Source organism: Ochotona princeps, chromosome 17 (genome assembly GCF_030435755.1).
Source record: "Ochotona princeps isolate mOchPri1 chromosome 17, mOchPri1.hap1, whole genome shotgun sequence".
NCBI classification, from domain to species: domain Eukaryota; kingdom Metazoa; phylum Chordata; class Mammalia; order Lagomorpha; family Ochotonidae; genus Ochotona; species Ochotona princeps.
Window position 1 is genome coordinate 45,249,186 of NC_080848.1, and position 69,569 is coordinate 45,318,754.

Below are 69,569 nucleotides of genomic sequence, written 5' to 3' on the forward strand. Positions count from 1 at the left end.
TCAGGAGCCAGAAGCCAGGAGCTCTTCCGGGTCTCCCACGCGGATGCAGGGTCCCAAGGCTTTGGGCCGTCCTCAACTGCTTTCCCAGACCACAAGCAGGGAGCTGACTGGGAAGTAGAGCCGCTGGGATTAGAACCAGCACCCATGTGGGATCCTGGCGCTTTCAAGACAAGGACCTTAACAATTACACTATCATGCCAGGCCCTAGCAGGTTAATTTTTAAACTGATCATTTTATATAGCCCACAAATGATGTTATAAGCATCCAAGTGGCCCTTGGAAGAAAAATAGTTTCTCATCCCTGCGTTAAACCATAACACTGCCAAAACGTAAGAGCTAAAACACACCATGTTGGGGGCCACCAGGTAAAGCTGCCACTTGCCACACCCATGTCCCATACAGGTGCTGGTGTCCCAGCCGCCCACTTCCAGTTCAACTGGTTGCTAATCCATCTGGGGGAGTAGCAGAAGGGGACTCAAGTGCCTTGGCCCCTGCACCTGTAGGCCCTGGTCTCCCAAGGGTTAACTCCACAGCTTAGCTTGTTTCTAAGGGGTAACAGGATGGGCAATCTTGGCCTGATACATTTAGCCCCCAGTTTGACCCCAAGTTCCTCTTCCCTGCTTCCCCTTTTTAAGATGCCCCCAGGGGAGCTTAGGAGTTGCTTGAGCATTGGGATAATACTGGGAGGAACTAGGAAGATTATAAAAGAGGCAGGCTAACCTCGAATAAATGGCATTCTCTTTACAAGAATGACCCACTGTATGTTGTCTTGTGTGTTGTCTTTTTTGTAACCCTAGTCCCTCCGCTCAGCTCAGGGTACGCGGTGACGCGGGCGTTGCCAACATGCACCCAGATGGGAGACCTGGGTGAAGATCCTGGCTCCTGGATTCCGCCCAGCCCGTTTCCAGCTGTTGCAGCCATTTGAGGAGTCAAACAGCAGATGGAAGATCTCTCCCCTTCACCTCTGAAACTCTACTAATCAAATAAATCAATGATCTGTTAAAAAAATAAAAAGACTATTTCCAGAAGGCTGAATTCCTGTGCTGTTGAGCAGGAGCCCGATGCTGCACCTGCTGGGCACGCCGCTGCCGCAGCTGCTGGTGGACAGAGGTGCCCCTAGAAGCCTGACCCTGGCCTGGCCTTTTTCTTCCTCCCATCTTCCAGGACCTTGCCTGAGCCTCCCACTGGCAGAGTGGGCAGGCAGGGGAGTCTGAGAGATGTTGTTTGCAGGCTTCTTGGCCTGGCCAGGGTAGCACGGGGGCAGAAGAAACTGAAGCCTTGGCACACCCGCTCTGTCCAGCAGGTGTCCTGCGCAGTGGGGGTGAATGTGAACCCAGGCAATGGTGCCCATTCCCGAGCTTCCTGGCACAGGGTAGTAAGTGTTTCAGGGTAGGCAACACCCCCCGCCCCAAACATATCTTTGGTTTAGCACAATGGATCCACCACAACGCAGAAAGCAGGAACAATGGGAGAGTTGGAGCAGATGTTTCGCCCAGCGGCCAAGATGCCAGTTAAGACAATTATAACTCAGCCTTGACCATTGTGAGAATTTGGGGAGTAAAACAGAACACTCTCTCTGTCTCTCACATTAACATATTTCTTAAAAGGTTTATTTTCATTGGAAAGGCAGATTTACAGAGAAGGAGAGACAAAGATCTTCCATCAGCTGGTTCACTCCACAAGCGGCCACAACAGCCAAAGCTGAGCTGATCTGAAGTCAGGAGCCTCGAGCCTCGAGCCTCTTCCATGTCTCCCATGTAAGTTAAGGATCCTAAGGCTTTGGACCGTCTTCCACTGCTTTCCCAGGTGACGAGCAGGGAGCTGCATTGGAAGCAGAGCAGCTGGGACACAAACTGGTACTCCCATGGGATGCTGGCAGCCCTGGGTGCAAGATTAGCCTTGGCACCAACCTCTGTTACATTAATAATTTAAACAGAATTTAAATTCTGCTTGAATAGAGTCACAGGATGTGGAATTCATGTTATAAAATTCTCTACAGGGAAGACTTTTCTCCATTTTTAGCAACAGCCGTAGCGATGCTGGGACCTCCCATAGTATCTGCGCTAGGTGCTTCACACGCAGCAGAGGGTGAACAGGCCTTGCAAACGGTTGTTTTCTTCTTTTTAAATTTTCTTTCTTCTTTAAAGATTTACTTATTCATTTTATTACAGTCAGATATACACAGAGGAGGACAGACAGAGAGGAAGATCTTCCATCCGATGTTTTACTCCCCAAGTGAGCCGCAACGGCCGGTGCGCGCCGATCCAAAGCCGGGAACCTGGAACCTCTTCCGGGTCTCCCACGCAGGTGCAGTGTCCCAATGCATTGGGCCGTCCTCGACTGCTTTCCCAGGCCACAAGCAGGGAGCTGGATGGGAAGTGGAGCTGCCGGGATTAGAACCGGCGCCCATATGGGATCCCGGGGCTTTCAAGGTGAGGACTTTAGCTGCTAGGCCAAGCCGCCGGGCCCTAATTTTCTTTCTTTATTTTTTAAAGTTTTATTTTGTTGGAAAGTCAGATATACAGAGAGGAGGAGAGACAGAGAGGACGATCTTCTGTGTGATGATTCACTCCCCAAGCGGCCATAAGGCCTGGAGCCGAGCCAATCTGAAGCCAGGAGCCCAGAGCCTCTTCTGGGTCTCCCATGTGGATGCAGGGTTCCAAGGCTTTTTAGCCGTCCTCCACTGCCTTCCCAGGCCACAAGCAGGGAGTTGGATGGGAAGCAGGGCTGCCAGGATTAGAATTGGTGCCCATATGGGATCCCGGGGCATGCAAGGTGAGGATTTCAGCCACTATGCTATCATGCGAGGCCCTCTTTTTTTTTTTTTTTCCCAAGAGATCGATTTATTGATTTTGGAAAGGCAGAATTACAGAGAAAGGAATGGCGACAGCGGTGAGAGAGGGCTTTATTCTGCAGGTTCACTCCCTAAATGTCTGCAGCAACCAGGGCTTGGACCAAAGCCAGGAGCTCCTTCTGGGTCTCCCACACGGGTGTAGGGGTGCAAGCACTTGGCCCTCCCCCACTGCTTTCCCAGGTGCATCCGCAGGGTGCTGGATGGTGAGTGGAGCAGCCGGGACTCCAATCAGCTCTCAGACATGGGATGCTGGCGTTGCGAGCAGCAGCTTTGCCCGCCCTACCACAATGCCAGCCAAGAATGTATTTTTTTTTTTTTTTTTGGTGGGGTGGGAGTCACAGTCCATTGAAGTCATTGACAGCATTTTCCTCTTCCTGTCTTCGCTGAGTGTCATCCTACACATTCTGGTGCAACTTCACTGTTCCCCCCCGACTGGGCCCAGGGGCAAAGGGGCAATGTAAGCTGTTTAGGGCACAAGCCAGACACCCCCAGCCCGATCCCCACTGCAGAAGCCACCACCACATCGGCAGTTTGGTGCCTGTCCTTGCCTCTTGCTCCTTACTCTGACACATTTGGAAGAAAAATGGTGTTGTTTGGCACAAAATGCACCCGTATGCATAGCTGTTCATCCTCCTCTCTGCGATTATGCCACGCCATGAGCGTTGCTCCCACATGAATGCAAGGTGGCTTCTCAACTCCATGGAAACACACATCATCTTTTCACTTTCCATGAAAGTGCTTGCTGATTTTATTTGTATTTAAAAGGCACTCTTACAGAGAGGAGAGACTGAGAGAGGGGAAGATCTTCCATCTACTGCTTCACTCCCTCAAATACTTGCAACAGCCGGAGCTGGGCTGGACCGAAGCCAGAAGCCAGGGACCTCATGCAGGTCTCCCACGTGGGTGTGGGTGCCGAAGGCTTTGGGCCATCCTCTGCTAGCCCAGGGAGCTGGAGCGGAAGTGAAGCAGCTGGGGTGTGAGGTGGCACCCATATGGGAAGCCAGTGTTCAGGCAGAAGCTTGGCCTGCTATGCCATGTGCCACCCTCCCCACCCTGACATTTTAAAGTGAGCTGTAGTCCATTGCTTGAATTAGTAGTGGGTGCCCAAAGTCACTGCCCGCAGCGGTAGTCCATAAGAATGCTAATTTGAGTTATGGATGCTCCACTTCAAATCCGGCTCCTTAAGAACATGCCTGGAAAGGCAGCAGACGGTGGGCCAAGTGCTTGGACCCCTCTACGCACATGGGAGACCCAGATGGAGTTCCTGGATCCTTGGCCTCAGCTTGCCTCAGCCCTGACCACTGCGGCCATTTAGGGAGTGAACCAAGGATGGAAGATAGCTCTCTCTCTCTCTCTCTTTCCCTCTGTGTGTGTCTTTCTCTCTCCTTTAATCTCTGTAACTCTGCCTTTCAAATACATAAATGAATATTTTAACAGGGCCCGGCACCATAGTGTAGTGGTTAAAGTCCTCACCTTGCACGCGTCGGGATCCCATATGGGCCCAGGTTCTAATCCTGGCGGCCCTGCTTCCCATCCAGCTCCCTGCTTGTGGCCTGGGAAAGCAGTCGAGGACGGCCCAAAGCCTTGGAACCCTGCACCCAATGGGAGACCCGGAAGAGCTCCTGGCTCCTGGCTTCAGATTGGCTCGGCTCCAGCTGTCGCGGCTCACTTGGGGAGTGAACCATCGGATGGAAGATCTTCCTCTCTGTCTCTCCTCCTCTCTGTATATCCACCTTTCCAATAAAAATAAATAAATCTTAAAAAAAAAAAAGAATGTTAAAAAAAAACTTAGTCTCTCCCTATTTGAACGGCATTTGGGACATTATAAAACTAGCAAATGTCTTTCAACTGTGAAAAATGGCTACTGCCATATCCCAAAAGCTGCTTTCCCTTCGGTAGAACAGAGTCCTACTGAGCCAACACATTTTTATTTATTTCATTTGAAAGGTAGAGAGGCAGGGAGAGAGGTCTTCCACGCAGCGGTTCACCTGCCCAGGCTGAAGTCCGGAGCCTGGAACTCCAGCTGGGTCTTCCATGGGCGTGGCAGGAGCCCGAGGCTTGGAACCATCCTCTGCTGCTTTCCCAGCAGCATCAGCAGGGAGCTGGAGCAGCAGTGGAGCAGCCAGGACTGGAACTGGTGCTCTGACACCTCCTGGGTGCTGCGGGTGTAATGCCAGCCCCTGGTCCTCCTGACATCTGTATGAGGATTCCAGCCTGGCAGGTTAGGGCTCACCATCAGGATCTCACTGGTACTCATTTCCCCCTTGAAAAAGGTCACCTCCTGAGGTGCTAGAAGGTTTGGGCTGTGGTCTAGGAGTTGGGGGGGAACTTCAACCGGGAACAGAGCCTGTGAATGGTGCTGCAGGCTCAGTGCAGCATATGTGGCTGGGCATGGGTGTTCCTGGGCTCTGGTCCTGGTCCTGTCTCCTTCCCTCCCCCCGCTTGGGGGTCCCGCTGCCCTGCCCCTGCTGCTACTTGACATTAACAGCCCCTCTGGGGAGTTCTGCCTCCTTGCCTGCAGGTGGTCCTTACCTGGCAAGGACCTTTGGGGCAAATCTTCTCCCCCAGCATCTCCTCCTCATCCTTGTTTGTTTACTTGAAGGTCGAGTTATAGAGGGAAAGGGGAAGATCTGTTTCACTTTTCTTTTTTTTTGAAGGTCCACCTTTTTATTGAAAAGGCGAATCTATAGAGAGGACAGACAGAAAGATCTTCCATCTGCTGATACACTCTGCAAGAGGATGCCACAGCCAGAGCCGAGCCAATGTGCAGCCAGGAGCTAAGAGTTTCTTCCGGGTCTCCCACACGGGTGCAGGGTCTCAGGGACCTGGACCATTCTCGGCTGCTTTCCCAGGCCACAAGCAGGGAGCTGGATGGGAAGTGGAACAGCTGGGCACAAACCAATGGCCATATGAGACCTCGGTGCCTGCAAGGTGAGGATTTAGCCACTGAGACAGCGCCCCACTCAACGCCCTCTGTAGGAGGACATTGTGACCCTAGAAGGTCAGCACAGGATTACAATTGATTGGATAGTATTTGTATGATAACAAGCAAATGGATACCTTTTGTATAACTGATTGGATGTCATTTGTATAACAACAGTTGAGTGGACAGCATGTGTATGAGAACACTTGGTTGAATATACAAGACAAAAGGAGTTCCAAACAAAAGTACAGAAACACTTGATGGGTTTTCTTGATAAACTGGATACTTCCTCCCTTATCCCATATGACCCTAGGTGTATAAAGTCTGATGCCACTAATAAACTTCGGCTATTGACCATCAGTCCTAGTCCAGGTGTGTTATTATCGGCTCTGTGCACCAAGTCCATTGCTGTGGGACAGTGACACCCCTACCTTTATCTTTTCATTGGAAAGTCAGATATACAGAAAAGAGGAGAGACAGAGAAGATCTTCCATCCATTGATTTACTCTCCAAGTGGCCGCAACAGCCAAAGCTGAGATGATCCCAAGCCAGGAGCTTCTTCCAGGTCTCCCATGTGGGTGCAGGGTCCCAAGGCTTTGGGCCATCCTCAACTGCTTTCCCAGGACACAGGCAGGGAGCTGGATGCGAAGCGGGGCCGCCGGGATTAGAACCGGCACCCATATGGGATCCCAGCATATGTGCAAGTCAAGGACTTTAACCACTACTCTATGGTGCCAGGCCCGGGAGCTGGATCTTAAGTGGAGCAGCCAGGATTCAACTTGCATTCCTATGGGATGGCTAGGCTACAAGTGGCTGCTTAATAGGATGCATCAAAAGGCCCGCCCCTTCCTGTTTCTTTTCTTCCTAGCACTTATTGTTCTGCAAGAATATTAATTTACCAGTTGCTGTTCCCATGCTCTGCTTACTTATGTTGCATTGTAGGCCAGAGGGTGGCCCTAGAACTGCTGGCAGAAGCGCAGATACGGCTGACTGTTGCTGTTCCGCAGTGATGGACTTGGTGGGTGCACAGAACCCGTAACACGAGTGGACTGACTGATGGTCAGTTTATTAGTGGCATCAAACTTCATACACCTAGGGTCATATTGGATAAGGGAGGAGATAGTCAGCTTATCAACAAAACCCATCTACAGTTTCTATACTTTGGAATTCCTTTTGTCTTGTATATTCAAGCAAGTGTTCTCATACACATGCTGTCCACTCAACTGTTGTTATACAAATGACATCCAATCAGTTATACAAAAGGTATCCATTTGCTTGTTATCATACAAATACTATCCAATCAATTGTAATCCTGTGCTCACTGACCTTCCAGGGTCACAATGTCCTCCTACAGCTGACCATGGCAGGCACTGCAGCTGCCACACAGCTTCCAGAGTCTTCACTGCGCATGTCTGAGCGTGCTGGAAACTGTCAACCTCTGCCACCTGAGCGGAGCAATTAGGAAGCCAGGTTGCCCAGGATCCCTCCTGGCCCTGGACTTCAAAGTTGGGGTGGGGAATGTCGGAGGGTGGGGATTTCAGTGCAGGTGGGCAGCCCGGAAGTTAAGGCAGTGGCACCAGGGCTGGGGACCTGGGCCTTGGTCTACACTGCCTGTGTGTGGTTTGCACGTGGTTGCCTATATGCACTCCCTCTATATGTTAGCAGTGTGACCCTAGCGGCTCACCTGTTCTCCTCACAGTGGCAAATCCGTTAAGGCAGCTCCCGGCCCTACAAATGACAGTGTGTTGGTACAGAGCATTGCCTTAGGATGAATGTATTCCTGGGCCCAGAGCACTGTAGCCTAGTGGCTAAAGTCCTCAGCCTTGCATGAGCCGGGATCCCATGTGAGATCCGGTTTGTATTCCTGAGGCCCCACTTCCCATCCAGCTCCCTGCTTGTGGCCTGGGAAAGCAGTAGAGGACAGCCCAAAGCCTTGGGACCCTGCACCCGCGTGGGAGACCTGGAAGAAACTCTTCGCTCCTGGCTTGGAATCAGCTCAGCTCTTGCTGTTGCGACCACTTGGGAAGTGAATCAATGGATGGAAGATCTTTCTCTCTGTCTCTCCTCCTTTCTGTATATCAGATTTTCCAATAAAAATAAAATAAAGTAAAATAAAAATAGAATGGGGAAGCAGTGACCTGCTGCCATGCTCCACAACAGGGTGCGCTGGCCAGGGGAAGGTGGCACCAGGGGGCCTGAGGATGCAGGCCTGGGTGGGGTAAGTCTAGGGGAACAGCACCGGTGGGCATGTGTGGACCTGGGAGCTCACCTCTAGGCAGGTGGAGCGAAACTGGAGATTTCCTCATGTGCTTGGTACTGGACGAGGTGACGAGAGCGGAGGGGAGAGTCCCAGGTCAGCATGCTGCCCTGGTGTGCTGGTGGGCCAGGCCTAGAGACTTCAAAGGGCCTGGTCTTGGGTGTGTGGAGCAGAAAGTCTCGAGGCCAGCACATGTGCCAGGAGCTTGGGACCCTGGTGGGCGGCAGAGCACTGGACCGACACACTACCCACTGGACTTCCAAAGGCTGGGATGGAGAACCCATGCACTCCTGGGCACAAGCACTGTGGATTGATTAGGAAAGGTGCAAGGGATGAGGTATGGAGGATCATCCTGGGAGTATCTTGCCGGTGAGGAATGATTCCTAAGGGACTCCCAATGACAAGGCCACTGTACTTGCAGCTAAGTGAGGGGACTGAGACCTGGTAGTTTGGAGGGGAGAGCTCGTGAGATCTTTATGGGTCAGAGTGAAGCCCCAGCCCAAATGGCAGTTCTGAGATGGGCTTGTTAGCATTGAACATCGCTGACCACCACACACCAGCCTGCACAAAAGCTAGGGCTTAGGCCCTGTGTGGCAGGGCTAGATCCCAGTACCTGACAGTGATCAGGGGATGGGTCACAATAAGTTGGGCCATGACACTAACCAGCATGCAAGAGAACCAGGTCTGGGGGTGGATTCTGTGGGGGTATTTGGGCCCAACCCTATTGAATTACAAGTCCCGCTGGTTAGCTTAAGAGTTGGGGTGGTGATGGGCTGCACTAGGTATGACCATGGAACCCACCAACACTCACAGGTACTGAGGCTGGGAACAGGTGGGGAAGGTACAGGCTGCAGCACCTGCACAAGCACCCTAAAACAGGGTGTGGGGCAGTCTGGGCCACAACATCCACCAGGTCATACAAAGGCCAGGATACAAATGGGGCAGTCTATGCAGGGTAAGGGCCTAGCACCTGTTGACATGTGTGATATCTGGGTCAGGGAATGAACCGAGCAGGGGGACTTGGGAAACTCCCCTAGTGGGTCATAGCTCCCGTTGGAGAGCACATGGTCCAGACCTGAGTGGGCAGGCTGGGCAAAATAGCTCTATCCATTGGCAAGTGTGTGAGTTGGTTTTGGAAAGGGGTGGGCCAGGCAGGGCCGAGCAAACCTTAATACACTGGTAAGTGCAGATACCAGGATGGAGTGCAGGTCATTCTGGGCTAGGCTGTCACACCTACTGGTTTGCATGAGCCATGGATGGGAACAGACTGAGTAGGGCCAGGTTGTAGCACCTGCCAGCTGGAGTGAGAGACTGGGGGCCGGGCCAGGCCAAGCCAGGCTGCAGCATCTGAAGCCAAAGGCCAAAACAGGTGATGTGCGGGCCCGGCGGCGTGGCCTAGCGGCTAAAGTCCTCGCCTTGAAAGCCCCGGGATCCCATATGGGCGCCGGTTCTAATCCCGGCAGCTCCACTTCCCATCCAGCTCCCTGCTTGTGGCCTGGGAAAGCAGTTGAGGACGGCCCAATGCATTGGGACACTGCACCCGTGTGGGAGACCCGGAAGAGGTTCCAGGTTCCCGGCTTCGGATCCGCGCATCGGCCCGTTGCGGCTCACTTGGGGAGTGAATCGTCGGACGGAAGATCTTCCTCTCTGTTTCTCCTCTGTATATATCTGGCTGTAATAAAAATGAATAAATCTTTAAAAACAAACAAACAAACAAAAAAAACAGGTGATGTGCTTTGCCAAGCGGGATCATAGCAACCACTGGCATGCAAGAGATCTGTGGCTGGAAACAGGTCTGGTTGGGGAGCTTAGAAGACACCCTGGCTGGGTTGTGGTTCCCACTGGTGAGTGTGAGGGCCAGAGTGGGGACTGCTCTGTGGTCTGGATATGGCTGTGGTGTCCCTCGGCACAAGTGTGGACTGGATCTGGAGTGTGCCAGACTGGGCTAGATTCTGGCACCCACTGGTACTCATGAGAACCAAGGTAGGTGTAGGATGAGCTAGGCTAGGTCTCTGCCCCTGCTGAGCCATGTGTGAGCTGTGTCTGGGTGTGGACCAGTCTTGGCTGGGCTGTAACACCCAACAGTATAAACCGGAATGGGTTAAAGGCCAGTCAGGAAAGGCCACTGTTCCTGCTAGGACAGGAGGTGGACTAAGTAGGGCTGGCCCATGGACCCACTGGTGTGTGTGAAATACGGTATTGGCCCAGTACCTATGAAACTGTGTCACGTAATACAATGTAATTAATGAATAAATTAAAAAAAATCCGGTGTTGGGAGAGGTTCTGATGGAGGAGCTTGGGGAGCTCCTTTGTAGGGACACAGTCCCTGCAGGTGAGCAGGCCACTGGTATACTTTTGGCTCAGGTCAGGGGTGAGCCAGGCTAGGCCAGTTCATATCACCTGCTGGCGAATCCGAGAACCAGAATGGTATGTGGGTCATGTCAGGTCAGGCCGCAATACTAGTCAGATCACATTAGGGCTGGGACTGGGGCTGGCTGGGCTGGCTGGGCTGTAGTCACCATCAGCGTCAGCTGGAACTGGGGGTGGGCCGGGCTGGGCCAGGCTATAGCACCCACTGGTAAAGGCTGAGGTAAGGCAGACCATGCCAGACTAGGCTGCAGTGCCCAATCAGCGTACATAAGATCCAGGGGAGGGCTCGGCAGTGTGGCCTAGTGGCTAAGGTCCTCGCCTTGATCCCATATGGCCGCTGGTTCTAATCCCGGCAGCTCCACTTCCTCTCTGTCTCTCCTCCTCTCAGTATATCTGACTTTGTAATAAAAAATAAAATAAATCTTAAAAAAAAAAAAAAGATCCAGGGGAGAGGGTGTCAACCTAGTAGGGTGGTTGTGGGGGGCTGCCCTGCTGGGCCATTACTCCCACTGGAGACCATGACAGCTGGGATTGCGGGGCAGACCAGGGTGGACAGGGCTACAATACCTGTTAGCCTCATGTGAGCTGGATCAGGAAAAGCCAGCCTGGGTTGACTGTTCCTACTGGTGCATGCATAAGCCAGAGTGGGTGTGGGTTGACTGGGCTTTGCCACAGCCATCAGCTAGCAGATGCTGGCATGGGGGACAAATTTTGTCAAAACTGCAGAATCACCTGCAGAGAACAAGATCTGGGAGTGGGAGTGGGCTCCTTAGGGAATTAATGGGCACCTCTGTGATTGGCTGCAACTTCCACTGGTGAGCAAGAAAACCAGGACTAGGGGCAGGCATGGCTAGACAGAGTGGCATCTGCCGGCACAAATGTGAACTGGATAGTGGGGCTAGTTGGGTTGAACTAGGCTTCAATGCCCACTGACATGTACAAGAGCGGAATGAGCTGTGGGACAGATTGGACCAATCTGCCGTTCATGCTAACAAACACAGAAACCACGGCAGGGGCGAGATTGGTGGGGGTTATTGCGGGTCGCTCTGACTAGACTGCAACTCCCACTGGTTTGTGTGAAGGCCGTGTGTGTGGTGGGCAAGATCAGGTTGGACTCCAACACTCACTGGTTTGTAGAGAAGACAGGGCTGGCGACAGAACTGATCCAGCAATTGCAACTACCAGTGTGTGTGTAGGCTGACTGGGGTACAAACTGTGCTAGATCCTGTATTGGAAACACATACAAGAATCAGGTCTGGATCACCTTAGATCAGGTTTCTCTGGGAATCCTTCCAATTGAATTGCTGGACTCAGAACTCCAACCATGGTCTGATCACGGAGTCCATGTGTCACAGCTGGGCCTCCTCAGTGGCTTAGACCGAGGAGTGGACAGCATTTCCAGGTGCAAATGGAGGATATGTCAATCCACGGCAGCCTGTAGAGGACACGTAGTATCATAACAGAGGACGGTGGATCAACTACCCCAGCCACGTGTTGGCAGTGAAAATCTGGGCAAATGGAGACTCTAAGGTGGACTATGTCAGCCAGTGGAGTCCGGAGAGATTTCAGCGTGCTTGGAGTGGCAAGATTGGCAGCAATTCAGAACTGCTGAACCACCAAAACCTTGGAGCATGCCCCACATCAGGGACCCTGGGGTGGTTGGGAGGCTGGGTGTGGCTTCTCCCTTACCTCTCCCCCCAGATACAGGGTGGGGGGGAAAAAGAGAATGTGGAAACAACTGTCTCACCCACATTCCTCTAGACCTTGATCGTTCGCACCCTAATCAACTAGGTAAAAATTATCAACAATGAAAAAAGAAGACTGGGAGGGGAAGTTTTGAAGCCCAGGGGGCAGCGGAAGCTGGTCAGGAAACTCCAAATGAAGGGGCCTGAGGTCAAATGATAAGAAGCACGGCAGCCGCCCACGAGCTTGCGCCTACGAGGGTCTCAGCCTGTTCCCCATCAGAGACCAGTCGGCGGCCGACAAGGAGGGCCCGGAGACGCACCGCAGGTCCCGCCGGGGCCTCCGGGGCCCAGGGTCCATGGCGGAGGCCGCGCGGCGCCCTGGGAGTCGTAGGCGCCTGGCTCTCCAAGCTCCACAGACGTCAGCGCGATGGGTGCCCGCGCGGCCCGGCGGAGGCCTCCGGGGCACGGGGCGGGGAAGTCGGCTGGCGGCCAAGGCGTCCTGCCTCCTCCCCGCGCCCCGCCTGTGGACGCCGGACTACATTTCCCGCCCTGCCGGGGAGCAGCGCGGGGACTACATTTCCCACCGCCGCCCGCCCCGCCCAGGCCGCCGCGCCGGCGCCGGCGAGCCAAGTGTCTCCAAGATGGCCGCCTGGGGAAGGAGGCGTCTCGGCCCGGGCAGCAGCGGCGGCGGCAGCGCCCGGGAGAGGTAAGGCATTAGGGCCCGGCGTTGTAGGCGCGGAGGCCGGGGTGGACGCGGGGGGCTGCCCCCGGGCCGCGACCGTGGCGCCGCTCGGGCGTGCGTGGCGCGCGCGGGCTTGGCCGCGGCCTCGGCCGAGTGCGAAGACCCGGGGAGGACCGGACACCGGGCGCCCCCCGCGCAGGTCCCCGGGGCCCGCCCGCCTGTCCCCGGGGACGGGGCCGCCTGCGGCGCGCGCCTCGTGTGGCCGCGCACGTGGCCGCGGCGGCCCCGGACGCGGCGAGGAATGGCTTCTGGGGGTGGGGGTGGGAAGGCAAGGGCAGCGGCGGCCGCGCGTTCCCCTCGGGGCGTGGGTCCTGGCCGGCCGGGACGCGGGTTGCTGTCTTGGGCCACGCTCGCTCGCTCTCTCGCTCGCCTCCCTGCGACTTTTCCGGGCGTCCCGGCGAGCGCTGGCGCCGCGGAAGTCCTTTGAAGTGACCTTTGCGTTGGTAATGAATGATGTGCGGGTAGGGAGGGGCGGATGGACGGGCATGGCGCTTGGAGGGGGGTGGGGAACGCTGAGGCTCGCCTGGTGGGCTAGCAAAGTTTCCAACTTGGCCTTTGTAGAGTGCGCCCCTCCTACCTTGAAGGAGAAGGAAAAAAGGTCCGTCTTTCCTGACTGCTCTGTGTGTGTGGGGAGGGGGCGACCCGGCCCCGAGTTGCCGAACCGGAAGGGCCTGGCCGTCGTGCGCTTCTGCTGGCCGCCAGCCTTCACCTGGCCGGCTCCCCCGCGCCCCCAGCTACCCTGCCGTGGCCCCCAGCCCTCCGCGCGGGGCGTGTCCTGCGGCTCCTCTGCCGCTTCGGAACGGGACGGAAAGACGCCTGCGTTTTGGTGCGAGTCCTTTTCTTTTTTTCTTTAAAGTCTCCGCCTACTTTTTTTTTTTCTTAATCCCATAATAACTGCGTCTTCCGGGAGCTTTTGGAAGATTCCCGATCCCCGGGCTAGGCAGACTTAAACTTTCTTTGCCGGGAGGCCAACAGGGCTGCCTTCAGTCCGTTGAGCTGTGGCCTTTTGGAAGGAACCTAGAGTTTCTTGGCACGTGGACAGAAGTGACCCCCTGGGTTTCCAGGAGCCCCTAACAACCCCTGACATTCATCCACCGTCAGCAGATGGCTTCCTGCGCCCTGCTGGCAGGGGCTCATTGAGCCGTTGTTCATCTAGGATGCCAGTATTGTTTTTCCTCTGACTTGGATGAGGTGTGAACTGCAGGCCTCTCAGCTGCGCACCTGGGCGCTGAGCAGCAGAAGGGAGATTGATGAGGGAGCCACAGGCTGGATCTGCCTGAAGCGCTCCAGGTGAGCGGGGTGTGGCTGGCTGGCTGTGGGTCAGGCAGGTGCTTGCCTCACCTGACTCACCGGGTGACCTTTGGCCTGGAAGTGAAGGCTGTGTTCCCACAGGCGAGAGTGGGGCGCTGCTCTGGTGACTTGCATCTTGCCATCTTTGTGGAGGGCTGGAAGCCCCAGCCGAGTTGGCTCTGAGCATCCGTGCACGTGTGCACATGCCCAGGCTTCCCTGAGGTTCTCCCTGCGAGCGCTGAGCAGGGCTGGGGGGTGTCCCACTGCCAGTGTCCCCCTAATACTCCTCCCCTTACCAGCTGCTCCACTCGGTGACACTCAGCCGTACACCTGGCTGGCGTCTGCTGTGTGCTGGGAGGGGTGGGGCCCTGGGCAGAGAACCCTTCGGGCACACGCGCCAGGTTGGCCCGTCCCCCGGACTGGGCAGTGTTCTCCGTATATAGAGGCCCGGCTGGTGTCGGAGTGTCCCCACAGTTGCTGTCAGGAGAGGCTGGCCAGGGGGAGCAGCATGCTGGTAGCTCCATGTTAGTTTTTCCACACCCGTTCAGTCTAGGGAGCCAGCAGGGTCTGTAATGAAGAGCTTCATTCTCTGAGTTGTAACCTGAATTCTTGTCCAAAATTCAGCCCACTGGCAGCGTACATGCGACACACACACCGCCGCTTGTCCTGGCAGCGTCTTTGAGACAGGTTTGCCCGTCTATGAAAGTGTGGGGGCAGGAGTGTGTGTTGTGCCACCTGTGTGCAGTGGGACCCACGCAGGGCTGGGCCTGGGGTTCCATGGGGGCCGCGCTGCGGTGTGGTCACGTGGTGATGCGGGCCGTGGGGTGCCCAGGTCTTAGGGTTTGGTGGTTTTCTGTGCTTTCGCTCCTGTCCTGTGCAGCCTCTGCCTTAACTTTTTTCGTTTGTTTTGTTTAAGATTTATTTTATTTTATTATTGGGAAGGCAGATAAGGAGATAGAAAGATCTTCCATGCTGGTTTACTCCCCAAGTGGCTGCAACAGCTGGAGCTGAGCTGATCTGAAGCCAGGAACCAGGAGCTTTTTCCAGGTCTCCCACGTGGGTGCAGGGTCCCAGGGCTTTGGGCCGTTCTCAGCTGCTTTCCCAGGCCACAATTAGGGAGGTGGATGGGAAGTGGAGCAACTGGGATATGAACCTGCGCCCATATGGGATCCCAGCGGATGCGAAGCGAGGATTTAGCCAATAGGCTTTATGGCAACCCGTCCTGCCTTGACAGTTGGAAGGCAGCAGCTCGTGTGGTGACTGTGGGATCACCTGTGCATATTCCTGTCCCACATGTTGTGCCTGGAACCTTGTCATCCTCTTGGGCTCCAATGGACAAGGTCCCAGATGGTCTTATGGAGAGGGGTGCCAGTGCTCAGTCCTGTTGATTGGAGAGCCCCCAGCCTCGGAGGAGGCTGAGTCATGTTCCAGGGCTGCAAGACCCTTTCCTGACCTCGTATTGCCTGTGAGAGCCAAGGGTTCTGGAGTTTGGGGTGACAGGTGGGTAGGTACACGAGCCGGCACAGGACTTGCGTGTGGGGCTGGTGGTGTGAGCCACCGTGGGGCCGATGGGGGGAGGCTCCTGGTTCTGGCAGCAGAGGTTGGGCACTGCCCTGCCCCCTTTCTGTGCCACAGGTGAGCCCTGGCTGCTGCTGAGGCCTGGATTCAACTGTGCGGGGTGGACCTCTGGGCTCAGTCCTTTAGACTGCATTTTTGGAGGGCCCGCCCCTCCTTTTTTCTTTAGGGATTTAAAAATATTTTCTTTGAAAGGGTTATGTCGAGAAAGGCAGAAAGAAGGAGCTTCCATCCTCTAGTTCACTTCCCTCGACTACAGCAGCCAGAGCTGGGTCTGTCTGAAGCCTGGAGCTGCTTCCAGGTCTCCCATGTGGATGCAGGGTACCAAGGCATTGGACCATTGCAGAGTTGCTGGGAAGTGGAGCAGCTGGGACTTGAACCAGCGACTGCAAGCAGAAGTTTAGTGTGCTCCGCCATGGTGCCAACCTCTAAGTAAGCCTGCCTACCTAAAGACAGGCTGAGCTGCTGTCTTGGGTAGGAGGTGGCAGGTGCCTCAGCCAGGCGGAACCCACTGGGGTCTGCTGGGTGCCAGGCCAGCTGCAGAACCACTCGTGGTCTTGCCAGTTGGGCATCTGCACTGTTGCCTGGGATGTTTCCTGTGATGGTAGCTGATTTGGGTGCCTGGGCTCACTAGAGGTGCTTTGCCCTGGTAATGAAGGCTGTGAGTGCCTGGGAGAGGGTCTGCTGCCCCCTGCTGCTGGGGTTCTGGATGTCGCTCCCTGTTCCTGGCTCTCTGGGTTGGGCTGGTCCTGGGGCTCGGACTCTGCAGCCCAGCTGTCTGCTGCACCCTCGCTCTGCATCCTTAGGGAGCAGTGTTGGGTCTGACAGTGTCCGGTGGCACCCACTCAGGGTGCCCACGTCACGCACGAAGCAGCCAAGCCTCTCGCCCCGCTCTCCGCCTCATGCAACCTCAGGCAGGTGTTCCTTCCCCGTGTCTGGGGAATGTGTGTTGGGCTCTGTGCAAAGGGTCCTGCCCTCTGGGAGCTTGAGTGGCCCCCCATGACCCTCCAACTCCCCCCATGAGCACCTGCAGCATGCCTGCGCGGGGCACGGGCTGAGGGCTGAGTCCTTGGTATGGCGAGGGCACACTGGCAGGGCAGGCGGCCTGTGCTTGCTGGAGTAAGGCAGGGCAGATGTGGGGCAGTCACCTGCTTTCCCTGCTTGGAAGTCGAACTTCTATTTGCTGGTGATTTTTCTTGTTGTAAAAGGAGTACATATTTGTTTCTTGGGGAAATATAGGAAAGCCTAAAGAAACAGAAAACGAAGATTACCTGTTAGGCCTCTTGCTGGAGAAACCCAGTGTTGATCACTGTTGGCATATAGCTACTTCACTGTTTATTTGGTCTTAGATTTCTAAGACTGTTTAACACCGAAAGTTAGGTCAATGGGGCAGGCGCTGTAAGCCGCAGCGTGGGAGACCTGCGTCCATACAAGTCCCTCCCTCTGCCCCCACTTCCGATGCAGCTCCCTGCTAGCGTGCGCGGTGACGGCGTCAATGCTCGCTGCTGCCACCGCGTGTGCGAGACCCAGATGGCCTGTGAGGGCTTCGGGAGCAGTGAACTGCTGCTGTGAAGCTCTGCACAGAGAACTCTGCCCTTCAAATCTATTTTCAGAATAAACCTTTTTAAAAAAAATGATTTATTTATTTGTATTGGAAAGTCAGATATACAGAGTGGAGGAGAGACAGAGAGGAAGATCTTCCATCTGTTGATTCACTGCCCAAGTAGCCACAATGACCAGAGCTCCACTCATCCAAGGCAGGGGGCCTGGCACTTCCTCAGGGTCTCCCACGCGGGTGCGGGGTTCCAAGGCTTTGGGCCATCCTCCACTGCTTTCCCAGGCCACAGGCAGGGAGCTGGATGGGAAGTGGAGGTGCTGGGACATGAACCGGTGCCCCTATGGGATCCTGGCTCCTACAAGGCTGAGGACTTTAGCCACTGGGCTACTGCGCCGGGCCCTCAGAATAAACTTTTAAGAAAGCTAGGTTAACGTGTGAGAAACAAACATGCTACAAGGCAAGAAGCAGGATGGCATGTATAGGAAATTTGTGGGCTGGCACATCTTTAGTCTGGTGGTTGCCAGGGCTGGGAAATGGGCTAAGCTTCCTTTGGAAGCAGTGGAGGTGGGCTGGGATCAGTGTGGCGCTGTCTGCAGCTCTGAAGCTGTGGGCCTGCTGTAAATGGGGTGGTTTTTGTGGTCCATGGAGGCCACTTTGCTAAGGTCATTGCTGTCAGGAAATGGCCAGCCAGGTGGATGTTTGGCTGGGATGTGAAGTGGCATCACATGGAGTGCCCGGGTTCAAGTCTGGGAGCTATCCCCTGCCCCGGTTTGGGGTTTGTGGGGCTGATGCCACTGGGGTGTTCTGCAGGTGGATCATGCAGGAGTGTGGGTCACTCAGTCACAGGAGTGAGTAAGATGTCGTATTTAAATTTGAAATGTGGGTTCAGTGTGATGGCTCAGTAGCTAAATCTCTGCCTTGAACATGCCGGGATCCCATATGGACACTGGTTCATGTCCCAGCTGCTCCACTTCCCATCCAGCTCCCTGCCTGTGACCTGGGAAAGCAGTGGAGGACGGCCCAAAGCCTTGGGACCCTGCACCCGCGTGGGAGACCTGGAGGAGGCTTCTGGCTTTGGATCGGTTCAGCTCTGGCTGTTGCGGCCACTTGGGGAGTGAACCAGCAGATGGATCTTTGTTTCTGTGTATCCTTTTCTCTGTAAATGTGCCTTTCCAAGAAAAATAAAATAAATCTTCAGATTTGGAACAGAGTGAGAGAGATGTTTCTCTCCACTGGTTTATTCCTAAATGGCCACACAGCCAGTTCCTGGACGGGCTCAAGCCAGGCACCTTTAACTCCAGCCAGGACTCCCACACAGGTGCAGGGACCCAAGCACTTGGCCCTTCCTGAGCTCCTGCATTCCTTCATGCATCAGCAGGAAGCTGGTTTGGAAGTGGAGCAGCCGGGACTTGAATTGGTGCTCAGATATGGAGGCTTCTGTTACGGGCAGTGACTTACCCCGCTGCACCACAGTGCCATCCCCACGTGGTAAGTTTAAGTAGAAAACCAGGGTTGCCTTGGCCACCTGGCACCCTGGGCAGAGGCTATCTGGGAAGATGTTGCAGGCTCCCTGGGGCTGGCTGCTGGGGCCCACCCATGGGTCCCTCCTGCCAGCTCTTAATGTACAGAGGGGTCTGTGCAGACTGGCCTGCCAGGGTGGATGACAGGCCTGGGTTGGGTTAGGCCACCTGTCCTGCAGCGTGGTGAGCGTGTGCTTCCTGTCCCCCGTTCCTTACGAGCCAGAGTGGCCCAGCTGAAAAGAACCCAAGCAGGGCCACTCTCCCTTGCCCGACCACCCGGCTGCCTCTGGTGCCCGACCTGAGTCATGTGTTTGGATGGTGCTGCAGCTGGCCTAATCTTTTTTTTTTTTAAATAAAGCAAACATTTATTAAACTGTAATAAAAACATTCCATCAAATTACAAAACCTGAGCAAGAAAAACAAACGGCACATGCTTAACTGTAGTTGACATTCAAATAAAATTTGCATTCCCAAAATATTATACAGTAATTAGAAAATACCAGCCAAAGTAATATTAGGATACTTTTACATGCGATCTCAACAAATTTGAACAGAAGCAAATTTTAACAAAGGTAAATTTTACAGTGAAACATAGCAGATTAAGGATCTTAACATGTTTGTTTTACTGCTATTTGACACTATGATACAAAAATAAGAGGATTTACTTGACATTTTTAATAAATATCTCATGGGCTGTTGAGTGCCTTACTGGTGAAAAGATTTAACTGGCTAATCTCATCAATCCATTTTGTACATTTAGTAAGCATCATCTAGCTGGCCTAATCTTGGTCACTTTGTCGTTATCAGTACTATGATTTATTCTTCACTTGTTTGATAGAGGTCTTTCATTCACTGGTTTACTTCCCATGTGGTTGCAACAGCTGGAGCTGGGCCAGGTCAGAGCTAGGATCCTCCCTGCCAGCTGGGTCTCCCACGTGTGCGGGGCGAAGCACTCGGGACTAGATGGGCAGTGTAGAGTGGCAGCTGAATTTGAACCAGTGTTTCAATAAGGATGTCATATTGTGGACAGTGGCTCAACCCATCGCCCATGGTAGTCCACTGTTATAAGAACACACTTTATTCTCTTTCCAGTTATTTGCTTTGTTGAGAGGCACGGAGGGCTGGAAAGCAGTGGTTCCTACCTCTGCTTCATCCCCCAAATGCCTACAGAAGAGAGGGGCTGAGGTCAGGAGCCAGGGTTCCAGCTGGGCCTCCCACCGGGTGGCAGGAAGGTAACTACTTGCATCCGGAGCAGAGCCGGGCGTGGCATGCGGCTGCCCTCACTCTGGGCCAGATGCTTGCCCCTGCAAGGCCGTCCCACTGGGTACCTCACACCTGCAGTCAGCAGCAAAAATGTGGCCTCTCAGGAGGCCTGCCCAGGTGCGGGTGGGACCACTGTCCAGCCTGCAGGGGGTGGCGTTCCTGGGCTGCCTCACCAGGCCCTCGTGTTCCTTAGCCTATCTCTGAGCCAGAAACAGAAGTGAGCTCGGGTGCATGGGTGCTGGGCAGCTGAGTGGTAGCTGGAGCAGGCTCCCTCTCCGAGCCCTCGGTCTGCAGTGTCTATGCAAAAGGCACAGCAGTGCATGTGTGGTGTGTGGTTCATGGTGTGTGTGGTGTGTAGTATGCATGGTATGAGGTGCGTGGTTTGTAGTGTGTGTGGCATGTGTGCGGTGTGTGTAGTGCCTGTGCCGCCGTGGTGGCAGCTCCAGGCTGGCCTGTCTGCTGTGAGCGGATGCCATGGACTCTGACAGGGATTCGCCTACTTCGGGTAGTCCTGGTTTCAACCATGCTGTCTTTCCATTTTGTGTACCATCAGCTGGCCCTGGCCTGACTGCAGCGGGCAGCCATGGGAGCCGAGCTGTGGGGCTGTCTCTAGGGATGAGCACACCCGCGTCCACACCAGCCCAGGAGTGACTGTAGCACCAGCATGTTGGGACAGGTGGACATGCTCCCATACTTCCTGGGAGATGCCTGCTTCATGGCATCACAGCTCTGCCCGCTCTGCAGTCCTGTGCCTTGACCTGCAGGGCACGCTGCACCCTCTCGCTAAGGGAACCATGTCTCCCCAGAGCCCAAGGCTATGAGGTACCTCGGAGAGCCCTAGTGTGAGTCCAGCCTGGTTAAAGGAGCCCTACCTGAAAGCAGAGCCTGCCCCCTGTTCCCCTTTCCACTTCTGGGTCTACCGTGATCATTGGGTGTTTATCCAGTTAAAGGTTTGCTCTTTGCTCAAGTCACTTTTGAGGTGGGTGCCCTGCTTGGAGTGGCAGGGTCATGTGGGTCTTGTGGGGCTGCCCCGCAGGCGCAGGGTCCCAAGGCTTTGGGCCATCCCTGCATACAAGCAGGGAGCTGAATAGGAAGTGGAGCAGATGGGACACAAACAGGTGCCCAAATAGGATTTGCAGGAAGATTAGCCAGGCGAGCCAACACGCCCCACTTCTGCTCCAGTTCCCTGCTAACGGCCTGGGAAAGTCAGACAGGATGGTCCAGGTGCTTAGGCCTCTGCACCCATGTGGGAGACCCGGAAGAAGCTCCTGGCTATTGCGGCCATTTGGGGAGTGGAGCAGCAGATGAAGGCCTCTCTGTTTCCCTCTAATTCTTTCAAGCAAGAATAAATAATGCTTAAAAAAAACAATGTGAGCAGATGACCTGAGACGAGGAGGTGATGGGCATGTGCATCCTCCTGCAGCGGGATCTCCTCTTTAGGTCTGTTTGGCGGGAGAAGCTGGTCCTGCATCCGCTTCCACAGTGACTGAGCCGGGCAGGACCAGGGGCTCCCTCTCAGAGCAGCTGAACACCGTTGGGGAGCACAGCAACCCTGCACGGGGAGGCAGAGCTGTGAGTGGCAGCCTGCCCTGCAGGGCTGCGTCCCCGCCTGGAGTGCTCTGTGGTGTGTGCTTGAGAATGGTCTGGATAGGACTTGGTGGCAGTGTGGTGTGTGGGTGCCCCTCGGGCGTGGTGAGGCCTCTGGATCGGCCTGCAGTAGCTGGGGGAGGGGCTCTGTGAGCGGCTGGGGCTGCTCTGACTGCATGTGGAGACCGCCGGGCCTTCCTGGAGGGCCAGGGAGCTGGGATGCAGCCGGGCCCCTCAGCTCTCCTGCACAGGTGTCCACAGCCGCTGATGGCCGGTGCGCTCCTGCGTCCAGCCAGCCTGTGCCGCACTCCCTCGCCCCGCCCAGTCTGCGTCTGAGATGGACACCTGGCATGCCTCTCCCTGCACCTTTGCAGCTGTTTGTTCAGAGCAGGGTCTTGCCTGATGACCTTATGCACTGGGTCTGTAGGGAGACCCAGGCGCCCCACAGAGCCTGGGGTCCTGCTCCTTGGCCTCACGCTGTCTCCCTCCACCTCCCTCCAGGGTGAGCCTGTCGGCCAGCGACTGCTACATCGTGCACGAGATCTACAATGGTGAGAACGCCCAGGACCAGTTTGAGTATGAGCTGGAGCAGGCTCTGGAGGCGCAGTACAAGTACATCGTGATCGAGCCCACACGCATTGGCGACGAGACGGCGCGCTGGATCACTGTGGGCAACTGCCTGCACAAGACGGCCGTGCTGGCGGGCACCGCCTGCCTCTGCACGCCCTGGGCCTTGCCCCTGGATTACTCCCACTACATCTCCCTGCCCGCCGGCGCACTCAGCCTGGCCTGCTGCACCCTCTACGGCATCTCCTGGCAGTTCGACCCTTGCTGCAAGTACCAGGTGGAGTACGATGCCTACAAACTGTCGCGCCTGCCGCTGCACACGCTCACCTCGTCCACGCCCGTGGTGCTGGTCCGCAAGGACGACCTGCACAGAAAGAGACTGCACAACACGATAGCGCTGGCCGCCCTGGTGTACTGTGTAAAGAAGGTGTACGAGCTCTACGCCGTATGACTGCGGGCTGCCCAGCCCGGCACGGGGCTAGTTGGATCTTCATTATTTTTAAAGTAACACAGATCATGGGTGTGCCAAGGGGTTTCCAGCTCGCACTGAGCTGTGGCTTTCCGCAGCCCAGGGGCGCCAGGGCCAGGGGCACCTGGCGGGCCAAGGGGCGCGTGCTGGGGGGGGCTTGCCGTAAGCTGTGTCACTGCACCATCCAGAGCCAACCGGGAGCTGCTGACCATTAAAATTATGACGACTGCAGCGCCCATCCGTCTCCTTCCCCGAGTGGCTGCGCCCTGAGTGGGGGGCTCACTTGGGCTGCCTGCTTACTGCTGCTGAGCGGGCAGGGCTCTCCAGATGTGCACAAGAACTCGGCCTGGGGGATGGGCGCTAGGTGCTGTCTTGGTGGCACATGGTTGTCCACCCAGCACCTTGGGCCATCAGGAGCCACTGTCATAGCCACGTGTCAGCTCAGCAGAGACCAGACGCACAGTGGGATGGCCCTCACTGGACGGAGCCCAGTCTTGAAGGGCTGTTGCGCTCTCCAGTCCAGTGGAAGACGGCTCAGCACACCCCAGGCCCCTGCCTGGTTGGATCCCATCACAGCTGCCCCACTCTTGCTCAGTGCTAGTGTGGGAGTGAGACTTTGTTCCACAGGCCCCCCATGCAGTAAGTGCGTCTGGTGTCTACAGTGGGCTTGGAGCCAGTCCCCTTCTTAGCTGCCGTTCACTAGGCAGTGGGGTCTGGGCTGGGGCGAAACCAGGGGCAAGCCCAGCACAGCCCTCCCCCATGGGCCAGGACCTGCTCTGCCAGGAGCCAGGGCTGGGGCATCCTGCAGTGTGTCTGTCCCAGCTTGAGCCTGTACAGCCCTGGCATGCTCTGGGTGCCTCCCTGGTGTCCCGTTGGCTGTGTCTGGGAGCACCTATGTGGCTTTCTCTCCCATTCCCTGGTTCTGGCTGAGTCCTGAGGAACCAGGTGCCTGAACCGTGGCATGCCTGAAGGCAGAACCAGCACAGCGCTATGCTCTGCAGCCCTCCCAGCAGGCCCAGGGCTGAGACGCCCTCTGCAGAGTGGGGACTGCCCCCCCCCCCCCCCCGCTGTGCTTAAAGCCGAGAGCTCCCCGCAGTGCACCAGCTCACCCGGGCACCTGAATCGGCTTCAGAACACTGAAATCCATGAGCTCTGCTGGGCAGAGCAGGCGTTGGCTGGCATGCGGCAGCCTTGCGCGGGAGCAGCTGTAGGGAGCTGGATCTGGGCAGCTGTTGGCTTTGCCCTGCATTATTTCCTATGTGCGTGACTGGCTAAGATTTCAAAGGCAGCTCACATACTCCTCAAGTGTTCATGACCGGCTGGGATTTGTAAGGCAGGTCACCCTCGTACACACCCCCCCAATGTGCATGATCGGCTGGGATTTGTAAGGCAGGTCTTGGTGGAGTGGCACACTTGCCTTGAGGACAGCCACTCCTGTGATGAAGAGGGGGTGTGCCAGTCCCTGGGGACCTGGGGAAGACCTTGCATGTGCAGAGGGAGGGCACACTGCTGTGCTCCTGGCAGCCATGGGATTGGAGGGGGAGGCAGTCCCCCAGCTGCAGTATCCGACCTAGGGCTTAGGTGCCTGTGCAGCTTCTGGCTAAGCAGAGCCTGAAGGGTGGCTGGCTGGCTCCCTGCCCCCCATGTGGATACAGAGCTCCTGGATTTCAGTGTTCTGAAGCCGATTCAGGTGCTCGGGGTGAGCTGGTGCACTGCAGGGAGCTCTTGGCTTTGCACACAGCGGGGGGCAGTCCCCACTCTGCAGAGGGCGTCTCAGCCCTGGGCCTGCCGTCACTGAAGCCATCCAAGGGATAGGCCGTCAGGGTCAGTGGGGACTCGGTGCGAGGTGCCCATGCCAGGAAGGAAGCAGCAGCCTTCGATAGACCACGGCTGGAATCTGAGCTAGTGTAACAGTTTTTCTCAACTTTGAAGAAATGAAGCTGACCTTCACAACAGACTTCAGCTCTTTATTCTCCATAATCTGGACAGGTGGGATAGGGATACCTGGCTATGGCCAACTGGGACAGCCTGGCCCAGGCAGGGTCCTCCCCCTGCTGGCTGCTGTTGCTTAGTAAACATCTCAGAGTGGCACCTGCTGTCCCAGCACCGGCTGGATGAAGGCCGGCTGGGGAACAGGGCTCCTCAGGTGCTGATGTGGGCACTACATGGGACACTGCAAGCCGCTCTCAGGCCCATGCCCAAACTCTTGGCTGTGAGGGATGTCCCTGAGTGAGGGCTGGGGGGCTGTGCCACAGCAGGCAGGCAGCCTCAAGAGCTGGCAGGCAGAGGGCCTGGCCCGGGACCACCTCTGCGCTCCTGTGTGCTGCTAGGAGCCCTTAGCCTTGTGCTCCTTCCTGGCCCTGGAGGCCATGAGTCTGAAGAAGAGTCCAGGGGCCAGCGTGCGCAGGTAGATGGCCAGGGAGGGCTGCAGGTCGGCCAGCACCACGTCCTTTTGCTTCCTGCCCACGGCCGCCAGCACGGCCTGGGCCACCTGGGTGGGGCTCCGGCCCTGGGCTGTGTTCTTGTCCATGGCTGAGGTGAACAAACAGCAGAGCATACAACCTGAGTGCTGGAACACAGGCTCAGCCCCTTGCACCCGCCAAGGGCCTGGGGAATGCTGGTGCAGATGGGAGCAGAGACAGGCCTTCTGGGGGTGGGGGAGGTTCTCCAAGCAGGCCCCCCCACCAGAGGAGCACCATGACCTCTGACCTCCATGTGACCAGGGACCTGGGGTGCACTGCAAGCTTATGGCTGGCCAGGCCAGAGGTAGCCAGGGAAGGTCCCCTCCTCCACATCACCTTGGTTTTGCAAGCCCAGGGGCAGGAACCTCAGCGTCCCCAATCCCCTAGTCTCCCTCAGCCACCAGCACCTGTCCTGTGCACTGAGAACACAGATGCGAGTTTGTGGACAGGAAGCATTAAGCCCAGGCCCCTGAGTGCTTGCTGCCACAGAGAACCCATGCCAATGGGCAGGCATGGCTTGGGAGGGTTGCAGTGGCAGGGTGGGCAGGCCTCACTGGGAGCAGGAAGGCACCACCAGCCTGACTTGAGGAGGAGGGGCTCTGCGGTACCACCACCCACACCTGCCATGGGGCAGTGGCCGACTCTCCTGGAGCCCTGGAACAGCTGGAGTCGGGCCTCCAGCAGGATAGGTGGAGACAACCCCGCCCTCCCTGACCAAGCACCCATGTCCCCTCTGCTGATGCAGGAGGGCCTGGCCTCACCCCCGTATCTGGAACCATTGGCAGTGACGGCGTTGAGAGACAGGTTGGTGTGGATGTAGCCGGGGCTGATGACGGTCACCTCAATCTGGTCCTGTTGCACCTCGGCACGCAAACAGTCAAAGAATGCCTGGGTGGCATGCTTGGAAGCTGCATCTGGTGGGGCAGGTGGAGGGGCTGATGAGTGCCCTGTGTGGTTGGCAGTGAGGACCAGCCTGCATCCCATCCTCCCTCTTCACACACACCTTTAAACGATGCTTAAATATTTGGAAGGCAGACACACATACATCTTCCATCTGCTGGCGGATTCTCCCCAGATCCCTGCAATGGTCAGGGCTGGGCCAGGCTGAAGCCTGGCACTCTATCTGGGTCTCCCATGTGGGTGGCAGGGACCCAAGCACTTGAAGCGACACTTGCTGCCTTCCAGAATGTTTGGTTAGCAGGAAGCTGGATGGGAAGCGGGGAAGGCAGGACCTGAACAAACCCTCCAGCCTGGGATGTGGCCATGTGCCTGCCCACAACTGCTCTCTCAAATCTGCCTTCAGAAATGGCATGGTGCTGAGTGAGTGCAGTTCCTGCCTTGGACACTTGGAGAGTTATGTTGAGATACACTGAGTCTCCAGCTTCCTTTCAGATGATCTAAGAAAAACTGCAGGTGCACACGGCCATGGCCTTGCGCCACACTGCTGCTCCTGTCTACAAGGCCTATGTGTGCATCAGGACCTGGCAGGCAGCAGCAATGGCTTAAGTAACAGCTTCCTACTCCCACCTCCACTCCTGTGTGCAGGACACGGCATGGGGCCTCAGCAGAGCTCTCTTTCTTGGTCTCTTCCTGCCTTTCAAATAAATGAGAAAGGGGCCTGGTGCAATCGCTTGGCTGGCTAATCCTCCTGTAAGTGTAGGTACCTTATATGAGTAACATCATCCAGCTCCCTGCTTGTGGCCTGGGCAAGCAGTTGACGGCCCAAAGCCTTGGGACCCTGCGTGGAGATCCAGAAGAGGCTCCTGGTCCTGGCTTTGGATCGGCTCAGCTCTGACCATTGTCGATTACTTGGGGAGTGAACCAGTGGATAGATATTTCTCTGTTTCCTCTCTGTAAATCTGATCTGCCTTTCCAATAAGAATGAAGACAACTGCCTTGTGGGTAGGTATCTGCTGCTGTGACATGCCATATCCACACAGGGAGTCTGTGTGGCAAGTGTGGTTTCTGACTCCAGCTCTCTTCACTGGTCTTTGTGGAGCCTCCCAGAACCCAGGGGTGAGGGTGTTCCCGTACGTGGTGTGTGGGACCTCATGTTTCTGGTCACACCCTGACTGTCCAGGGCTCCGACAATGCAGTCTGAGTAGAAGCAGACTGTGCAGCCTGTAGACAGCTTTTGGGTGTCTCATGCGCAGCAGAGCCTGAAGGTCGGGACATGCGGCACCATCTCCCCAGCACTGCTGCATAGTTGCTGCAGGTCGGCAATACTGGGGGCCCTCAAACTCACTTCTGTCCCCCAAGAACCCCTCTGGCAGGGTAATGGGGGGCCCAGGGCGCCACCCCCCTAGATGCACCCAATTCCTGGCTATGCTATGAACCCTGTACTCCGGGGTGTCCGTGGGCTCAGGCATTGCCTGGGCACAGCTGGTGCCATTGCTGGCCCAGTGCTGCTTCCTCCATCTGAGGCCGGGCGCAGCTGGAAGCTCTCACCCAGGGGCCCGCTACCACACGTGAGCCAGCGCACATTCCCAGTGTATTTCACAATGTCACGGCCCCACAGCCACCAATGTTTACATCATCCAGGGGGTTTAAGAATTGCCGGCACTCCCACCTAGGCTGCCCCAAGTGCTTTCAGCAGCAGCCTGGGCTGGGGGCTCCGGGGCACACCTGCTGCTGAGGGCACCTGTCTGTGTGCTGCCCTGATGACTCGACTGAAGAGGTGGCTGCAGGGAGGACCTGGATACTCACATGCTGAGCGAAAAGGGATGCTGATTCTGCCCTGGACGCTGCTGATGACGACCACGTGGCCCTGCCGCCTCTGGATCATGCCAGGAAGGAGTGCTGAGGGGAGAAGGTTCAGGTGTGGGTGGGGGCCTCAGGGGTGCTCCCTCTAGTGCCAGCCCACCAGGGGCGGCCAGGGTTCCCTGTTCCAGTGCTGGGAGCAGTCCACTTTGCACACAGTGAGGAGAGGAGAGGAGTGATGCTGTGCCAGCAGGGCCATTGCTGAGGACAGCACCTCAAGTGGAGGCTGGAAATCAGGCAGAGACACAGCCCCCGGCCCCTAGCCACAGTGAATCCCCTCCAACCCTGCCCTGGGGTGGGAGGACGGGACAGCCGAGGCTGGGCCGAGAAGGACCAGGAGAAGCAGGAGACAGCCCCATGCCAGGCTGTCACCTTTCGTTAGAGCCACTGGGCCGAAGTAGTTTGTCTCCATGACCTTCCTGTCCACGTCCACGGCCGTGTCCTGGATGGCGCCACGGTAGCTGATGCCGGCATTGTTGATGAGGATGTCCACGTGGCCGAAGCACTGCACCATCTGTGCTGCCGCCGCCGCTATGGCCCCAGGGTCTGCGAGGTCGAAGGTCACCGTGTGAGGCTTGTGTGTCTGTACCTGCTCGGGCACCACAGACAGGAAGCACACCTGAGCCACCGGCCCTGTGGACTGCGGGGCTCTGCGGGAGGCTACAACACGAAACGACATGACTGCCACAACCCTCTGCCCAAGATACGGGGCCCGGGGCTACCTTTCTGCAGGGTGCATAGCCGACTTTGCACTCCACCAACTCCAATCCTAGGGCTGCTCGTCCCCTGCCTGGCAGGGCGCCAGGTGTGCGGGCCCAAGTCTGATGCTGTACATGTCCCTGGAGTGGTGCGTGATGTGCCACAGCTCTCGCTGCTCTCTGACCATCACTGTGTGCTGTCTGGCTTGGGTTAAGTCCCATGCATTCACCTGCATGAGAATCACTCTTGGCAGGCCCCCTGGGTGCCAAGCGCTGGGGACATGGCCACTCTTGGCAGGCCCCCTGGGTGCCAGGCGCTGGGGACATGGCCACTCTTGGCAGGCCCCCTGGGTGCCAGGCATTGGGGACATGGCACAAGGTACAGCTGGGTCCTGGAACTTAAGGGAACACTTGTAGGGGCTCCAGAGAAATGAGGGATCGAGCAGCCTGACTCAGAGGGCTTTTCCATGAAAGTGAAGGGGTATGAGGGCAGAGCAGGTGGCAGAGCACACAGCCCAGCCCTGTGCCCACATAGCTGCGCTGGCACCCTCTCAGATCTCCCCTCTGGGACCTGCCCGCAGCTTCTTCCATCAGAAGGCTGTTCCCCAGAGACTAGTAGCCAGGAGTCCTGACCAGGGGAGACGGGTGACCTGGGCGACACTACAGCTAGACTCCCCATGCCAGGGAGCACGATGCTCGCACAGTCCCCAGAGCTGGCAGCGCCAGCATCCTGCTCAGGATGTCCCTCTGAGAAAGAGGGGTCGGGATGGAAGAGCAGGACCCCAGGCAGCGTTACCGCGGCAATGCACGCTGTCACACAGCTTTGCTGGGAGCCTGTGGGTGGGCTCAGCTTCATGAGTGGCCACCTGGGTCCTGGGGCAGCAGCTGTGAGAAAGGTGGCCCACCTCTGTGGGGGGGTGGCAGGGAACCGGGGTGGGCCACAAGGATCTTGACCTGGGAGGACAGGGCGGTGGGTTCTGTGGAGGCGGAGGGAGTGGGTCACCACTACTTCAGCCACACCAGCTAAGGCAGCTTCCGGCTGATTAAGCACCTGCTACCTTTCCGGGCACATTTGGAAGGAAGTCGATTCAGAGGTGGAGCAACCTGGATACAATGTGGCGCCCCAGCAGGGGACTCCCACATTATAAGCAGTGGCTTAACCTCCAGCCCGCCAGCTCCAGCTCCAGCTTCCCTCCAGCAGATTCAAAGGCGCTGCATCTGTATGGAGGGACACATAAACCCCTGGGGATGTCCCCGAGCGAGCCAGCTGAGGCGCTTCACTAGAGGACAACTAGGGGACAGCGGAGCCTGAAAGGCTCACAGGGCTGAGGCAGGCAAGGAACAAGACGGGGAGTGGACACACATAGAGAACTAGGACATGGGTGAAGAGAGGACGAAAGTTCTGAGGCAGAGAGGTGCCACGCGTGGAGGGGAAGCTCCATTAGTCAGGCTCCAGAACCGAGAAGAGGACGATGGATAGTGAGCAGAGGGACCTGCGAGCTCTCACCACGCAGCCAGGCAGCCCAGCACGGGAGCTGTGGAGATCGGGCTGGGGAGAGCAAGGAGCTCTCTTGGAGCTGGAAGCAGGGCCCCAGGTGAGGCAGGGCCCCAGGAGGAGGCAGGGTCCTAGGTGGAGTAGGGCCCCAGGCGCGGCAGGGCAATCAGATGCCCACAGCCAGAGAGGCATTTCCTCTCCTGCCTTGATCTTCAGCGTGACGGCCAGAGGACTTGTCCGCAGAAATCTTGGAATGCCAAAGCCAGTGATTGGGCTGATAGATTCAAAGCACTAACGAACAAAACAAAGCAAACCAACCAACCCAAAACTCTGCCTGGTGCAACTAGTCTTCAAATAACCACAGCTGAAGGAGTTCAGGGCCAGCAGCCTTGCCCCGCAGGGAGTGCTCACGGGGACCTGGCTGGGCAGGAAAGGAAGCGGCCAGTGAGTGGCCTGGCAGGCAGCAGAGGAGACAGCCACCTCCAGGGGAGTCGCACCCAGGCCCCTCCAGCAGCCGGGAGCGCTGCGACGCTGGCTTAGGGCTCTGCTTTCGCTTTTCTACACCACCTGAAGAGCCATGTTACAGAGCAAACAGTGGACGGAGCTGCGACCTGTCACACGAACAGGAAGGGAGACGGCGTTCCTGTCTGCTACTGAAACTGAATGGTGTGTTAGTGTTGGAATTTCAGGACGGGGATGGAACTCCCAGGCAGACATCAAGAAAATATACATGGGGGTGCAGGGGAAGGACACATTTCACTACCAAAAACTCAGCTAAACACAAACGAACAGGACGGGAAGAATGAGAGGGAAAAAGCCAGGAGGTGTCCGGGAAGTGGGCAGAAGTCGGCCACGCTTCCTCCACTTCCTCAGTGATTACTTTAGACATGAACAGATTAACCTCTCAATCAAAAAAGACAGAAATGGGCAGAATGGATCTTCTTGATTTGAAAGGCAGAGTTACAGAGAGTCCGTCTGCTGGCTCTCTCCTGAAATGGCTGCAATGGCTGGAGTTGAGCTGGTGTGGTTCAAAGTCCGCAGCATGGAGCTTCCGCCAGGGCTCCCACATGGGTGCCAGGGACCCGAGGACCTGAGCCATCCTCCACTGCTTTCCAGGCACAAGAGCAGGGAGCTGGATCGGAGGTTAGGCAGCTGGGACGGGACTTGAACCAGTGTCCATGGGGGATGCCGGCACCATGGGTGGAGGCTTAACCTCACTACGCCATGGTGTGGGCTCCAGAATGGATCTTGTAGAAAGGGATCCACTCACATACTATCTATGTATTAAGAGGTTCACTTTAGGCCCGAAGTTACAAATGGGTTGAAAGTGAAAGGATGATATGCTTGCAATGGGGGAATCTCAACTGAACTTGAGCTATGGTTATGCAACAAGGTGGAGGAATTCACCACGGTAGGAGGGTTTGGGGAGGGGTGGGGAGAATCCAAGTACCTATGAAACTGTGTCACATAATACAATGTAATTAATGAATTAAAAATAATAAATAAAAAAAAAGAAAGTGAAAGGATGGGGGGGCTACTGTGGTGACCCAACAGGCAAGTGGAGGACGCCCCAAAGCCTTGGGCACATGGGCAACCCGGAAGGAGCTCCTGGCTCCTGGCTTCGGATCGGTTTAGCTCCGGCCATTGTGGCCAGTTTGGGAGTGAACTAGTGGATGGAAGATTTCACTGTCACTCTGCCTTTTTCTCCCTCATTCAATGCAATTCCTATAAAGCGACAACAACAAAACCACCTAATAGTATTTTCTTTTTCTCAGAAATAGTAAAAACCAATTCCTATGGGACAGCAGTGGATCATGAATAGCTGAAACCATCCTGAAAATGCTCTTCGATCCCAGTACTGGAAACCCACAGTGATGAAAGCAGAAAAGCACCGACAGACACATCAGTGTAACAGAATAAAGAGCCTCAAATATGCGGGCCACTACAAGGTGCCCAGACTGTCCAAAAAGGAGCCCTCAACAAGCAGGTTGGTGAAAGTGGACACCCAAGGGCGGGCACCAGAGTCAAGCCACTGCCTGCAGTCCCAGCACCTATATGGGCACCCGTTGGTCCCTCCTGCAGTCATGCTCCCTGGGAAAGCAGCAGAGGATGGCCCATACAAATGCCAGGAAAGCACATGCAAACACACTCAGCTCCTTCTGGACACGGAAATAGACATGAGACCATGGGGAGCGTCACTTCCTACCGGGATGAAGGGAATCAGGAAGGCGAGGCCCCCCAGCGGGGGGTCCTGCCGGTGGGGTGCTGAGGCGCTGCTGCTACTGTGGCAAGCATCTCAGCAGCACCCCCTTCCCTCCCAAGGCTGAGATGGCCAGACTGCCCAGCAAGGTGGCTCAGAAGAGCAAACGCTGCGATGCAGGACCCTGGATACCAACGCTCATGAGAGTCAAAGGGTGGGAAACCAGCAGAGGGAGGGGTAAGCCTGTTACACACGCACACACACACGCGCGGCAGAGTACCACTCAGCCTTCAACAGGACGCTGGCCCTGGCACAGGCTGCAGCAGGAGGACAGCGTGCGAATGGCATGTGAGACACCAAAGGCGGCCATCATGCACGGACATGGGGTGATTCCCCCCATGGTGGGGATCTGCAGTGGTTCCACTCACAGGAACAAAGACATCGAGAGGGTTTCCAGGGGCTGTTCGACCGGCACAGCACTTTGGTGGGGATGTTGGGGGACTGTCGGATGTGGACGGGTGGTTCACACTACTGAGCTATGCGCTAACAAATGGCTGACACACCACATGCTATACGGTTGACTTTATAGCTTCAGAGCTGTGACTGTTTTGAAAGGTCACTGCTAACCCCAAACACTGAGGGTGCGATGTGCCATGTTGTGGGGACCTCCCTGGGACCCGTCCACCCTTCTCCCTCAAGCTCAGTGGCCCCGGGGCTCACCTTGGTGGCGGGAGTGGCAATGAGCTCTCTGGCGAGTTCCTCTAGGGCCTCCACGTTCCGGCCGCAGAGCACGAGCTTAGCCCCGGAGGCGTGGAACACTTTGGCACACTCTGAGGAAGGAGGTAAGCACCCTGAGGCCAAGGCAGGCCCAAGCTGCCCGTACAGCGCGGCATCTCTGCTCTGGCCCGTCAGCCCACGGTAGAGCCCACATCCACACTGAAGGCACAGAGATGGCTCGTCGTGGAGAACAGCTAAATAAGCTCCGTGCTTAGAACATTCCATGAGCAGCCCTGTGGCCAGCATCCCATTTGCCCAGGAAGCATCAGCAATGTTCCCTCAGGTTATGCGGCAAAGCCACCTGGATGCTGTGGTTTCTGGACCCCATGCCGCAGCCCTGGCCAGGCTTTCCTGGACTGCTCAACTCCCAGCAGCACAGATGAGCTGGGGGCACTCACACAGATGGGGGGATAGGGACAGGAGTGCTGCAGCCAAGTGTGTGAAGCCACCAGGGCCAGGGGTGATGACACCGGGTAGCAGCGGAGTCTCACAGCCTGGTTGGACTGGGGGCTGAGCTCACAGGTGAACGCCGGCCACAGCAAAGGACTCCTCCTGCAGCCAGGAGGGCAAGGACCGGGCCAGGCCAGGCTCCAAGAAGCCAAGCCCAGTGTGACAGACAGGGCTCGTTCTCACTCAGTACGGGCTTCCAGCAACATAATTCAACTCACACTGGGGCATGGCAAAAAGAGAACTCAACTCAAGAATGAAGAGAGAGCTGGTGGCTCGATGGCCTCTTGCCAGGCTTCCTTGGGCCGCCTTCTCCAGGACATGGGCAGGCGAACAGCCTGCTTCCCGAATCCCAGGGAAGGCCTTTGGTCAGTAGCCTGGAAACTTAGTTCTTTTTAAAAAGAACTATTTATTGGAAAGCCAGTTACAGAGAGCGAGTGAGAAACAGATCTTCCATTCAATGGCCACAGTGGCTAAGGTTGGGTCAAGCCCAAGCCAGGAATTTTATCAGGTCTCCCACGTGGGTGGCAAGGGCTCCAAGCACAAGAGCCATCCTCTACTGCTTTCCCAGACCCTTGGCAGGGAGCTGGATGGGAAGTGGAACAGCCAGGACTCTAACCTGCGCCCATCCAAGAACCCAGCACTGCAGGTGCAGCATTATCCACTACACTGCAGTGTTGGCCCCGGCTACTCAGTGTTTGAAGAGCTACAGAGCCCAGAGGTGAGAGACAGGGACAGAGTGGGACGCCCACAGGCTAGTGGTCAGCTCTGTGCTCTTCACTGCCCTCTTATATAAGAAACAGATTAACAACACAGCCCCCTCGGCTGACTGTGTGGGGCCGGTACTCAGAGCGGCCTTCTCACAAGCCTCTGCAAGCTGCCTGATGTGACCTATGGCGCCTGTCGGGGGTCCAAGAGGCACTGCCCATGCTCACCTAAGGCCTTGTATCCTTCAAACACTCCCGGGCCCCAGTGATCATGGCACAGCCACTGGGGCAGCCACATGAGCCCAGATGGAGCCTCAGTGGTGTGGGCTATGGCTTCACTCCTGGAAGGTACAGGCCTGCCCTGCGAGGCTGTTTCATTTCAGGGTAAGTAGCTTGGAGAATCAGGGCGGTCACAGCCCTCGCAGAGGGCCCCACTCTTTGTGTTGGTCTCAGCCCTTCCCTCACAGACCTGTCCACCTCCCCAGAGCTGGAGGGGTGCAGCTGGGCTCCCCCCGCAAACCATCTTTGCAGGAGGTTTGGCTGCTCTGCTCCCTGGCTCACAGGACAAAGGCCAGGGCCCAGAGAGAGCTGCAGCCAGTGACTGCCCATCCCTGGGAGGTGTGACGTGGCCAGAGTGGCAGCCTCCATCAGTGAGCTGACTCAGCAGAGTGACAGGGGGGTCTCTGGGTGCAGTGGAGGGCACAGGCCGCCATCCAAGCCAGCCGCCGGCATTCCTGACTCTCATGTGGTTGGTTCGGTCAGAGCCTGAGAACTTTGGCCCATTCTTTGCTGTGGTGAGCAACCCCGAGGGGTACAGACGCACCACACAGGTACAGCAGTGTGCTAGAGGATGTCGCCTCCCTCTCGACTTTGGGCAAAGCCAAAGTGGCAAGAAATCAAAGTCATTCAGGGAGCGGCAAAGGTGGGAGCAGCCGACTGGAAGTCGTCCATCTGCCCTTCTAGAAAATGCTAGTTTGGGGAAGCAGAAAGGTCCCGGGGAGGAGGAAGGCAGCTCCATCTATTCAGGCTGGATCGCCGACACTTGGGCTCATCAATCAACGGGGCTGTGCAGGGCCACGCAGGGCCACGCAAGCCCAAGGAGGCATGGGGAACATGCTGTTCCTTCGCTCAATGGTCCCACTGTTGGCAAGGACAGGCTCCTGGAGCTTATGCCCACCACCCAGGAGACAGTGGGAGAAAGATAGGAAGCTGTTGGGGCCCTTGTCACTTAGGCCCAGCTGCCATGGAGCTGACAGGGCAGGGGATGGCAACAACCTTGGTGCCTGGCCCTAAGGTGGCTGGCAGTTCAGAGGCTGCTGTCGCCTTCCCTGTCAGATGCTGGATACAGTGCCATGTGGTGGGGGAAGGGCGCAGAACGTGTGTTTCCACGGGCTTTCCAAGGTCCGAGTGAATACACAGGGGCTTCTCCTCCCTCCACATTCCTGGTGGCCTGGGAGTGGGGAGGTGAGGAGAGCTCCACCCCTCCAGCCAGTCGCCAGCACGCTTCTCTCTGGGACCCAAAGCAGCAGCTGCTGCTTGCCCTACACAGCAGTGGAGTGTGGTCAAGGATAAGACTGAGTGGCAGGCCTGGGGGCAGCTGGCTATTGGGTCTGCCCAGTCAGCACAGGTGGTACTCAGCTCGTGGCCTTGTGCGAGGCCAGGAACCTGGGGCCCTGGAAGTCACTGGCTGCACACTGCTCCCAGCTCTAGCTCCATCCAGAATGCTCCACCTAGCCATCCTCACCTGTCCTGCTAGATGAGGTTTCAGGAGTGTGAGTTCTGGGGTCCTGGAGGGTGGGCTGGATTCTCAGTGACAGGACAGCAGGCCTGTGCAGCATGTCTGTCTGCCTGGCATGTCTGCCCGCCCCTACGCTCCTCTGCACTGCAGAGGATGTGGGTGGGGGCTTGGATCAACTCCAGGCCTGGGTCCCAGTCCGCAGTCCCTGAGACCTGGGGGGCAGGGCATTCACGAGTTAGGATGGACCTGAATAAAGAACCATGTCGAGGCATCCCTTGCCCTAAATCTCCCTGCTGCCCTGGTCTGGCCCCAGGGAGAGGACAGTAAGGACAAGGCACACGGGAAGGCCAAGGCTGCACTGGCTGCTTCCAGGTAAGGACAGGCTCCCCTTGGCATCCTTGGAGCTAACACCTTTTCCAAAGCCACTGTCCATGATCTGAGCAAACAACCCCCAGTGCAGCAGGCATCCAGAGGAGTTGGTGCATGTCAAGTCACTCCTTGTAGTGCCAGGACCGCATGGCGGAGTGCTAGGCTCGAGTCCCGGCTGCTCCACTTCTGATCCAGCTTCCTGCTAACGCACCTGGGAAGGCAGACGGATGAGGACCCCAAGTACTCGGGCCCCAGATGGAGTTCTACTTCCGGGCTAAAGCCTGGTCCAGCACTGGCTGTTAACTGCCTTTTGGGAAGTTTATGTGGAAGATCTCTCTTGCCTTTCCCTCTCCCTCAAATAAACAAATAAATACTTTCGAAAAACAAAACAAGCAGAAGCAGTAGGAGCTGAAACACTGCCCTTGGATGGGCATGTGGTCTCCAGCTGGCCACCATCACAGTTTTTTTCTGCCCCCACACCAAGGCTGAGTCAGGGCTGCATCCTAGCACACCTCCGCCCATAGACCGCGCACCAACAGGCACAAGCCACCTACTTCCCCCAGCCGCTTCTACCTTCCCTGAGTCTGTCCTGAGCAGCCGTACCAGGCTGTGCCCCACCACAGCACCTACCTCTCCCCAGCCCCGAGGTGGCACCTGTAATCACCACCACAGCACCTCGCAGGTAAGCCCTGGCTCGTAGCCACTGCAGCAGGCGGAGGAGGCCGAAGATGCCGACGCAGCCAAACAGCAGCGGCAGGATGGCTGTGGAGGTGATGAAGTCCATGGCCCTCGCCCTCAGCTGGCCCTTCCTGCAAGAAACAAAACCAACGTGAAGCAGTGGCAAGGCGGTGCGGCCTGGGGGTCTGGTGCCTCCCAGCACGGGCAGACACAACACAGCTTTCTGTCCTACCTCCTACCACATAGGGCGCTGTTGCCTGGCCAGCTGGGTGCCACTCCACAGGGCCCCCTAGAGGACACACTGAGGTTGTCACTCAGCTCAGGACTCGCCTGATTCTCCTGAACTTAGGGGAACTTAAGCAAACAATTTTTGAAACTTAGAAAAAAAAAAAAAAGGAAACTAAAGGAAAAAGGAAACCGCAGTAATTCTGTGCTTGCAAGCCTACACCAGAGGGAGGACGGCTTCTGGGCAGGGCAGCCTCGGGTCACAGCTGTGACACCACAGGAGCGAGCTGCCCGAAGCCGCATGCCTGCCAACATGTATGTGCGTGCACACAATCTCCCCTCCCCCGCAACACGGCGCTCTCGCTGGGCATTCTCAGGGGACTCTGTCGGCCATGTGAGTGTGTGTGCAATGGTGGAAACGCATCCCTCTGCCACAAATGCTCACTCTTTCCTTGTGTGCCCCAAGCCCCCTCACCCTGGTCACTCACCCGTGCTCTGGCGCCTGAGGTGCAGCTGAGCCAGAAAGCAGCACCCTGTCCTGCCTCGGGCGGGCGGCTTGACAAGTGGGTCAGAGTCTACGGGCTGAAGGTTCCCCCGCCCCACCCCAGGACCGCAACACTCCACTCTCGGAGGGAGGGTGCGGGCGCCCTACACCAGCGCCTGCAGCCTCTGTTCTCATTTATCATTCATTTATGTCCATTTTATTTGGAAGGCAGATGGAGGGAAACAGAGAGGGGAACACACACACACACACCTGTCTGTTCACTTCACGAATACCCCCACACAGGCAGAGCCGCCTCAGGCTGAAGCCGGGAGCACAGAGCTCAATCCAGGTTCCCCACGTGGGCAGAATGACTCCCCTGCTGCTTTCCTGGGCTCCGTGCCAGCGGGGAGCGATGGGGACCAGCACTTGAACCAGGTGCTCCACTTCAAAATGGGGTCCCAAGCTGTGGCTACACCCCAGCACCAAGTGCCCACCCCTGGACTGAAGCTTTAAACTCTTCACAGCTGGGGAGCAGGAGGGCACCTTCTAAATGCCGCCTCCTAAACGCTGCAGACTTCAACACACGCTTTTTGCTTTGTCAAGAAGACCATCCCCCTGGGTGCTGGGCGGCTGGGAGCTCTGGGGATTGCAGCAGGCGGGCATCCAGCTCAGGGACCCTCAGACACGTGGGGTCATGTGCTGGCCTAAGCTTTAGCTCCCCATGCCGTCCTGCCCTGCCGTGTAATGCTGTTGGGTGTGGCTGAACTGTCCGCACAATGAGTTCAGGATTCAGTTCTTCCACCTGCCTTCCCAAATACTAAATTCTTCATTGCCATAAAAAAACCAGCAGTGCTCTTGGGCCTGTAAAGGTGACAGTTTTCCACGAACTGCCATTCGCTTTCCTACACCGTGCTGTGCCCACACTAGACAAAGTAGGACTGCAAGTGGCATGCCCTTTACCCAGTTGCTTCTGGCACTAATCCTGCCCACGTCAGGATGCTAGGCCAGGCGTGCCCAGGTGACAGGGAGCTGCTGGGGCCTGTGGGGCCTCTCTCTGGCTCCAGGGAAGGCCTCAATAAAGGCTCTGAGAGCGCATCGTGCTATACCACCCTGGGGTCCTCCTGGGGCAGGAGACCTAACAGTTGGGGGTGAGTACAGCAACCAGCAGGAATCATAGCACGGGCAGGCCTTGGGGTCAGCACAGCTGAACAATTTCCCGTAATGAACTGGGACAGGGAGCTCAGAATTCAGCTGGGCTGGGTAGTTTCTTTTAGGGAAACTGATTTTGTTCTTCCTCACTGCAATTCTAGACCCTTATGCCAGGCAGGTCTCAGAGTGGGACCATCCTGTTATGCCCACAACAGCCCAGGGCCCAGCTGCTGCTTGGAAGGAGCTGGGGGAGGGAGAAAGGAAGGGGAGTTGGGGGTGCTGTTCAGCCCCTGGGGCCAGGAGCCAGAACTCCCTGCAAGGCCTTGGGACCCAAGCACCAAGCACAAAGAGGTTCCAGAGACAGCCTGCTGAGCCACCAGCAGCCTGGAACACAGTGTGGAACTCGTCATCCGTCAGGGCAGCTGGGAGTGGCCCTGTCCAGGTGTGGTACGTGTGTGCACACGGCCCTGTACTGGAGCGCATAGGGTACACAGCAGCACCCGTCACCCGCAGTGGGCTCACAGCCACTGCATGGCCAAGGCTGTCCCACAGAGCCCCTGGTTGGTAGACACTGATTCTCCCCAAATGCAGGGACACTCAGCGAACACGGAGTTCACTGCAGATTGCTGTCTTCACGAGGCCTTTCATCTAACCTAACAAACCGAGCCAGTCACGATCCTGTGCTGCATGCGAAGACCGGGGCTCCAGGGGGAGCGCACACCCAGAGAAGGAGCAATGTGAGTACAGGCTGCCCGGGCAAGCCCCCCATCAGCCCGCTTCCCAGGGAAGGGCCCCAGTGTGAGGACAGCAAAGCTCCCCGCCACACACGGCATTTTCATGCAGCTGAATTAGAACTGAAGCCAGCCAGCCAGTCAGTCGGGTGGGCGGGTGAGACACCATGGAAAGAGGAGAGCTACACACCGTCTGGTACCCTCGTGGGATTCCGTGAGTGCCTGACACAGCAGTGCAGGCCAGCCCGGGTCTCCTGGCCATGGGGGCCTCTGTGCCCGAGGCCAATGTGGCGCTGGGTTGATGGGCTCCATCCTTGGCCCAGGGCCACTTTCCAGAGGGAGAGCGCACTTCTGCGTTCCGTCTGCAAGCTGTGGGAGCACCGGGAGGCAGTGCAGGCCACGAGTGGATGCCGATTCCGCAGGGCCGAGGCCAAGACGGTGGTGCAAGATGCTGTAGAGCTAGTTGAGAATCGGGTTTGACGTTAGCGTAACCTCCCTGACCCGGTCAAGCTGCTCAGACTGGCAACCCTGACTCTTCCCAGAGTTTTTTTTTTTGTTTGTTTTTTGTTTTTTTTTTAATTTTTTTATTTTTTAATATTCATTTATTCATTAATTACATTGCATTATCTTCCCAGAGTTTTACAACTTCCATTCCTCGCTGCTGGGGCCCCAGGTCACAGTGATGAGCCCTGGGGCAGCCAGATTACCAGCGGCAGCTGGGCCAACACGGGCCTGTCCTGGTCGGTAGCCAGGACCCATCAGTCCCCGCTGCCTCCCCGTGGTGGCTGGGGCCTTCTCACAGAAAGGAGGACTCCAGGGCACAGGAGGCCTGTGTCCCAGCTGCCACACGTCTGGATCAGGAAACACAGTGCCTCATAAAGCCCGGTGCAAGAGAAATGGCATGCATTCATAAACCAAGCACTTTCCACCAAATGGCCAGGCGAGGGACCAGCACCTGCAGACCAACTTGCAGGAGGGGTGGTCTGTTCAGTGCCCCTGTGAATGGGACATGGTGCCTGCCAGCAGTGCACCCCGTGTGCCAGTGAGCCATACCCACCCGCAGGCTTCTCCAGAGTAGAGTGCCATGACCTGGGCTAGGAGCGCTCGGGGAGGAGAGGCCCTGCAGCGTGAGTGTCTTGCGGGCCTGGGAGCCTCTCACTGCAAGCCAGTTCTTGTGCCAGCAATGCCTGTCTTTCTGCCCTCGACCCCACCCCTCGGGCTTGGGCACTTGGGCATGGCACTGCATTTCACAAGCGAAATCTGTTCCCAAGATTCCCTTCTTCAGTTAAGCAATTAAAAAAAAAAAAGCCTCATCCCTGAGCCCAGGTTGCTGGAGTCTTCTGAGAAAGCACGTAGGGACTGGGAACGCCTGCCTGCATCCGACAGTCACAGAGGGGAACCTGCAGGCTGTCCAGAGCGCGACAGAAGGGCTCAGGCCTGGAAGGACTGGGGCCATGTTACAGGACAACAGGCCGAAGGGCAGAGAGGGGAGCCAGCTGGAGAGCTGGGCCTAAACTCGCTGGCAGGGAGGGAGCGGTTCCCACGGATGTCCCGAGTCCTGCATTTCCTTACTGACCGTCAGTGCTGACCGGCTGGCTTACGGAAGGTGACATGGCCATGGGCCATGCTTGTGGCCCATGTTTGAAAACACACTTGAGAATTTCTATTTTCAGAAAGTGAAAGCGCGGTAAAGCCTAGCTTTAAAATTTTTATTTCAAGCATTTCAGAAGTGAAAACTACAACTGCCTTTGGCCAGAAAGAGCGAGCGACACCCTGCCTCAGGCGGCAGCCATGGTGCCCATGGTAGAGCGACTGAGGCCAGAAAGCAGAGGACAGCGTCAGGTCAGCAGGCCCTGCCCGCCTTCAAGGCCAGAATAAGCTGTCGGCAGGCAGGCCGTGGGCTGTATTCTGGGATGTGAGCCCTGGGGCCCTGGGTATAAAGGAGTGCAGGTTGGGGCTGATAGAAGCTGAAGGCTGACTGGCAGTGCTGGAGCTGGGCTCCGGGCTGGCAAGAGGAGTGTGCTGCAGGCAGCTCTGCCTGCCCCAAGCTTGGCAAGCAGGCCAGGGCGGACAGGGGGCGCTGCCAGAGGCTAACCCAGACCCTGTGCTGTCTCCCAGGACTGGGGTGGCCACGAGACAGAACTCAAATTGCATAGGCTGGCCACTGTTATGCTCCACACTGCAACCACACGGCTCCTAAGACCCTGGGACAGAGAAACAGTGCTGGTTCTAGTGTGCTGCAGTTACAGAGGGAGAGGGGGGGAGAGAGAGAGGGAGGGAGAGGGAAAGAGAGGGAGAGGGGGAGAGAGAGGTGGGAAAAGAGAGAGGGGGAGAGAGAGAGAGAGAGAGAGAGAGAGAGAGAGAGATCTTTCACCCACTGGTTAATTCCCCAGTCCAAAGTTGGGGACTTCTTTCAGGTCTCCCACACAGGTGCAGAACCCAAGCACTTGGGTCATCATCCGCTGCTTTCCCAAGCCGTAATAGGAGAGCTGGATGGAAGCGGAGCACCTGGGACTTGATTTGGTGCCTGTATGGGAAGCTGGTGCCGCAGGCAGTGGCTTTACCCACTATGCCACTGTGTAGGCCCCTCTTGCGTTTTTTTATTTTGAAGTGAACCTAGTGTCTCAGGAGGCCCAGTTCCCAGGTGCCAAGCGGACAAGGCCTTGTGGGGGTGGAGCAGAAGCAACCTCGAAGTGGCACCAGGGGAGAGCCGACCTCAAGGTCCCCCGCTCCCTGGACCAGTAACTAACTTCAAGGTGGTGTCACGCCCACCCCGTGAGGAAATGCGTACGCTGGGTTGGGGTGGCCATGTGTGCTCAAGTTGTAAGTGCTGCAGCCATGCCCACAGCACGGAGGGCTCTTCACAAGAACAGGCCACACCACGCAGGGCCACCCTGGCTGCCAGATGGGAGTGACTCAAGGACTCGGGTGCCTGCCAGCCATGCGGGACAGCTGGATTAGGTTCAGTGCTCCCGGCTTCTACCCGGCCCAGCCCAAGCTACTGTAAACATAAAGGGGAACAACTCAGTGCATCAAGATTGCTTCCTCCTCTTCTCTCTCTGCCTTTCAAATAAATAAAATCTGGGCCCGGCACCATGGCCTAGCGGCTAAAGTTCTCGCTTTGAATGCACCGGGATCCCAATCCCATATGGGCACCAGTTCTAATCCCGGCAGCTCCACTTCCCACCCAGCTCCCTGCTTGTGGCCTGGGAAAGCAGTCGAGAACGGCCCAAAGCCTTGGGACCCTGCACCATGTGGGAGATCTGGAAGAAGCTCCTGGCTCCTGGCTTCGGATCAGCGCAGCACCGGCCGTTGCACTCACTTGGGGAGTAAATCATCGGATGGAAGATGGAAGATCTTCCTCTCTGTCTCTCCTCTTCTCTGTATATCTAACTTTGTAATAAAATAAATAAATCTTAGAAAAAAGAATAAATACATTCATTTTATTGTTGATGATGCTTACATAGTTGAGAGGGATGCATGCCCATGTGGACCACCCATCTGGGTGGGGTCGAGGAATGGGGGAAAGTGGATGAGAACTGCCTCCAACCTCCTTTTTCTTCTTGCATCTGGGCCAAGTGGGGAGAGAAGGGGAGAGGGCCGCTTCCAGCAGCCCAACGGCATCAGTACCAGGGGTGGGGGAAGGCCACTGGAAGTCATCCCAGGGTCCCCAGTGTGGAGCATGTTCTGAGGATACTGCTTAAGTGGTGCTGACAGTTTGGAGACACTGTTGATTTTGTTGCTCCAAGGTTGAGGAAATCCAAGCAAGGTCCACTGGCTGACAGTTAGAGCCTCAACTCGCCCAGATACTCACTGTGAAAGCTTGGCTGGGAGAGCTGTCCAATCTGTTCTGCCCTCCATGGTGCTAGATGCCCTCTGCAGGCCTCAGTGAACTGGCTGCCATGCCCACTGTGAACATCTGAGCAGAGGCTTCAGCAACCACGGAGACCCAGCTCTGACACTTGTACTCCACAATCAGACCTCAGATCCTGTGATTTTCTCCATATTGGAGCTCTGAGTTCAGTGATCCAGTTGGGGGAGGTCCATGAGAAGCCTCACCACAGGTGACCTCAACCTGACTCCTGTGTGTGCCAGCCAGTGTGGGGCCCAGCTGAGTTTGTCACCCACATCAGCCTAGACACACACTGGTGGTTACAGTCGCCGGGTCCCAGTTCTATCCCCAGCCCCATCTCATACACAAACCAATAGATGCTGTGGCCCAGGCTAACCCTGCCCACCACACCTGGCCCTCACGCCCACCAGCAGGAGCTGTAGCCTAGTAGGAGAGACTCCCAATAATCCCCACCAGGCCTTCCCCCAGCCTCGGCTCCTGCGTGTGACAGTATGTGCAGCAAAGTGGAGGACCACACCTCTAACTGGGCAGCCACAGCTGTGGATCACCTCGGGTCCTGGGAGTTAGGTCTGACCCGTGGAGTTCACAGCGGGGGCACAGGGGGGGCACTGCCAACAAGCACAGACAGGGGATGATGGTGATAGGAAAGAAGCCAGCACTGTGAGACAGAGAGTAGTGAGCTGTCTGAAGGACGGGCCTGGTCCAGAGATGATGCTCAGAGGCACAGCCACTCAAGGGACTGGTCAGCCACCAGTACACACCTGCCCCAGGACTGCTGGAGCTTATGTCTCCACATCTCAGGCACACAACAGCAGCAGCCACCTACACGCGGGAGTGTCAACAAAAGGGACTCAGGACAACTGCGAGGAGCCAGCGAGCACGCATCACTCCCAGCACCTCACAGCTCCCATGCACCCCGGGCCGAGGGCAGCACCCACAGGCTCGCTACCAAGCAAGGGCATCCCTGAGCACCGTGGCGTACCGCCTGGCCCAAGCTCTGACTTCCCAGAGACCACGCAGCAACGGGCAGGAGGCAAAATCCGAATGGGCACATGCAGGGCAGACATACGGGGACTGGGCTGTCAGCAGTGGCCACGCCTCCTGCCATGTCAGGGCGGCGAACCTCCAGAAAACAGGTGCCCTGGTACACAGCGGCCGTGCAGAGCTGCGAAGATGGGCTTCCCCTCCACTAACACAGCCTGTAGGGTCCCCCGGGAACTTCCTCATAGCAGGGACCTCCTCAGTAACACCTCATAGCCAGCAGAGCTGGGATCTACAGACAGGCAGGCAGAGAGACGGAGATCTTCCATTCACTGGTTTGCCTCCCAAATGGCCACAATGGCCAGAGTCGGGAACTCCACCTGCACCTGCCACACAGCGGAAGGGTCCAAGCACTCGGACATCTGCTGCTGCTCCCAGCACGTCAGCAGGGAGCGGGATCGGAGTGGAGCAGCTGCGGGCCCGAACTGGCACCCAGATGGGATGGCGAAACTTTAGCTGGCTATGCCACAGCAGCAGCTCCAGATGATGCGTTCTTATTTTTGTAAGTGAACTTGGTTCACTAAAATACAATACAGTGGTCAAGACAAAGATCTAAGGCCAAAGCTCAGAACTGACCCACGCCTGGGGAGTGACGGCCATGGGTCCTGACTGTACCAAGGCCACCTCCTCCTGCGAATTTAATTTAGATCTGTATTTGGAGCACCCAAGGTGCTCAAGAAAGATGAAGCACTAACTCCTTTAAAAGCCTTCATTTCAGAGCACTTTCTTCCGATGTGGACGGTGTGGGAAGCAGTCTGCAGGCAGCCCCGGGGCCCACTCCAGCCGGGAGCCCCGGACCTGGAGAGATGTAAGCAAGAATGCACGTCACCCAGAGGGCTCAATGCGACGTGTTCCGCGGCAGGCAAAGGGGTGGAGTCAGACGCAGAATCCCACCCAGCCTGGCATCCAAGCCTGGCTCTCTCTGACAGACCACCTCTCACCCACCCAGGGTTCGAAGTTATTTTTAGAACTGAAAAACGTTATTATGAAATTTAACTTGGGCCAGGGCCGGGGATGGGGAGGAGTTGTGCAATAGCTCAACCAGCTAATCCTCTGCTTTTCAGTGCCAAGATCTCCTGTTGGTGCTGGTTCGTGTCCTGACTGCCCCACTTTCCCATCCAGCTCCCTGCCTGTGGCCTGGGAAAGCAGTGGAGGACGGCCCAAAGCCTTGGGACCCTGCACCCGCGTGCGAGACCCAGAAGAAGCTCCTGGCTCTGGATCAGCTGAGCTCCGGCTGTTGCGACCATTTGAGGAGTAAACCAGAGGACGGAAGATCTTTGTCTCTCCTTCTCTCTGTAGATCTGCCTTTCCAATAAATCTTCAAAAAAGAAACAAAAAAGCTTTAACTAGAAAATGTCCTATACCCTGAAGTGACTTCTGAGACAGGTTTTTTCTTTGTTGTTTTTTTTTAAACAAGCAGTCTACTCAAAGCTTGCCAGGGCCCCACCCTCCAAGCCAAGAGCCCAGGCAAGCCACAGGGTGGCAAGACTGACTGGCGAGCAGAGCATGGTAACCTGAGAGGCTGTACCAGGGCCAACAGCTGTCCTTTCACCTAAAAATAGCCTAGCCAGCGACCTATCACTGCCTTTCACGGCCATGTCGCCTCGGGACAGGCCACGGCAAGTCATCTATTTATTCCATCCACTGCTAGCACCCTTCCCACCGTCCCTCGGAAATTTCCTCCCATTGTTTCTCTCAAAGGGCTTTCTCAGGCTTAAAAAATAAAATCCTATTTTGCTAACTCCAGAGTAGACATTAAAAGGGGGGGGGAATTCCAAATTTGAAGAAAATCTTTAGCACGCCATTACCGTCCTCGTCGGTGTACTAACGGCATGAAGGACCATTTTTTTTTAAAAGATTTATTTATTTTATTACAAAGTCAGATATACAGAGAGGAGGAGAGACAGAGAGGAAGATCTTCCGTCTGATGAGTCACTCCCCAAGTGACCGCAATGGCCAGTGCTGCGCCGATTCGAAGCCAGGAACCAGGAACCTCTTCCAAGTCTCCCACGTGGGTGCAGGGTCCCAAAGCTTTGGGCTGTTCTCGACTGCTTTCCCAGGCCACAAGCAGGGAGCTGGATGGGAAGTGGAGCTGCTGGGATTAGAACCGGCGCCCATATGGGATCCTGGCGCGTTCAAGGTGAGGACTTTAGCCGCTAGGCCATGGTGCCAGTCCCAGGACCATTTTTCAAAGCGGCCTCTAAGCTGCAAAGTCCGCCCTCACGGCTACTGACCCAGGTGAGGGTAAACACCTTCCCAAGTCAAGGCTGTGGTTCCTTTGCTCCCAGTGCGGTGACCACTCACATGCTGCTTGTTGTACTACCTTTTTTTTCTTTTAAGATTTATTTATTTTTATTGGAAAAGCAGATCAGATATATTGAGAGAAGGAGAGACAGAGAGAAAGATCTTCCATCTGCTAGTTCACTCCCAAAAGGCTGTAACAGCTGGGGTTGAGCTGATCCAAAGCCAGGAGCCAGGAGCTTCTTCTGGGTCTCTCACACGGGTGCAGGGTCCCGAGGCCTTGGGCCATCCTCGACTGTTTTCCCAGGCCACAGTAGGGAGTTGGATGGGAAGTGAGGCAGCTGGGACACAAACTGGCACCCATATGGGATCCCAGTGCATGTAGGGGAGGATCGGCCACTTGAGCCATCGTGCTGGGCTCCACCACTCCACTTTTGGGCACCGTGATTTTGCTTTCGTATTCACCTTTATGTGAATGAGGCTGGAACACACATAACCAGATGTAACAGAAGCATGCCCGGTGTAGCAAAATCAGGTAATAAATCCCACTTGGTTGTCACTCCCAGCGAGTCCTGTTGCACACTACAGGCCAGCTGGCAAGCTGCATTGCAGCCTCTACTTCCCGGCAGACCCAGGCCCAAGCTGCAACCTCCCAAGTCATCCCCAATGCTTGACTTCGCGTCCTTGCCTGCTGGGACCACTGTGTGCCATCTTCTACCAGTCACCATCCACCTGTCACTGCAGGGGGCGCAGCTCCCGATCCCACCCCACTCCCCACAATCTCTTCTCTGACCCCACCTGCTCAAAGTCTCTTGCTAGCAAAGCTCTGGGCCCCTTCAGCCTCCCCTCCCCGCAGGTTCCCTTCCCCTCCTGCCTCCTGCTCCTGAGGACTCCGTGCACTGGGGGCTGTCTTCCCTCTCAATTCCTTGGAGTCATTCCCAGGGGATGGGAGGTGTGCTAATGTAAACAGAAATGCTTTTCAAAGATTGATTTTTCTTTTATTATACTTGAAAGCAGACACACACACGTACCCATCATCCACTGGTCTACTCCGCCGGAGCCTGCAATGGTGGGACTCAATTCAGGGCTCCCACGTGGCTGGCAGGAGCTCAACTTGTTGCGCCATCACCGGCTAGCTCCAGGGTGTACATTGGCAGGAAGCTGGAAAGGGGATTGAAGCTGGGCCTCAAACTCCGCTTTACCAATATGTAATGCAGGCATCTTAACGGGCAGGACCAACACCCACCCCAGCTGACTCTAAATCAGGTCTGTGGCTGGGAATGGCCCTGGCTGGGCAGCTAAGGAAACAGCCTGGTTGGGGGTGGCGAACTGGGCTGGACATGGCTGCAGCACCCCTCGGCACAGGTGTGGACTAGGTCTGGGGTGTGTTGGGCTAGGCTACAGCATCCGCTAGTGCTTGCAAGTCAGGGTGGGTGTAGGACAGGCTGGGCTAGGTCTTGGTGCACACACATGAGAGCCAGGTCTAGGGATAACCAGGGGAGGCTGGGCTATAGCATCTAAGAGTAAGAGCTGAAATGGGTGTTGGCCAACCAGGCAAGGCCACTGTTCCTGCCAGGACAGGAGGTGGGCCAAGTCAGGCTGGACCAAGGACCCACCGGTGTGTGCGAGGTGACTTGACAGAGGAGCTTGGGGACCTCCTCCGTTAGGATGCACTCCCTGCAGGTGAGCACAAGAATCAAGACCGAGGGCAGCCCAGACATGGTCAGGGAACAGTGCCCACCAGCACATGTGTGGGTCAGGTCTGGGGGCAGGCCAGGCTGAACCAGTTCATAGCACCCAATGGCAGACGTGAGAAGCAGGACGGGGTGCAAGATGGGCTGGGTTGGGTCCCAACACCAGCCAGTTCACATCAGGGCCAGGACTGGGGGCTGTTTGGGCTGGGCTAAACCACAGCACCCACTAACATGAACTGGAACTGGGGGCAGGTTGGGTCGAGCCAGGCTGCAACACCCACTAGCAGCTTCTGTTGGTGTGTGTGAGGGCTGAGTGTGTGGTGGGCAGGGTTACGCTGGGCCAAAGTATCCACTGGTTTGTGTATGAGATGGGGCTGTGGACAGAACTGACCGGGTGACTGTAACCACCAGTGTGTGCATAGGCTGATGTGGGGGATAGACTCAGTTGGACCCTGCACTGACTGGCACACACACAGGAATCAGATCTGGGGTCACCTCTGGTGAGGCTTGTTTGTGGACCCTCCCCCGCCACTCCCCAACTAGACCACTGGACTCAAAACTCTAACCATGAGGGAAATTTCAGGATCTGATGTGCAGTTTATGTGTCAAGGGGGTTTCTCTCAATATTCATAGCTCACAAAGGCATGGGGCTGCTCGTGAGCAGGGCCCACTGAGTTTTTAAAGATGTATTTACTTATTTATTTCTTTTTACTAGGAAGGCAGATCTATAGAGAGGAGATACAGAGCGAAAGATCCTCTGTCCACCGGTTCACTCCCCAAATGGCCACAATGGCTGAAGCTGAGCTGATTCAAAGCCAGGAGCCAGGAGCGTCTTCTGGGTCTCCCATGCGGGTGCAGGGTCCCAAGACTTTGGGCTGTCCTCGACTGCTTTCCCAGGCCACAAGCAGGGAGCTGGATGGGAAAGTGGGGCAACCGGGGTTAGAACCGGCGCCCATATGGGATCCCAACACATGCGAGGAGAGGATTTAGCCACTGAGCCATCGTGCTGGGCTCCCCACAGAGCTTTTGAATCAGATGCATTCACGCTGAACTACCAGCAATCTGTCAGTTAGGGTTCTGGCTCTCCCGCTCCAAGTGCTGCCTATGGGTTTCTGTTCTCAGTCATTTGAAAGGCAGAGAGATGCTTTCCACGGACCAATCCACTCCTCAGATGCCTTGCAGCAGCTGGGCCGGCACAGGCTGAGGCCAGGGGCCCAGAGCTCTAGCAGGGTCTGCCGTGGGACGGGCAGGAACCCACATCCCAGAGGGACTACCCTACCCAGGCACCCAGACATGGGAGGAGGGTGTCCCAGAAGGATTACCCTACCCAGGCACCCCAACATGGGAGGAGGGTGTCCCAAGCAGGGTCTCACTGCTGTGCCCAAGGCCACCCCATAAATGAGTGTTTGTTGTGGCAAGTGTGAATCTATGTGCTCACTGGGGGGGCTCATCCTGTGTCTTCATGTCCTCATTGCTCAGCTTTCTACTTATTTTTAGGAAAAAGCAATTAAACAACAATAACGGAAAAAAAAAAAAAAGAAAGAAAAAAGATAAAAAAAAGCAGGGGCCTGTGTAGTGGCCCAACAGGCTAATTCTCCATGTGCCAGCACTGACATCACATGTGGGCCCTGGTTTTAGTCCCAACTGCTCCACTTCCCATCCAGCTCCCTGCTGATGCACCTGGGAGGGCAGTGGAGGACGGCCCAATGTCTTTGGGCCCTTGCATCCACGTGGGAGACCTGGAAGATTCTGGCTTCGCATCAGCCCAGCTTCCACTATTGTGGCCATCTGGGAGTGAACCACAGACGGAAGATCTTCCTCTCTGTCTTTCCTCTCTGTATAGCCGCCTTTCCAATAAAAATAAATAAATCTTTAAGGGCCCGGCAGCGTGGCCTAGCGGCTAAAGTCCTCGCCTTGAACGCCCCGGGATCCCATATGGGCGCTGGTTCTAATCCCAGCAGCTCCACTTCCCATCCAGCTCCCTGCTTGTGGCCTGGGAAAGCAGTCGAGGACGGCCCAATGCATTGGGACCCTGCACCCGTGTTGGAGACCCGGAAGAGGTTCCTGGTTCCCGGCTTCGAATCGGCGCAGCACCGGCCCGTTGCGGCTCACTTGCAGAGTGAATCATCGGACGTAAGATCTTCCTCTCTGTCTCTCCTCCTCTCTGTATATCTGACTTTGTAATGAAATAAATAAATCTTTAATAAATAAATAAATAAATAAATCTTTAAAAACACAAAAAACCAAATCTTAAACAAAGCTGGCTGACTTCTCAGCCCCTGCCATGCAGCCTATGGGAGTCCTGCCACAGCCCTGAGCTCTCATGCAGTGTGACAGCTGCTCTCCTGTAGGCACAGATTTCAAAAACAGTTCTTTTATTTTTAACAACAAAATACCCTTACTCTTTCACTCCCCTGTCCATGAGCTTTCAGAAACAGCCCTGTGCGGTGTCCGAGTCCCTTCAGGCCGTCCTCTTGGCGCGTGTGTGCAGGGTCACTGTTGTCACGGCTCCTTGGGCCCCATGCGGATACCCTCGTCTGGCTCCTCGGGGGTCTGGAGCAGCTGTTCGGAGGGCCCACCCGGGGCAGCCTCTTGGGGCTGCCAGTCCCTCTGGGGTCTGAAGCAGGCTGCTCTCATTCTTCACATTTCACCATCTGTCACTGCTAACTCGACACTGGAGAATTTGCAGCTGGAAACTGGACATGACTAGCTTTAGCCTTTCCGCTCCGAAGACTGGTATGGTTAGTGCTTTAATGTTGAGTGACCTGTCTGTCCATCACCTAAGGGCTGCCTCACTGCCGCCTGCGGGGCTGCCTCTGACAGCACTTCTTGGCTATTGTTCTTGTTTTGTTACGTGTGGCGTTCTAATCTCTGGAGCTTAGTGGCCAACCATTCGCCACTCGGGAGCTTGCATCTCCATTGCGCATGTCCTGCCTGTGCAGGAGGCGTGCTCAACATACAGGCGGTCTCCAGGTGCTCCTGGGGCCTCTCACAGCTCCTCTGTGGGACAGCCCAGACAACAGAAAATGGGACATTTCCGGGACATGTCTATAACCTTGGATTCTCGGAAAGACCCTGATGTCTTGGAAAGTCCCAGGAATGTTAAGCGAGAGAGTGCTTGTCGCTAGGAACGATCCCATTCCAGAATGAGATCGGGCTTTCCTTGCACAGCTCATGCAGTAAGCTGACTGTCCGTGGACCTGCTCGTCTGCTTCAGCTGTTCACCACAAGACAGGCTGCAGCTCCGACTGACTGCATGATGCTTAAACTGGGTGTGTGTTTCGCACCACTATGGTTAATCAGATAATTGATACTGTGCACTGATGTAAGCTTGGTGGAGTGAATGATTCGTAGCATGTGCCAGTACTCTGAGTTGATTGGCTGACCACTGCTTAAGAAGCCCTGAACACGGCTGATGGGGGCAGTCCCCTCTTCTACCTGCAGTGGTATGGGACAGTCCACTGGTCATCGCTGGCCAGGGGATAAAAACTCAAGAGTCTGCCTCCAACTCACTCTTGGGATAGGTCTGGTCAAGTCGCAATACTCTGCAGGTGCACACAGCCGTCAGGCCAGCCAAGGATGTGGGGACGGCCCCCTGTGCTCCAGGGTCTCTGCTCCCGCCCCCTGCCTTCCAGTCACCTGGGATCGGTGGGGACTGCGCAGGTCACTTTCTGGTCTCCCACAGGATAAATCCCATCAAATGTGCTGCTGCTGGACTGTCTGCTGCCTGCCCAGCGAGGGCCACAGGGCACAGGAGAGCCACCCTTCGCACTTGCTGGCTGCCAATGCTGCTTCCTGAGAAAGCCACTGCCCACAGTTTGGGTTGCGTCCGTTTTTCTTTCTTCCTTTTCTTCGGCTGCGTTGGTTTTTGCTAAGCTCCTCTCGCAGGTGGACTGCTGGTCCCACCTTCTCATCCAAAGTGCCATGGTATCCGTGAACAACACTTTGTGGTTTGTGGAAGCCTTTGGTCAGTTCAGCTGCTCTAACTTGGTTCTGTTCTACAGCTGGCATCTGAGGAGGTCCAGCTGCCGCCTCTCGGTGCCCTAACAGAAGTCCCGAGGATGACATGTGACTATTGACTGCGAGAAGTCAATGACAGACACAAAACCCCAACTGCACAGAAATGACCTCTCTCTCAGGGCCCACTGCGGCAGAGCACGTCAAGCCGCTGTCTGTGATGCCTGCAGACCATCCCAGAGCACCAGTTCCCATCCTGGCTGCTCTGCTCCCAACCCAGTTCCTTGGTAACGTGCCTGGGAGGCAGCAGGTGATGGTTCAAGCACTTGGGCCATGCCACCCACGTGGGAGACGAGGATGGAGGTCCTGGCTAGAGGAGCGACCTAGAGGCGGGAGACCGCTCCTCGCTCCCCTCCTTCCCTCCACACCAACCAGCCACTGCTCTGCCTTTTACAAAAGCGAATCTTTAGAAAGAAACCGTGCCTCTCCCAGCTCCTATCTGCATGTCCTCTTTACCAATGCTGCAAGTCACAGCTTCCCGAATACCTGCAAGCTAAATAAAAATTGTTGGGAGGGGACTCATGGCAATAACCTCATGTTCAAGGTAACAAGAGGGGGCAAAAAAAGCACATCCCACCCCAACCTCTTCTGGGAGATCCCCTTTCCGGCGCCCGGCCAGGCGTCCCACTCAGCAGGAATCCGACTTCTGCTGCTTAGCAGCCAGTGCTTCTCCCACTAAACATTTCTCCTTCAGCTTACAGCTTTTCTGGCCTAATTTGGAGCGGCTAGTTGTCATTTTTCTATTGAGAGAGAGAGAAAAAAGGAGGTGGGGGGACATAAATGCTCAGCCCCAACACTGACTGGACCAGCAGACAATCTCAGAACTGGGCAGACCTTGGTTCCAAAGCCACACCCCGCAGCGAGCCGGGCGAGTGTCCCTGCCCAGGTGACATGCCTGGGGAGACGCCCCACCTGCCGGCCCAGGTCACCACGGGTGCAGGGCCACATGCAGAGGGTGGCAGGGCGCAGGAGGGCTGAGGGGAACCGGTGAGCTCATCTTTCTTAGTGTGTCTGGAACTCACAGGTGAGCCAACGGACCAGTTAAAACCTGCTTACCTGTCCTTGCTCCCCAGTGGCCAGCACACTGAGATGCTGTACACACAGCTCTCTGCCACAGGCAAGGAACTAGGAAACATGAATGTTTAGTGATAAAACTGCATTTGCATCTTTTTTTTTTTTATTTTTAATGGGGTCAGTGCTGTGGCTAAACCTTTGCCCACGTTACAAGCACCCCACGTAGGTGCCAGCTTGTGGCCCGGCTGCTCCACTTCCCATTCAGGTCCCAGCTTATATCCCGGGAAAGCAGTAGAAGATGGCTCAAAGCCTTGGGACCCTGCACCTATGTGGGGAGACCTGGAGGAGGCTCCAGGCTCCTGGCATCAGATCGGCTCAGTTCTAGATACTGCAGGCATCCAGGGAGTGAACCAGGGGATAGAAGATCCTTCTGTCACTCCTCTCCATATCTCTGCCTTTCTTTTTTTTCTCTCTTTTTTTAAGTTAATCTATTTTTATTGGGAAATCAGATTTAGAGAAAGGAGTCTCCAAGTTGCTGCAACAGCCAGAGCTGAGTCAATCTGAAGCCAGAAGCCAGGAGCTTCTTCTGGGTTTCTCATGCGGGTGCAGTGTCCGAAGGCTTTGGGCCGTCCTTGACTACTTTCCCAGGCCACAAGTAGGGAGCTGGATGACAAGTGGGGCCACTGGGATACAAACTGGTGCCCAAACTGGTGCCCGGCACATGCAAGGTGAGGACTTCAGCCACTAGGCTACCTCTCCAGGTCCCTGTAATTCTATCTTTCAAATAAAAAGCTTCTGAATATGTACTTTGTTTTTCTTTTTAAACAAATTTTACAGAAGGTCGCCATATGAAATAGTGCAGTAAGAACGTGAACTGTGGAAACTTCAGGCACTCCATAAACGCCAGCAGCATGTGTGTGTACCCCAAAGTGATAACACAGCCCGGCGTTAGCAAACCCTCTGCAGGTGCACACGCACACATGGAAGCCCAGTGCTTCGGTGCTACTGGACCTCCCAGTAGCCCAGCACCGCCGGCCAAACGCCCTTCTCTGTGTCAGGAAAGCAGTCCCAGGCACCTCGTGTGGCTCATGCTGAAGGGGTCTGCTCGCACCCTCCCAGTCTCTCGGCCTCACAGGAAGCCCTGGAGTGTGTGCCCGCAGCATCCCTGGAACACGAGATTACAAGCTGCCTGGTGGCCAGAAGGGCTCGTGGACCCCTCTCCACTTCCTGCTCAGGGCCCCTGGTGGGTGCTAATGAGCATTTGCTGGGTGGCTGCTGAAGGAACGGAAACCATGCTGGGAAGGAGCCAGAGCCAGCGGCCAGCTGGACCGCAGCACCCCGTCTGGTGAGAGCTGTGGGGTGGCCCCTGAGGTGCGTGAAGTGTGCAGCCTGGCACCTGACAGCAGGCAGGGTGCATGCTCCTTGGGAGGTCTGCTTTAACTTACAGAGCGCTGTGCGGCCCGAGGTGACGAGCCTTTGCGCCTGACACGCCGTGTCAGCTCCCCAGAGCACAAGGGCCTTGCTTTCTTTCTAACGTAATTGATCTTTTTGCCTCTTCCGTGAATTCTTTCTCATATGCAGGACAACATTAATTGAGCAAAAGAGAACCTGACACAATGTCCAAACCATCCTTCAGAAGCTAAGTTGTAGTCTTTACCATGTATGGTTATGGTGGGAAGGAAAATATTCCTGACAGTCACTACCTTTTTTTAGTACTTGCTAAGTCCCAGACACTGGGCTAGGCCCTCCGCCCCATGATGTCACCCCATGCTCACAGCAGGACCCTGAGGCAGGAGGCGAGCTGTTTGCATCTGCTCAGGAAGGAGGAAGAGGGCCTGGACTCAGAGCTGGCCCTAGGCGAGCTCCCAGCCCCGACTCAGGCTGAAGCCACAGGCCAAGCAGGGATCAGATGAAAAGAGAACCAACTGGAACCAACCACAACCCCCCAGCTGCAGCCTCACACAGGAAGGGCTGTACCAGGGCCCTGGAGGAGAGAGCCCGCGCGGAGAGAGGCGGCGCGGATGCAGTTTCGCAAACACCCTGCCCATCTGAAACCCACGCCACACTCACGGAGAACCGCACAGCAGGAATGCTCTGAGAACTGTGCCACAGCACAGGGTCCTAAGATGGCATCTCGCTGGACCACCCCAACGCTCCTCCCTTTCTAAGCTGCGGGCTCCCAGGCCAAGCGTGACCCTACTGCCAGCAGCTGGGATGCTGGAGAGCTCAAAGACTCCCCGGGCAACACTCAATGCCCTGCCCTCAGACCTCCTTCCACTGACCGCTCAGGCTGCACAGGGAGAACAGGAGGGACCACAGGCCCTGCCCCCTGCAGGGGTGCCAAGGAGCCCCTACCTCAGTGTAAATGGCGCTCCACTGCCTCACGAACTCACAGAGCTAGGATCACCTACTGACACCAGGACCCAGGGGGAGGACTAGCGGGCAGTGAGAGATGGCATGAATGACTTACTGTCAAGGCGGTGGGCCCCGCAGGGTTAACCACCAGGGAGCAGAAGTTTGCTTGGAAACCCAAAATACTTAAGCTACTGCTAACATTTCTCTTGGAAAAAAAATTTTTTTAAAGAAATTACGGGGGCAGGCAATGTGGCACAGCACTTTACGCTGCTGCTGGAGATGCCAGCACCTCATTTCAGAAAGCCTGTTTGAGTCCTGGCGCTGGCCCTCTGGGTCCGGCGTCCTGTGACTGCGCCCGGAAAAGCGGGCAGGGCATTGAGTGTTGCTTGGGGAGTCTTTGAGCTCTCCAGCATCCCAGCTGCTGGCACCACGTGGGAGACCTGAATGGATGTCTGGGCCCCCAGCTCCAGGCCGGCCCAGCCCCAGCTGTTGGCAGCCATCTGGGGAGCGAACTCTTTCTTTGCCACTCTTTCGATAAATAATCTTTAAGGAAAACAAAAACAAAAACAAAACGACAGACAACAAATGATGGGCTAGACCTGACCGCTCGGGGGGCATCCTCAATCGTCACCATAACCAACCGCAGCCTCTCACTAGGGACAGGTACTGTGGCACAGCCGGTTAAACTGCAGCTTGGGACACCCACACTCCACAACAGAGTGCCTGGTTCAAGTCCCAGCCACCCGAGCTCCTAACCAAGCTTCCTGCTAATGCCCCTGGGAGGCAGAGGCTGACTCAAGTGCATGGGTCCCATGCACCCATGGGAGCCTGGATGGCTTTGGCCTGGCCCAGCTCCAGCTGTTGGAGGCATCTGGAAAGTAAACCAGAGGATGGGAGTGCTTTCAAATAAGCACACACATAACTTTTTTTACATAAAAATAAAAAAACTATTTTTAAAATATTTCCCATACTGTCCAATTTTGGATGTTGCTCCAACAGCAGCAAAAGCATACAAAAATTTTAAAGTTTAATTTTTCCTGTTACCAAAAAGGAAGACATTTTCTTTAAAAAAAAAAAAAAAGAAAAAAATTTATTTATTTTCATTTGAAAGGCAGAGTTACAGAGAGAGGGAGAGAGAGGGATCATCCACCTGATGGTTCACTCCTTAGATGGCTGCGGCAGCTGGAACTCAGCTTGCTTCAAGCCAAAGCCAGGAGCTTCCTCCAGGTCTCCCACATGGGTACAGGGTCCCAAGGCTTCGGACCGTACTCCACTGCTTTCCCAGGCCACGGGCAGGGAGCTGGATGGGAAGAGGAGCAGCTGGGACTTGAGCTAGTATCCATGTTGGAAACCAATGCTGCAATCAGAGGCTTAGCCTACTCTGCCGTGGCACTGACTGCCAAGGAAGCCCACTACCTCAAGACAGCGGCTCCATCTAGCGACGGTGGAAGTGATGGGCTGCACCTGCTCGGCCATCCACAGGGAAGGGCTGGGCGTCTGTCTGAGCTGCAGTCCAGCCACCCTCTGTCTTCTCCACATTTGGCAGCAGCGTTTCCTGGGCTGGCAGGAAGCAGCCCTCCCTGTGCTTCCCCGACATGGATGTGGAGGAACATTCCATACTGCCACTTCTTTCCCTACTTGGATGGGAAAAACGTGGCCCCCGGGGAGAGCATCTTGGCAGGAACGAGGTCACCTGGGTTACCTGGGCTCCAAGCCCTGACCCACGGCTGCCTCTGCGGCACCTCTGCCCACGGCTACCTCTGCGTGGCTCACCTCAGAGACGTCACACTCCAAACAGCATCCTGGGCTGCAGAGCTGCCTCCCTGCTCAGCCCGAGCCAGCCTCCTCCCACAGCCTCCTCCTCCAGCACCCGACGGCCACGCTGCTCCTGACCTGCACACCCCTCGCCATACCACTTGGCCTGCCCACCGTCCTCAGGGTTCCTGATGGCCCCTGGCCCTTGGCACGGCCTGGGAGGTGCGGGCAGTCAGTGCTTGGCCCACCTCCAACCTCACCGCCCTCCTTCCCTCTGTCCTCCAACGCCAACCAGCAGCATGAGCCACTTGAGGCCAGAGCCCACTCCCACTCAGCCATCACCAGGTCTCCAGCACAGGCTGCCCCTTATGACTGCAGCCATATCCCGACAGACTCGTCAGAAACTCCAAAGACCTCAAGTCAAAAACGCATATGACAGGCGCAGCAGGCGACGGCCCTAGCCCTTACAGAAGGCCACTCGCCTTCCAACCCAGTCTCCCACTGCACCTGACAAGGCAGCAGGTCAAGCTCAAGGCTCCTTGGCCAGCCACACGGGAGAGCCAGAGGGAGAGCCAGGTCCCTGGCTTTGGTCCGGCCCACCCCTGGCAGGCAAAGGCGAAAGGGGTAGCAGGCTTGTTCTGCACCACCGGCCCAGGAGAAGACCAGGTGGCTGCCAGGGGACACCCAATCAAATGCCAAGCCAGATCCAGCTGGACCCTGAGGACCACTGTGGCCTCAGCACCTCGAATCCTCATGGGGCGGCTGGTGACAGGAGGGAGAGAGCGCCCTGTAACCCGAGCACCATCATGGGGCGGGGATCACGGGCAGGCTAAAAAGCACTCTTGAGTCCACCTGAAAACCAGACGCGAGACTACACAGCACGCCACAACGCCATCTGTATCATTCGGCTCAGCAGCACGCATGCCCAACGCGGATTCTGTCACGCATTCACACGCTCCTCTCTCCTTAACCTGTCACAAGATGGAGGTCAGGTTCCAAGGAGAGAGCTGGGAAACGGCTGGTTTGTAGGGGAAACACGCCACTCCGAGAAGCAAGGAAGTACTGCTCCTAGTTCAAGACCCAGACCTGTGATGGTCTCTGAGCCCACAGCCTTCTCCAGCCTGCAGCCATGCGCATGTGCCAAGCACCACGCAGATTTCTGGGTCCTCCACCTGCCTTCTCCTGCCCTGGCAATAAACCCAAGGATGATCTTCCAGGGAAAGCCTTCCCCACTAGCTTCCTCTGTGAGTGATGCCATTGGACAGTCCCACAGCGCCCTCTACTGTCCTGCACAGCAGGCAGCACAACCATAACATACATTTGAAGATTGATTTATTTGAAAGACAGAATTGACAGAGAAAAAAGCAGCTTCCATGTACCGCCTAACTCCCTAAATGGTCTGAGCCTATGAGAGGCCAAAGCCAGGAGCCAGGAGCTTCCTCTGGGTCTCCCATGTGGATACAGGTGCCATCACATGCTACCTTCCCAGGCCATAAGCAGGGAGCTGGACGGGAAGCAGGGTATCAGGAATTCCCACCAGCCCTCCGCAATGGGATGTCAGTCAGCACTGCAAGTGGTGGCTTAACCCACTATGCCATAATACCAGCCATCACCTGGTTGTCTGCCTGTCTTGCTACACTTGCAGGTAATGTGGGGCCAACGGCTTTATCTCACCCTGTGTGTGGGTGAAGTCTCCAGTCATGAACCCCTTTGCCAACGCCGTCCTGCCCTGTCACAGCAAAAGCCACAGGACCTCAGTCTGCCAGCCTTGCCGGGCCCAGGGCAGGCAGCGGAGGCCACGGGCCTCCCCCCAAGAGAGGACACTCCAGGCGTGGCCCAATGAGCAAGCATTCTTTCCCTGGTGGTCTTCAAACAGTCTGCACCCCTCACACCAGTTTGTGCCCCGGCTGTCCCAGTTCCCACCCAGCTCCCTGCTTGTGGCCTGGGAAAGCATTAGAGGACTTCCCAAAGCCTTGGGACCCTGGACCCACGTGGGAGACCCAGAAGAGGCTCCTGGCTCCTGGCTTTGGAACAGCTCAGTTCTGGCTGTTGTGGCCACTTGGGGAGTGAACCAGCAGATGGAAGATCTTCCTCTCTGTCTCCTTCACTCTGTGAATCTGATTTTCCAATAAAAATAAATACATCTAAGAAAATTATGTAGAACCTCAGAGACATTCCTAAAGAACATGAACAAATCAGGGATCGCCCCTCTATCCACTGGCTCTCTCCCCAAGCCAGGAGCCAGGAGCTTCTTCCAGGTCTCCCTTGCTGGTGCAGGGTACACTGGGGTGGCAGGCAGCTGCTGACCCAAGATGCCTCCTGTGCCTGACCCCTGCTGCGCGCCTGGGGGAGTGGCCACCTGCTCCTGGCTATGCCCTGGCTAAGGGGCTGCGGCCATGACCATACCCTGGCACACACCTCAAGACCCTGCCTGGACATGACAGGGGCCGCAGGCTCCGCGTGGACACGACCCAGGCGTGTGGGACAGACGTGGACACAATCCGAGTGCGCGAGAAATTAGTGGACATGACCCAGTTGGCGGGCCAGGCATGGACATGGCAGGAGAGTGCGGGCCCCGCGTGGACAGGACCTGAGTGCGCAGGCCCGGCGTGGACACGACCCGGACCCCGCGTGGACACGACCTAGGCGTGTGGGACAGGCATGGACCTGGGTTCGTTGGGCAGACATGGACAGTACCTGAGTGCGCACACCCCGCGTGGACACGACCCGGACCCCGCGTGGACACGACCCGGGCTGCGGGCCAGCAGCCCCTGGACACCGCGCATGCCGGACGCCCGCGACCCCGGAATCCGGCCGGGACCCCGACCAGCGCCCGCCCGCCAGCTCGCTCGGGGCCCACGGCGCTTGCTCAGCCTTCCCCGCGGCCTCCCGCTCCCTCGGGCCGAGTCCGCAGGTGTCCAGGCCGGACGAAGCCCCGGCCGCTTCGGCCTCCTACCTGCCGACCGGGAAGACCATCGTCCGTCCACTCGGCGACTCCCGCCTCGGAAGTGACGTAGGCCGGGCCGCCGTGGAGCGTGCTCCCCCTGGCGGCCTGGAGGAGAGGCGCAGGACCAGAGGGAAACTAATTCCCAGCTTTGGATCATCTGTAGCCATTTGGGGAGGCAACGAAAAGATGCTTTCTCCTCTTCTCTCTATAATTCGGCCAGGCAAATAAGACATTTTTTTAAAGCCAGGTCTATTGAGGGTGGACTGAGTCCACACCTCAGACGAACACGCTTAAACAGTTCAACTCTAGACAGTATTACAGCACAATGTTGTAATCAGAACGCAAGCACAGCACAAATCCTGCAGGAAAGGGCTGATGAGTTTGTGAAAGGTAAAACAGAGAAAGGCGCCATCAAGAGAATGAAGGTATGGGCAGAAGAGACGAAAAAGCTACATGTCATACCTCTGAAAAAGAAGTAATTGCTTCAAATTGATTTTTTGAAAATTTGTTTTTTTACTGGAGAATCATATTTACAGAGAAAAGGAGATAGAGAAGATCTTCCAGCCACTGGTTCACCCCCCCCCCCCCAAGTGTCCACAATGGCCGGAGCTAAGCCAATCTGAATTCAGGAGTCAGGAGCCTCCTCTGGGTCTCCCACGTGGGAGCAGGGTCTCAAGGTTTGGGCTGTCCTCGACTGCTTTCCCAGGCCACAAGCAGGGAGCTGGATGGGAAGTGGAGCGACCAGGACACATACCTGCAGATGGAGGATTAGCCTGAATTGCCACCATGCTGGCCCCTTGTAAATCAAAATTTTAACAGATGTATTTATTGATTGATTCATTTGAAAGACAGAGACAGGGGAGGAGAGAGAGCTTTAGCCCACTGATTGGCTCCAAAATGGCCACAGCGGGCATTTCTGCACCAGGCTGAAGCCAGGAGCTCAACTTGTTATGCTACTGCCACCCCCCTGCCCATGCTAACTTTCACAAAGCAAACTGTGCCCCCGGAAATGACTTTGCTTTGAAAAGTAGATGCACTAGAGCCCAGTGCCACAGCCTAGTGGCTGAATCCTCTATATGGGATGGCAACGCTGTAGGCAGAAGCTTAACTTACTACACCATCATCTCAGTCCCACAGGTTATTAGGGGGAAATGCACCCCAGTTGCTCACTTCTACTTCCTGTGACAAATATCACTGCTCAGCTGAGGTTGGCAGGGCACTGGCTATGTTGGCAGACTAAGCTGGACTGGCTGGAGCCGCACAGGGGATGGGGGTTGAGGGGCCCTGTGTGCACCAAGCAGAGAGAGCAGCGCTCGGCACACAGTGTAGTTGGACTGACTTTAGCTTCCCCAGCTGCTGCTGAGGGCCCTGGGGGTGAAGGAGGGGTGAAATCTAGGAAGGCTTCCTGGAGAACGTGTGCACCTGTCTGTTGACATGTCAGTGCCAACAGGGAGGGCAGCAGAGGCTGCTGGGCAGAACGAGAGGATGAGGACGGGAAATGAAGCGAGAGTGGGATGAGGAGGGCTCGACTCCACTCGAAAACAGGATGTCGGGCCCGGCGGCGTGGCCTAGTGGCTAAAGTCCTCACCTTGAAAGCCCTGGGATCCCATATGAGTGCTGGTTCTAATCCCGGCAGCTCCACTTCCCATCCAGCTCCCTGCTTGTGGCCTGGGAAAGCAGTCGAGGACGGCCCAATGCATTGGGACCCTGCACCCGCGTGGGAGACCTGGAAGAGGTTCCTGGTTCCCGGCTTCGGATCAGCACAGCACCGGCCCATTGCGGCTCACTTGGGGAGTGAATCATCGGACGTAAGATCTTCCTCTCTGTCTCTCTTCCTCTTTGTATATCTGACTTTGTAATAAAATAAAAAAATCTTAAAAAAAAAAAAAAGAAAACAGGATGTCATCGCTTGACTTTAGCATCAAGTTGCAACAAATACAGACTAGATGTTGTTGATCTTCTGCCTAATGTAGAACTGTCATCTCTGCCCTCCATCCCTGACTGCAACAGCAGACCCTTCCTGAGTCACAGAGCTGCCCATCAGCCTGCTTCCCCACTGCCGGTCAGGACCATGGGCACCCCGTGTGTCTCTCACTTTGAGATCCAGCCTGGAGGTGCCGCAGGCTGCCTGGGCAAGTTCTCATTGTGGCAGATGGCAGGAGGGCAGGATTAGTTCCGGGATGGGGCTGGGTTGGGGGGCAGGGAGAGGAGGAACTGGCTTTTCAAACTCTTCCCCAAATGGCCAAGGCCAAAGTCAGAAGAAAAGGGAGGTGAAGCTCACCACTCCTCCCCTGGTGGATCAGGCACAGATGCCTGAGGACTCGACCCCAGAGGCCACTCACAGGAGAGGACACAGAAACCAAGGCAGCAGCACGGCTGATGGAACACTGCTGCCGAATGCCCGCCTACCCCTCTCTTTGTGCAGCTGTGTTAGGGCATTCCATTTGGGAACCATAGAAATAATGAGGACAATTTCTAAGTCTTATATTTATTTAACTTGAAAGAGGCACCAGACACGGAGACATCTGCCCTCTGTTTGTTTACTTACTATATGGCTGCAACAGCTGGAGTTAAGACAATCCGAAGCCAGGAGCCAGGGGTTTCTTCCAGGTCTCTGACATGGGTGCAGAGGTTCCAAGCACTTGGGCCATCTTCCAGCAGGGAGCTGGATGGTAAGGGCAGCAGCCAGGTGTCTCCAACAGGTGCCCATGTGGGATGCCAGTGCTTGTACATAGAGGTGCATTGAGCTACTGTGCCAACCCCCGAATGTTTTTTGTTTCCACGAGGCTATGTGCATTTCATGTAGGTAATTTAAAGAAACAGGTGTTCGGTTTGTGCAATACGTAGATACTGATGATGGAGCTATGCCACCTTCCCAGGGAGCCCTCCCTGAACCTGTGGGTTTTCCCAGACTGACAGTTAAGGCCATATCCTCAGAATTTCTTGATTTTCTTTCCTTTTTAAGTATTCATTTGAGGGGGAACTGGCACAGTGGCTCATTTGTCAAACCCCGTCCTCCTTCAAGTGCTAAGATCCCCAAAATGGCACCGGTTTGTGTCCTTCCGGCTCCACTTCCCAGCTCCCTTCTTGTGACCTGGGAAAGCAGTCAAGGATGGCCCAAACCCTTGGGACCCTGGACCCGTGTGGGAGACCCAGAAGATCTCCTGGCTCCTGGCTTCGGGTCACCTGAGTTTCGGCCATTGTGGAACAAATCAGAGGATGGAAGATCTTTTTCTGTCTCTTCTCTGTATATCTGCTTTTCTAATAAACATAAATACATCTTTTGGGCCCGGCGGCGTGGCCTAGAGGCTAAAGTCCTCACCTTGAACGTGCTATGATCCCATATGGGCGCCGGTTCTATTCCCGGCAGCCCCACTTCCCATCTAGCTCCCTGCTTGTGGCCTGGGAAAGCAGTCGAGGACGGCCCAAAGCTTTGGGACTCTGCACCCGTGTGGGAGACCTGGAAGAAGTTCCTGGATCCTGGCTTTGGATCAGTGCAGCTCTGGCTGTTGCGCTCACTTGGGTAGTGAATTGCGCTCACTTGGGGAGTGATTCATCGGACGGAAGATCTTTCTCACTGTCTCTCCTCCTCTCCATATATCTGACTTTCCAATAAAAATAAAAAAATATATATATTTTTAAAAATTTATTTGAAAGGCTTGCTGTGCAGATGATGAAAACAGCCCGGGCTGGGCCGGGCTGAAGCCAGGAGCCAAAGAACTCCCTCTAGAGGTACAGGGGTCCAAGCACTTGGGCTATCCTCTGCTGTATTCCCAGGTGCCAGAGCACAGAGCTGGACCGGAAATGGGGCAGCCAGGACTTGAACTGGCACCTGTATGGGGTACAGGCATGGCAAACAGCAGCTCGGTGCAATGCCCCACCACACCTGCCCTTCTTGGCATGCCTTAGCTCCAATTGCATGGAGAACACATGAGTCTCTTATTTGTGTTTTTTTCAAGCAACCACCCTGGGCTGCCCAGAGACCTCAGCTGGCAGGTACTGAGGGGATGTTTGTTCCAGGTGACCTTGGGATACAGATTAGAAGCATCAGTAAGTAACCTTGGGTTGGTCTGACAGATCAGTGGCTGTCCTTAATTTGTGTTTATACCCTCTTGTCACTGAAACTGCAGGGCTAGCTGTCTACAAAGGAAAGGAGGACAATGATAGCGATGAGGGATTTTTGGGGCCAAAGAGTGAGCACAAGGGGGCTGTTTCAGACGTCGTCTCTGTGTGTGTGTGTGTGTGTGTGTGTGTGTGTGTGTTGGGGGGCGTCTTGCAGCACTTTGGTAGGCTTGGTGGTGGTGGGTAAGAGGAGGTGGAGAGGATTGGACCCGTGCTGCTGCTGTGTGAACTCCTCCACTCCTGACATCTCCCCTTTCACCATGTTTCTGGCTCCTGGAACCCAAGCCCTGACCGTAACCCTAACCCAAAACCTAAGCCTAAGCCTAAGACTAACCCACAGCCTAAGGCTAAGCCAAACCCAAGCCCTAACTCAAAGCTTAAGGAGACACACGCTCTCCATGTCTCTTCTGTCAAGTGTGCACACCGCCATGGGACCGGAAGTCGGCAGGGTCGTCAATCATGAGGTCTCCACCAATCGGTGAGCACTTTTCACGCCTGGACCAATCAGACTTTGTCTCTAGGGTGTGTGCGAAAGGGGCGAGAGGCCCACAGAGGCAAAAAGGAGGTGGGGTATTTATGTTGTGGAAAGATTCCTTCTTGTGTACCTGCCCTTCCTCTTTCCTTGCTATAAAATCCCTTTCAGTCATGCTCATTAGAATAAATCTCATATCAACTTTAATAGAAAAGGATCCTGCTTCAGCTGGTCCCGCTGCCTCCTAAGAAAAGACTACATTTCCCAGCGTCCCCTGCAGACAGCAAGGGCCCGGAAGTTCTGGCGGCGGAGCCATGGCAACCGTTTGGCGTCCAGATGCTGAGACTCTGGCTGGCAGGCTGATCCCTCCCGCGTGTTAGGAAATCCTGACCCGCGCTGTCCTGGGTTTGGCGTGGCGGGCTGGGCAGTGCAGGATCTCCGAGCTGTGTGTGGCGGAGGGGAGGCCGGGATGCTGGGCCTGCATCTTCGTCTTTATAGCGTGATGATTCCGTGCGTGCACACTCAAGTAAAACGCAGATCTGTGCACCTAAACGCCTGTGTTTTATTTACTGGATGCGTGTGTGTGGGCTTGAGACCACGAAGAATAGAAATTGTTGTATCCATTCTTTTTTTTTTTTTTTAAAGATTTATTCATTTTTTATTACAGCCAGATATACAGAGAGGAGGAGAGACAGAGAGGAAGATCTTCCGTCCAATGATTCACTCCCCAAGTGAGCCGCAACGGGCCGGTGCGCGCCAATCTGATGCCAGGAACCAGGAACCTCCTCCAGGTCTCCCACACGGGTGCAGGGTCCCAATGCATTGGGCCGTCCTCGACTGCTTTCGCGGGCCACAAGCAGGGAGCTGGATGGGAAGTGGAGCTGCCGGGATTAGAACTGGCGCCCATATGGGATCCCGGGCGTTCAAGGCGAGGACTTTAGCCGCTAGGCCACGCCGCCGGGGGTTGTATCCATTCTTGAGCCTGTATTTCCCCCCCCCAAGGGATAAAAAAACCAGGCCGGAGGTTTTGGTACAAAAATACTTTTTTTGTTTTTTTAAATAGGTATTTATTTTGAAAAAAATTTTTTTTTTCTGTAAGGCAGGGTTACAGAGGGAAGGGGAGAGAGCTTCCATCCACTAGTTCACTCCCTGAATGCCTACAGCAGTTAGGGTCAAAAGCCAGGAGTCTCCTCCAGGTCTGCCACGTGGGTGCAAGGGTGCAAACTCTGGGATCGTCCTCTGCTACTTTCCCAGTGCATCAGCAGGGAGCTGGATCGTGAGCGGAGCTGTTGGCCTCTAACCCACGCTCCTATGGGATGGCAGCACCACAACCAGCCCCAGCAAGCTTCACCTAGTAATAAATCCTTTCCTGTTAACTTTAGGCCGACGTGCAAGGGTCTTTGTCATGTCAGAAAGTGTGGTTAAGAGAGCAGGTTTGGGGGCTCAAGAAAGAAAAGGGGCTCAACACGATGATACCTAGTAGCTAAAGTCTTCACCTTGCGCGAGCCAGGATCCTATATGGTCACAGGTTCTAATCCCGACAGCCCTGCTTCCCGTCCAGCTCCCTGCTTGTGGCCTGGGAAAGCAGTTGAGGACGGCCCAAAACCTTGGGATCCTGCACCTGCATGGGAGACCCAGAAGATCTCCTGGCTCCTGGCTTTGGATCGGCCCAGCTCCAGCCATTGTGGACACTTGGGGAGTGAATCAGTGGATGGAAGATCTTTCCCTCTGTCTCTCCTTTTGTCCTGTATTTGCCTTTCTAATAAAAATAAATAAATCTTTAAAGAAAAAAATTGGTAGCTCCTCCCTGGCTGTAGAGGAGAGGCAGGAATGACCAAGGGGGAGGGATTCTCTCAAGTAGTGCACGCTGGAAGGCTTTTCTGAAGACAGCCAAAGACAGAGCAGGCCTCCAGGCACCCCGTGGTTTAAGCCCACAATTCTTTAAAGTCAAATCTGGACCCATCCTTCTCTTTACCCCTGCCCCACAGGGGGTACTGTGCTGAAGCCTCACCTCTGTAAAATGATGCAACTTGGGGCAGATAGCTCCTGTGAACTGACTGGCAAACTGCCGCCTGGGTGCATCCCTGGCTGGAGTCCTGGCCACACCAGTTTTCTGCTGTAGCTTCCTCCTGTTGTTTCTGGGAGGCAGTGAGGAGGGCTCCAATACACGGAGCACCTTGACCCAGTTGGAGCTCCTGTGAGAGACCTGGGTTGAGTTCCCAGCTTCAGCCTGGCTCAGGATTGTTTGTTCTAGGCATTCCTGGGAGAGTGAAGCGGCAGATTGATGTCTGTTTCTTTCCCTGCCTCTCAAATAAGTGCTTTATTTAGGAAAGAAGGAAGTTGATGGGGTAAGTAATAAAACAGAAATGGTCCTAGGAATTCTCTCCTCCCTGTGGCCTGTCATGGCCACCAGCTCTGTCTGTGAGAGAACAGAGAAATTCAGTGTGGCTATATCCTGCCCTGCCACCCTCCACTGCCCTCCCAAAAAAGACAGCAAGGCAGGAAGGGAGGGAGGAAGGGAGAGAGGATGAAAGAGGATGTTCTGCCTAATTATCTTGGTTGATATTTTGTAGCCCTGGGACTAACCTGGTACCTGACATCTTGGTATCTTGATACTTTGACGATGTATCCCTTCAGTCTGAAAGAGGAGCTCCCAGCAGACAATGAAAAGCATTCAGCTCTTTTTTTTTTTCTTTTAATGATCTGTTTATATATTTGTGAAAGAGTTACAAAGAGAGACAAAGATCTTCCATCTACTGTTTTATTCCCCAGATGGGTACAACAGCTGGAGCTGGGCGAGGCCAAAATTAGGAGCCCAGAACTCCATCTGGGCCCCCACGTGGGTGCAGGGACCCAAGGCCATCCTTCAGTGCTTCCCCCGGCGCATTAGCAGGGAGTTAAATGGGAAATGGAGCAGCCGGGACTCAAACCAGTGAGCATAGGTGATTCCGGAATCCCAAGCGGTGGCTTAACTCACAGTGCCACAATGCCAGACCACATACCCTTCAGTTCTGTCCCTTTTAATTTGATTCCTTCTCCTCAATCTTGCTGTCACGGATTTCCCAGATTTTGATAGCCGTGTTGTGAACTCAGGGGATGCTTTCACTTTCAACCTAGAAAGGCTTCCCCCCCCCCACAGTTTTCATTGTTCCCCGGGGGCATGCTGGGTAGACGGCAGGATGGGGGTGGAGGAGGCTGTGCTGCGACTCTTGTTGCAAGGTGATCCCCAGGGCAGCAGCCTTAGCAGGTGCAGCCTTGGAGAGGTGACTGAGTTCCGAGTGCAAAGGCAAGAGGAGTTGAAAGGAGGAGCGGAGTTCTGGCCCATCCTTCCATCCCCCACCCATGACATGAGAACAAGGCCTCTCGCTTTCAGGTTGTGCAACATCCATGGAGAGACTCAGAGAGAGCGAGGTAACACCTGCAGCGCTGGTGGCATGTGGGATACCCGCGCTAGTAAGAGATTAGGCAATGCCTCATCGGGCTGGGTGTGTGTCCGTTGTTTTACTCCAACAGCTGGCTGTGACGCAACAAAGCCAGGAGCCTGGAACTCAACCCAGGTCTTCCATATGAGTGGCAGGACCCCAGTCACTCAAGCCGTCAGCACGGTCAGCCAGAGTGTGTAACAGCAGGAAACAGAACTGAAAAGTCACCACCGGGAATTGGATTTACACCTGTGCTAAGGAATATGGTCCAACACCTGTAGCACTGGGCTAACCCCGACCCTGTGCCTCTGCTATGGGACATGGTCCCCTTACCCAACGCCTGAACCCCTGGGCTAACGACCCACCCTGTCTGTTCCCTAGTTCTTTCTCTGCATGTTCTTATGGGAAAACAGGGAGACCCAGAAGCAGCTCCTGGCAACACCAGCACCAATCAGCTCAGCATTGTTCAATGCCGCCAGTTTGAAATTGAACCAGAGGGTGGAAGACCTTCTCTCTTCATTTCTGTCTCTCCTTTCTCTGTAAGATATATTTTTCAAATAGAATAAAATAAAGGAGAGGCGAGCCGAGGGCTGTGGGAGAGGACGTCTAACTCGGATCCCGAACCCAGTCCGCCATGTGCCCATGGCTCATGGCGGGCTGGGCCCGGACATGCCTGGGTGCGGGGCCTGCTTCCTTCTGGGGTGAGTACGCCGAGGGGGGAGGCCTCCGTGACTGGGCATGTCCGGGGCCCACCCGCCACCCTCATTGGGTGGTGAATGGGATTGGGGAGGGGCGCAACCTCGGGCCTGCAGGATTACACCTCCGGCTGCCAGAGGCGAGCCGAGGGCTGCGGGAGAGGACGTCTAGCTCGGATCCCGAACCCAGTCCGCCATGTGCCCATGGCTCATGGCGGGCTGGGCCCGGGCGGCCAGTGCGCCATTTGGCACCAGGCTGTGCCTGCTGGCCGCCCGGCCGGGGAGCTCTGGGGTATTGGACGTCTGAATCGCTGCTGAGATAGCTCTAGAGTGACCCCACTGTTTCTGGGATCTGAATCAAT

At 55.9% G+C, this 69,569-nt stretch overlaps 2 protein-coding genes across 2 annotated transcripts; one reads left to right on the forward strand and one right to left on the reverse strand.

The window, feature by feature from the left end:
- Positions 1 to 12,654: 12,654 nt before the first annotated feature.
- Positions 12,655 to 22,890, forward strand: TMEM11 (transmembrane protein 11). The gene is made up of 2 exons (XM_058675790.1): positions 12,655 to 12,794; positions 22,125 to 22,890. The coding sequence occupies exons 1-2, from the start codon at positions 12,730 to 12,732 to the stop codon at positions 22,639 to 22,641; spliced, it is 582 nt and encodes a 193-aa protein (XP_058531773.1). The 5' UTR covers positions 12,655 to 12,729; the 3' UTR covers positions 22,642 to 22,890.
- A 1,914-nt stretch (positions 22,891 to 24,804) lies between these two features.
- Positions 24,805 to 53,140, reverse strand: DHRS7B (dehydrogenase/reductase 7B). The gene is made up of 7 exons (XM_004599626.2): positions 53,009 to 53,140; positions 36,943 to 37,121; positions 32,995 to 33,104; positions 28,254 to 28,470; positions 27,828 to 27,920; positions 25,883 to 26,035; positions 24,805 to 25,191 (listed from the first exon to the last, which is right to left on the reverse strand). Exons 2-7 carry the CDS (start codon positions 37,094 to 37,096, stop codon positions 24,986 to 24,988), a joined length of 933 nt encoding a protein of 310 aa, XP_004599683.2. The 5' UTR covers positions 37,097 to 37,121; positions 53,009 to 53,140; the 3' UTR covers positions 24,805 to 24,985.
- Positions 53,141 to 69,569: the final 16,429 nt, after the last annotated feature.

Coding starts and splice junctions, on each gene's coding strand:
- TMEM11 (XM_058675790.1), top strand. CDS start 12,730: ATGGCCGCCTGGGGAAGGAGGCGTCTCGGCCCGGGCAGCAGCGGCGGC. Junction 12,795..22,124: donor GGCGGCAGCGCCCGGGAGAG/GTAAGGCATTAG, acceptor ACCTCCCTCCAG/GGTGAGCCTGTCGGCCAGCG.
- DHRS7B (XM_004599626.2), bottom strand. CDS start 37,096: ATGGACTTCATCACCTCCACAGCCATCCTGCCGCTGCTGTTTGGCTGC. Junction 33,105..36,942: donor CACCTCGGGGCTGGGGAGAG/GTAGGTGCTGTG, acceptor CTCCTTCCTCAG/AGTGTGCCAAAGTGTTCCAC. Junction 28,471..32,994: donor TTGCCACTCCCGCCACCAAG/GTGAGCCCCGGG, acceptor GTGCCCGAGCAG/GTACAGACACACAAGCCTCA.